Genomic DNA, 72,089 nt, shown 5'->3' with positions numbered 1-72,089 from the left:
TAGCATTAAATGATGAGGTGGAAAAATACTAAAATTGTCTCTACTAATCATCGTCTTTGGAGCTCTAGTTCCCCAAAATCGACTCCTTTTAGTCAAGTTAAGCTGTAGATTTTCTTAACTAAATTGCATTGATTTGGAGATTCAAAGCTCCGTAAATGACTTGAAAGTAAAAACCCACTTTAATAATTGTCCACATCACAACTTAATGCTATTCTTGGATAAAATTAGTACTTGAATTTTTTTTCAAATTAACACCATAACATAATTTATGGTTAACTGCATCTTACACCACAAAGTTTGAGGATCATTTGCAAAATAAGCCACGAGGTTTCAATTTTCACATATTTCACCACATGATTTCTAGATTGAACCAATTTAACCTCTCTATCAACTTCACCATCTAATTAGACGTTGAGCGTTGACGTGACATAGATTGGGCCTACATTTGAGGCACATGTTGACCTTCATTTTCATCCAAGATTAAAAGAGTAAAGTACCAAAAGAGGTTAAATTGATGTAATTCAGTAACCACATGGTGTAATATGCGATAATTGAAATCTCATGACTCATTTTGCAAATGATTACAAATCTTGTGGTGTAAAATGCAATTAACCCTTTAATTTAATGGAAGCAAAGTTGTCTTTGCACATTGCCCAAAAAGAGAGTTTTTTAGTGTGTCCGGAAGATGAGTTGGTATACTAAATGTCATGATACATGAAGGAATATATACTTTTTACTGTCCCTCCACTATATTTGTATACATTGTGTATCAACTCGTGTTCTAGGTACATAGAAAAATTCTTGCCCCAGAGGGTGAATGATGAAGAGGAAATGCCTGGGCCAAAATAAGGCTCTAGTTCGTTTTCATGTCAGAAAATAGACTGAGGGGTCCCTCGTTTTGCATGGAAAACTTTAAAAAATTGGTGATTTTTATCACACATTTTTCGATTGTTTAATAATCTTTTAGCATATGAGTGAGTTAAAATAAGCGTGTAAAGGCCACACCCTAAAAAATATTAAAATAGATTCCTGGCCGCATTATCTATGTGAATGGCTTCATTAGTTTTCCTAAGATTTAAGAGAGTTTTAACGAAAAGCCCGTGATACTATTCACTTTAAAGGGTACAGACAAATTCGAAAAGGATCTCAACCCAAGTATTTAGAACCTTTTTTTTCAGCTACAGACCTGTATCTCTTTTCAGGTAATTGGATCTCTGCTATTGGTCTTTGCCTGGATTTTGGAGTTTTACTGAACCAAATTTGTGGTTCCAAAATTTTCTTCAGCTTTAATGTAGCAATAAAGTGAAAGGTTATAAAGTACTCTAAACTCTAGTCGGATGGATGATGAGGGTCTAGCGCTAAGGTGGCAAGGCAGAGCCTAAACAGATGTAAGTAAATTTATTATATATCGTATAAATGAAATGTTTGCTTATACTTAAAAATTCACAATTTCATGAAAATATGAGGAACAACCATATAATGTGTGTTCATTAAAAAAATTTACTTAAAAATATAAAAGCAAAATGAAAGTTATCTATTTTCTGTCTAAGTGAGAGTTGCAACCTAGGCAATTCTGGGAGGGCTAGGCAAGCGCCTATGTGGTTTAGGCAGGTGCCTAAGTAGGTCTAGTTGCCATTTTTTAATTTTCAAACGTCTAAGGATTAATCGGGATGGTGACTAACTACTTAACGCCTATGCGACGTTAGGTGGAGATTTTTAGAACAATGATGAGTTATGGAAGCTTTCTCAGGATATGCTACATGGGTAAGTCTAAATTTCTTAGATTTATCGAGTACTAGAGTTGTTAATGTGATTCTTAAATTTCTGAGATTTGTCGAGTTCTAGTGTTGTTAATGTGATTTAAGGTTGTTTTTAAGTTCATATTTTTCACAAGATCTGTTACATGGGTTAAGTCTTACAACATTAGAGATTATCATTTTTAATTTTTAGATAGTACACCCCTATAAGAGTCATGTTATTTATATATGTGAATTTTATATCGTCCCCTTTACATTGGATAAAATATATATGTCATTTCCTTAAAAAATCGTAATAATAAAATGTTATAATATAATGAACAGCAAAATTAATATTTTATGGATCCAAGTTATATTATTAATGTTAAATTTAAGTAAATTCATAACATTGATGTAGATCACTGACACCGCGTGGCAATAAACCCCCGAAAATTCTTGAAACTATAAAGTCCAAAGAAATGATGGAGAAGAATCCAAAAGGAGCCGCTCAAATTAGATGTAAATATCAATTCGATACGTTTTGATTTGATTTTGGATGAGCTTGCATGTGGATATGGAGCTATTTAACACAAACATGCACAAATCACAACAACATTACATGCGCGAAAGAAAGACATATGGACATACCTCGCACAATTGATTGACATCTAGATCTAGCTATTGTCATCATTCGAACACATCGGCATGCTTGAAATTTTTAGAACCAAACTTGAAGCCCTCCAATCTATCTATAAATACCAACCCATAAAAGTTTGATAACACAAAATATCAGTGTGTGAGAAAGAAGCTAGAATGGCGGAGTGTCCAGGTAAAACTACTATAATTGTGGGATCACTGGTACTTCATCATGAGTTTTTTTATTTGTTTTGTTATATATGTGTGTGTCTGTGTGGGTGCAGGTAAGAAGTCATGGCCAGAGCTGGTGGGAAAAAATGAGGAAAATGCGGCGGCAAAGATAGAGCAAGAGAATCACGGTGTTCGGGCAATCGTGTTACTGGCAGGGTCGGTTCAGAGATTTTTGAGGCCTAGGGCGACGTAAAAAAAAGTGCCTTAACTTTATGTAAGAAAATTATTTATTTTCACACATAAGACATCGAAAAAATTATACTTAGAAAAACACTTCAAACTCAATAATTTAGAAACACAGAAAGATTAATTTATTTTGTATTGAGAGAGGGAAACAAAAATTTGTAAAAATTGAAAAGAATAAACATGCACATAACATTTCGAACTTAGGACCTCTTGTTAATTTTAAACAACAAAAATCATTGTTTCTAATTAAACTTCTTGATCCTTTAACCAAATTTTATAAGTTTATACTCTTATAAAAAGAAATTTGTAAAAAATGGAAAGTAAATAAGCACACATGGTATTTTGAACCCAAGATCTCCTCATTATTTTCAAATGACAAACCACCACTTCTAGTTAAATTTCTGTGTCTTTGAACCAAATTTTATAAATGTATACTCTTATAAAAACATATATAAATATACCACTCTAATAATTTTGATGCCCCTAATTTTTTTGGATCTTGAACGGTCGTCCTGCCTGTATTAGGCCTGGGACAGCCCTGGTTACTGGAAGGGTCTGCAACCACCAGGGACAGAAGGTGCGATAGGGTCTGGGTCTGGATTAATGAACGCGGCGTCGTCACTAGGGTTCCTCGTGTTGGTTAGGAGAGCTATTAGGGTTAGCATTATAATATTCATAATTATCTGCCACGATACTACGCGATGGTGTTCCACGTACTTTAATGTTCATGAATAAATTGCTATAACTTTACCACCGTTAAATTTGATCTTGGTTTACAAGAAGTTCATAACTCAAATTGTTAAGAACATTCTGCAGCCATAAACTAATTAATTTAGAGGTACACCTTGCAATATTCAAGTTTCGTTTGTGCAGTCACTTGATCTAATTCAAGTACGACGTGAGCTTTTAGTTAACCGTATCTATTTGGGAGAGATGTATACTTTGGACCTCATCACTAATAGGTGAGTAGCAAAACCATATGTTTATAGCAAAAAAAAAAAAAAAAAGGCATTTGATTACTCTCACTATCAACGAAAGTAGAATATATACAATTTGTTGAGAGTTTGTATGGGATGAAGTTGTAATATAGGCTTTTTGAAAAGTGCCTTAATAATTGAAAATGTTTTTAAAGAAAATGTTTAGTGGTTTCAAAAGCACTGTAAGTGTTTATTGTAAGAAACACCAGTTATATTCTTTTTGCAGAAAACATTTCAAGTGCTTTTTTAAATTCACTTGCATTTTTATTCCCAATTGGTTCCACAAACATGTTCACTAAAAATGGTTTCAGTCATTTTAAAAACATTCTCAAACGAGTCATAGAGGTAGGTTTAATTGGAAATGGATCATCTCTGGATCCTTTCCTCCTAATCCATCAAGTTCAGAGATTCGAGCCTTTGCAATTTGATCCAACGGCTACAAACAGGAGCTCACTTTAAAAGTTCTATTAACTTTAACCGTTTGATCAAATTTCAAAGGTCCAAATCTCCGAAATTGGTGGATTAGGAGAAAGGGATCCTCTCCGAATCCCTTTGCGGTTTAATTGACACAATTAGTAGTAGACTCACGAAATATTAGTTGACAATTTTCCTTTCGGTTTTGAAATTTCTTCAACATATATAATCTGTCTACAGCGGGCGATTTATACTCTATGCTGACTATATGGCATTCATTCAGCGATGATCCCACTTCGACCATAACTTTGCTGGGAAATTACTTCCCAAATTTATTAGGTTTACTTTTAGCACAAGTAAAAGCAAATCGAGTAGGCATATATTCAGGTTGACATTTACTTCCCAAATTTATTAGGTTTACTTTAAGCACAAGTAAGAGCAACCGACTAGGCATTTATTCAGGATGACATTCATACAAAAAAATGTCAACCACACAAAATAGCAAAGGAGGTGGATTGTCTGCCCTCCCATTTCTATACTCTTCCCATCTCATTCTGTTTGTGTGATCACGGTTAAGACACGTCAACATTTTATATTAATATTACTTTTTGTTTTATTATTTCTATAAAAAAATTAATATAAAATGTTGACGTAGCTTAACTGTGACCACACATCACAGGAGGGCATGGGAAGTGCATGGAAATGGGAGGGCAGACAATCCACCTCCAAAAAAACCCCGGCCACCATCAAATGCAATACAGACTGTACGGTAATGCATATCTTTTTTTTTTAATTAAAAAATGATTAGCTAATGCCTTCGCCAAGACAGTTCATCATTTTAGAGATTGAAGACTCATAGAGGCATTTCAGTCTCCTGTGGTCACCACCGTGCAATTCATCGGCCCCAAAATTCGAACACCGAACGTGCTGTGTGGATTCTTGGGTTTACATTTTTTTTCCGATGACTGGGACATTAATTAGATTATAGTTACTTGTAATCATGCAATTAACTAAACAAAATTTTAATTTAGTGCAAACATGAATTCAACTAAGAGAAAATTACTTAAACAACGTACCATCGAGCGCAGTAGATCTAGCTTCTCTGCATTAAAATTACAGACATGCTAATTAAGTTTGTTTTAGGATTTTTAATTCTTTCAAATACAATTAAATTAAGCAAGGTTCGGCATCGTAAAGCTAATTTGCTTAACAAGAAAGCTAATCAATCTGCCATATAATTGGGGTTTCAACTTATTTCATACGTTTTGACTTTGGTAATGTCTTAGGGGCAGGGTTCAACTTTTTGCCTTATATATATAATTGGGGTTTCAACTTATTTCATACGTTTTGACTTTGGTAATGTCTCCAGGGCAAATGTTACGTCAACGAGAGTCCCAAAACAAAGCTTGGCTAGCAAAAGGAGGAACGAAATCTAGCCCAATACAACCATAATTTTGCGAATAACCAAAATTAGGTTCCCTCTTCCTCGTTTGTTTTATAATTGATCGTTGTTGTTTTAGTGATTTGTCATCACTATTTGTTATAATAGAAAAGTAGATTTCAACCCAATTTCTTTAAATTATACTGTTGATAGAAAAAAATTTACGTAACTACTACTCACTAGTTAATTAACTCATTTATCTAAGTATAACTTTTGCACATTTTTTTACCTATCTTTTTATACACTTTGTTTATTTATGTTTCTTAATTTACCTAATTATATATAACTAGAACCAAACATAAATCGATGTACGTTGAAGAAAAAATGGAAGTGCAGAAGTTATTTCCATTCTTTTATAATATATATATGTGTGTGTGAACAAATATAGATGTACCGAAAACGTTTAGACGCGGGGGCCTGCAAACTAGTGTTAAAAACTTCCAGCAAATTGCAAGGGAGTTGCATGAATTGAGTTTTTATTTCATCTAATTATCTAAAATTATGACTTGACAACTGGGTTCGTGTGATGAGTCAGCGACCTTTTTCCCAGGAGTCTCAACCTCCGTCCGTTTCTGTATAAAACATTACACAGTCTGCAGCGTAAGCACTTTGCTCATCACTATGTCACCATAGAAAACAAAAACTCGCTTCTAAGTACTTTTAAAATAATTGAAAACATTTTTAATAAAAATAGAGAGTCAATTAAGTAAAAATGTAAATAAATTTTAAAAAAACACTTAAAATGTTTATTGATGCTTCTTGCAAGAAATATTTCAAATGCTTTTGAAATTCCAAAACATACTCTGAAAAACTTCTTAACGAACCCGCACACTATTATCGTAAAGTGTATAGCAAGCGTGTCATTTGTGTGAGGGAATCAAAAGCCCAAATGCCAAAATCAAACTAAAACAAACAAAAAACATTGTGCTAGTGAGGTCAACATGAACAGGATAATATTTCCAGACAAAAATAACCGAGTTTACTTTTTAGCACTAATTATAATTAAACAAAAGCCACACGTCTATTAAACTGATTCGGCACTCATAACGCGTATAAACGTAGGTTGACATTTTTGTATGCTATGAAAAATGTCAAACACCGACACCTCATTGCAGGGGAATTTCAATTTCATGTGTATTGACTCTGGTATGAAGTTGTAACTAGAGAGAATGAAATACATTTTGTTTTTTTGTTTTTAATTTTCAGTTTTGTGTTAAAAATAAAGAGAAATATAGTGAAACAACGATGGGTACAAAAAATTTGGAAGAAAAACATTTTGAGTTTTTAAAAGCGTACACAAGAAGAAAACTGATTTAAACTCAAAACTATTTTAAGCTTTTTCACTTTTATGATTTCGTATTTATCCATTTTTATTTATTCTTTTCTCTCACCACTTCTTCTCTATTATTCTTTTTCCTTATATATTTTTTCATATCTGCAAAAATCTCAAATTTAAAAATGAAATAGATATCAATGTGTACTGAGTTTTGGTATATGCTTATGACTTGGGTTTTCCTTTTGTTTTATTGCTTCTCATTTCCGGGAAGGAGTTCATAAAGTGTACGCGCTTGAGTTGCCCTGGTTTACATAACGCATTACTTTGTAAAACTCTTCTAGGTCGAAGGTGCGCATGAAAACTCTATCTAGCAACCGCTCTAGATTAAGGTTAAACACATATCCATCACCATACTTAGATACATAATCCTAGTGTGTAGTAACACTTATGTATATTGAAGAAAGTTGGAGGCTAGGTAATATGGAGAGTAGTTCAACTTCTTATAAGTCCTTATAAGGTTTCTCTTTTCACTGATATGAGACTCTTTTACTTCACATTTTCACATGACCCCTCACGTATAGCGAATTTTCAAGTCAAATACTTGGACAATAAGAATTGGGTGACATGGAGCACGTGCTTTGATACCATGAAAAAAAGTGGGTTCCACTATAAAACCAATTGGCAATATAGAAGTAGCTCAATCTGTTTCATTTTACGATGCGAGACTCTTTTACTTTAAAATCCTCATAAATTGTGTAATTTGGCTTCCTTTTATTTTTCCTTTTTCTTTGACATTTTCGTTAAGAATGTCTCAAATTGTGTAACTTTCACGCAGTCAGCCCCTCTTTTCTTAGGAGTTTCGAAGTTGAATTCATGGTCCACTTGTAGTTCTTAACTCAATCTCTATATATATTAAGCACAAGAAAGCTTATTCCACGCACCTTATCTTCCATCTTTCCATAGAGAGAAAGCACTTCCGACATCATTTTTCGGTCACCATATAAAACCATGCACGCTATGAAGTTATTGATGCTTATTCTCTTGATCATTTTCACAGCCAAATTACCCTCTGATCATGTAGCAGCTGCTGCTCGACCTCTGGGCTGCACGATGAAGCCGAAGACTTATGTTCCAAAGACGGCGTTTCTGCCACAAGCTAGAGGTTCAGTGCCACCTACTGGCCCCAATCCGTGCATCCCCTGAACGCGGCAACGGCCATTGCAACTGATTATAATCAACGAGTGGAAGCTCACCAAAGATCATCTCAAGCACCTACTCTAAAAAAGTCACAAGCAAGCGATGAAATGTGCATAATATATATATATATATATATATATATATATGTGTGTGTGTGTGTGTGTGTGTGTAGTTCTAAGCAGACAGACTGGGAAAAGGTTCATGCAGATAGGTTATGTGTGTGTGTAGTTCTAAGCAGACAGACTGGGAAAAGGTTCATGCAGATAGGTTATCGTTTATATTTTTGGGGTGATGCTATTCACAGCATTCTGCCTCTCATACCCTCCTCTTAATTTTAAGTCGTCAGATCCAATGAACTGGAGAAGATCTAAAAAATAGAAATTAACAAGGGATGTGTGGCAGGTAAAAATAGGTGTATGCATGGCCGTGTGTATGTGTATTTTGGCTGTACACATGTATTTTATTGTATATATATATTTTTAGTAAATACTAATTCGCCAGTAATATTTGTAAATTAAACAAGGAATATAAAGTTTTTTTTTAATTTTTTTAAGGTAATGTCCTTAATCAAATAAAACGAAAAACATCATCTATTAGGAATACAATTTCAAATGCAACAAAAAGACAACACTAAAGCTCATACCCCATTCACTGAGATATTGCATACAACAGAAGAAGAGTTGTAGAAGATCCTTTGAACCCTTCGACATGTCTCCAACAGAGCTTTCACATACCAATTAATGTATCGACAGGGCCGGCCCAGGCCCAGTGCAAGCAGGGCGACCGTCCGGGGCCCAAAAAAATTAGGGGCACCAAAATTATTAGGGCGGTATATTTATATATGTTTTTATAAGAGTATAAATTTATAAAATTTGGTTCAAAGACATAGAAATTTAACTAGAAGTGGTGGTTTGTCATTTGAAAATAATGAGAAGGTCTTGGGTTCAAAACACCATGTGTGCTTATTTACTCTCCATTTTTTACAAATTTCTTTTTATAAGAGTATAAATTTATAAAATTTGGTTAAATGATCAAGAAATTTAATTAGAAACAATGATTTTTATTGTTTAAAATTAACAAGAGGTTCTAAGTTTGAAATGCTATGTGCATGTTTATTCTTTTCAATTTTTTAAAATTTTTGTTTGGTTGTTAATTTATTTTTAGTTACTATCTATTAGCTATGTGGGTTGTTATTTTTAAATATTCGTTTTAATTCAAGTCTAATCTTCAACAAAGAGTAATACGTAGACCAAATTTGCAAATTATAAGACGTGTCATCAAAATGTTTAATTTAGTGCCCATTCATTAATAATACATATCAATTAAAGACTCGAGAACATCATTATTTTTTAGTACCATATTGACAAGGTTAGTAAATAAGAAAAAAAAAACACCTCACGATTTATTCAAAAACACATTCAAAGTTCAGATGGAAAACAAAACTCATCATCTATCTACTTGTAAGCCCGAAGTTTTTTTATTTCCCTCTCTCAATACAAAATAAATTAGTCTTTCTGTGTTTCTAAATTATTGAATTTGAAGTGTTTTTCTAAGTATAATTTTATCGATGTCTTATGTGTGAAAATAAATAATTTTCTTATATGAAGTTAGGGCACTTTTTTTTACGTCGCCCCGAGCCTCAAAAATCTATGGATCGGCCCTAAGCATATATCAGCTAAAGCTGTTTGTGTTCATATGCATGTCTTCAAAAACTTGGACATCAGTAGTTGCACTAGAGTTTATGTAAACACTGAACATCTAAAGATGAACCGTTGTTTATATATCAAATTTTAAGTGGCATAATGATTTATTAAAACTATGAATGACCACCGCCATGGTCTCAAAACCACAAAGGTTTGTAGTCATGATCAAAGTCAGGTTCGTTCATGGTGATATGCTGGCATTGTGATAAAGAAAATTTGCTCATAAATTTTAACATTCAAGGATGTTGAAACTGTGACATATGGATATGGGACTAAAGTTTAATCTCTTTGCATATTGTGGTTTTAAAGGTGTCAATCCAAGTTCCATGAATCTCAATACCATTGAGCCACTAACTGGAACGAATTATAAGAAGTGGAAGCAAGACCTTGAGATTGTTCTTGGGGTGATGGACAAGCACTAAGGAGTGATGAACCACTGCTGCCAGATGAAGGATGCACAGCAAGTCAAAGGTCTAAGCATAAGAAATGGCAGAAAGCAAACAAAATCTCTCTCATGATTATCAGAAGGACCATGACTGACGTTGTGCGCGGTGGTTTCCAAGAAACATCCAAAGCCAAGGATCTTATGAAATCCATTGAAGAAAAATACAAGGAGTCCGAGAAGACCGAGACAGGTAACTTGATGAATTCTCTCACCATTATAAGATATGGTGGAGTGGAAAGTGTTCGAGAATATATTCTCAAAGTGGTGGACATTGCTGGAAAATTGAAGATGTTAGAGGTACCAATTTCTGAGACCTTTTTGGTTCATATTGTTATGAATTCTCAACGTGAAAGTTACACTCAGTTAAAAGTCTAATATAATGCATTGCAAGCTAAATGGGATATCAATGAATTGATTTCCGTATGTGTGGGTGAGGAAGTCAGAATTAAGAAAGAAAAGGTTAAATCCGTGAATTATGTTCAAAGTTACACCAAGGGCAATAAGAACTACATACCCGATGCCAACAAAAGGGAGGGTACCAGAAACATTGCCACCTCTAGAAAGACTTTCAAACTTAATTCCAACTCCATTGTTTTCAAATGTTATTTTTGCAAAAAGACAGGCCACATGAAGAGAATTGTCCTAAGTATAAAGCATGGCTTGCAAAACAAGAAGCAAAGAAAGATAAAAATAAATTTTCGATGTTTTTGCTTGTTTTGAATCAAATTTTATTGATGTATCTAGCAATGCTTGGTGGCTTGACTCCGGTTCTTCTATTCATGTAATGAATTCATTGCAGGACTTCATAACAAATAGAGCGCCAAATAAGGATGAAGTTAAGTCTCTGTTGGCAATGGAAGAAGAGTTGAAGTCAAGGCTCTAGGGACTGTTAGGTTACAACTAGATTTTGGTTTTTGTTTCGAACTTGAGAATGTGGTTTGTGTACCTTCCATGAGAAGGAAATTGGTTTTGTTAGGTTTTTATTTCACTTTGAATAATATTGGCTTCAATGTTTTTTATAAAACTTCTCATATATGCACTGGTTCTTTATGTGATGCAATGTTCAAATTCAAACTAAATAAAAGTGAAAATATTTTCAATGTTGAAAAGGAAGTCTCCAGTCCAAAAAGCTCATCAAACATTTGGCATAAAAGGCTCGGCCACATCTCCAAACCTAGAATGGAACTATTAGTCAAAAACCAGATTTTGCATCCATTATACTTTAATGATTTTGAATTTTGTGTTGATTGTGTCAAGGGAAAGTTAGTGAATAAAAGAAAGGAAGGATCAACTAGGAGCAAACAACTCCTAGAAATCATCCATACAGATATTTGCGGCCCATTCCCTACACAAACAATTGAAGGAAACAAGTATTTTATTACATTCATAGACGATTTCTCTAGGTACTGTTACATATATTTGATCACCGAGAAATCTAAAGCATTGGAAGTTTTCAAAATTTTTAAAACTGAGGTTGAAAACCAGTTGGAAAAGAAAATTAAAATTGTAAGGTCTGAAAGAGGTGGTGAATACTATGGAAGGTATACTCAGACTAGGAGGCATCCTGGTCCTTTTGCTTTGTTCTTACAAGAAAATGGAATTGTTGCGCAATACACAAATCCAGGCACACCTGAACAGAACGGGGTTGCAAAGAGGAGAAATCCAACTTTATTGGACATGGTACGAAGCATGATGTGCATAGTGAATCTTTCTAAGTTTTTGTGGGGAGAGGCAGTCAAGACTGCCAACTATATTATCAACAGAGTCCCTTCAAAGTCCGTTGACAAAACTTCCTTCGAATTATAGACTGCAAGAAAACCCAATTTGAATCACATGAATGTTTGAGGGTGTAAAGCTGAAGCTAAACTATACAATCCTAATGGTAAGAAACTTGATCCAAAGACTGTAAGTTGCTTCTTTATAGGATACTCAAAAAGATCAAAGGGCTTTAGATTCTATTGTCCTAATAATCATGAGACTAAAATAGTTGAAACTGGGAGGGCAATGTTCATGGAAATGACATGGAGTTTGATTCTGGGACAAGGAAAGATGATTTTATATTTCATGAAGAATTTGAGATGATGATTGAATCGCAACTCACTTCCACTTCAGTTGAAGGCCACACACCAATACCAATCACTTTACTAAATGGAAGCCTTATTGAAGAGATCGAAGAAACTGATGTTAACCTGCAACAAGGGTAAAATAATGTTGAAGAGATTACATATGTCCCTGGCACAACAAACGAAAACATTATGCAAGAAGATATTATGATGGAGCCTGCACAGACAATAGAAGATAATGTTGCCATTATTAATTCCCCTATCATCCTGAGAAAGTCAACTAGGGTAAAAAGATCCACTACCTTAGCTGATTTTATGTATATAAGTCATATGACTGAAGCTTCAGAGAACGATATAGACTTGTCAAAGTTTGATGATCCCAAAACTTTCAAGGAAGTTGTCACTAGTTCAAATTCTGAAAAGTGGTTGGAGGCTATGCACAATGAGTTAACCTCTATGAAAGACAATGGAGTGTGGGAGTTGGTTGAACAAACGGATGCAATCAAACCAATTGGTTACAAGTGGGTATTCAAGACTAAGAGAGACTCGAATGGAAATATAGAAAGACACAAAGGTAGACTCGTAGCAAAAGGGTTTACTCAAAGAGAAAAGGTTGATTACAAGGAAACTTTTAGCCCTGTGTCAACCAAAGATGCATTTAGGGTTGTAATGGCAATAGTAGCTCATTTTGATTTAGCTTTGCACCAAATGGAACATTAAAATTGGGTTCTTGAATGGTGATTTGGAGGAAGACATATGTATGAAGCAACCATAAGGTTTTGAAGTGGAAGGAAATGAGAAATTACTCTGCAGGTTGAAGAAATCAATATATGTTTTCAAGCAAGCATTAAGGCAATTGTACCTAAAATTTCAGAAAGTAATGAAAGAACATGGATTCACTAAAAATCCTTCAGAGACTTGTATCTACCTGAAAATCAGTGGGAGCAGCTTTATCTTGTTGGTTCTCTATGTAGATGATATTCTCCTCGCTACAAATAACACAAGTTTGTTGGACGAAACCAAAACTCTCTTGCAACAAAACTTTGAAATGAAAGATCTTAGGGAGGCCTCATATGTTCTTGGCATTGAAATCAAAAGAGACAGACAAAGAGATTTGTTGGGGCTGTCATAAAAGGGGTACATAGAAAAGGTACTTAAAAGATTCAATATATTTTCATGTGGCATTACTGAGATGCCTATCTCAAAGGGTGACAAGTTAAGCAAAGCAGTGTCCCAAGAATGATTTAGAGAGGACAATCATGGAAGAGAAACCGTATGCTTCTCTAGTTAGCAGCCTTATGTATGATCAAGTTTGTACAAGGCATGACCTTGCTTTCACAATCAGTGTACTTGGGAGATTTCAGGCCAATGCAGGTGAAGCTTACTGGAGTGCAGCCAAACGAGTATTGAGATACCTTCAGAGAACCAAATAGCATATGTTAATCTATAGGAGGACAAATAATCTTGTTTTGGAAGGGTATAATGATTCAGATTTTGCTGGATGCCCAGATGATCTCAAGTCAACTTCAGGTTTTGTTTTTACCATGGCTGGTGGAGCTATGTCTTGGAAGAGTGTGAAACAGCCACAATTGCAGCTTCAACAATAGTGGTTGAATATCTTTCTTGCTGTGAAGCAGTAGACCAAGCCATTTGGTTAAAGAACTTCATCACAGGACTGAGAGTGGTAGATTCAATTGCAAGACCAATTCAGCTTTTCTGTGATAATAATGCTGCTATATTTTTTACCAAAAATAACAAGAGGTCATCGACATCAAGAAACTTAGATATCAAGTACCTCATTGCTAGAGAAAAGGTTATGGCAGGACTGGTTAAGATCGATTATTTGGAGACTGGGTCTATGATTGCTGATCCACTGAATAAAGCAGTTCCAGTTATAGTTTTCAAGAAACATATAGCAAATATGGGCATGCTTTCAGGTTTTGATGTTGTTGAATAGTGGGAGCCGAGTATCGATTTAAAGTTTTCTTTCGTTTTTAGTCATTAGTCATTATTATTAAGCTCAGTTATATATTTAAAGTATTGTTGAGGAACTCTTAACTAATAAAGTTCAAAGCTGTGAGGTTGTTTGAGATTCATTCTTTTAAGTGCACATTTTAGTTATGAAAGAAAGTGAGTATTTGAAATACTTGATGGATTGACAACTTTGTATAATTGTTCTTAAGATAAACAACCAAATCAGGATGAATTGTTATTTAACTTAGAGGAGGACCATGTATCAGGTGTGAAGGAAATGGTACATTTACAGATACACCTGGTGCAACAACTCATTTCTTGTTAGAGTTTAATGTGTTGCTCAGCCCTACATGAGTGACTATGGGGATATTGTTTAGAGTGATAAGTATGCTACCCTTTAGTTCTTTGTAGATGCTGGTTAATGACCTAGACTTGAAACCGTGACTATGTTATGCTAATCTCATGGACAATTAAGAATAGTTTCATTCTAGATATTCAGAACCATTCCAAGCGTAAGCTCTAGTGGGAGAATGTAAGTTCTAAAGAGAGCTAAACACTTGGATGGATCTTGTTAGACACATGAGACTATTAGAGATTAACAATAACTATGTTTGTAAGCTGATAAGGAATATGTATTAAGGTTTATACCTTAAACAATCATGACATATGTATTAAGGTTTATACCTTAAACAATCATGATATGATTACAACTATTATATAGAATATGAATGATAAGTGATAACAGTGATAAGGTTAGATTAATAAGAAGTCACACAGTGGGTAGTGTCCTTATTAATTACTGCTGTTGATATTATAATAAATACTTGGGGTCCATGCACTCTTTTCTAACAAGTCTCCAACGGAAGAAGAGTCGTAGAAGATCCTTTGTACCCTTCGACATGTCTCCAACAAGTTAGTGGTTATCTTGGTTATGTGTTTGCATTATTCCGTTGTCAATATGTTATACTTGATAATAATCTTACAAACAACACAAAACTTACCCTACATAACCACATCTAACTAAATAGAAAGAAATGTTCATGTGGACAAAACCTTGCATCATTTTCTTATGAACTTACAAAAGACGACCCTTCTTCAGCAAAGATGCCTTGCTATGAGACATCATGAAGATGTCGTCATAGTCCTTTGTTAGGTGTACAAACAACAAAACCACAACCAAAACAAACAAACAATAATGTCAAAACATAAAATAAACTCGTCAAAAGTACGATTCCTCAATCATGGGAGACCCGCGCCTAGTGAACAAGAAAGATAACGCCCTAGGAGCCGAACGTAATAACACCGTCAAGACACATAAGTTAAACATCATACCATCACCTAAAGACTTTGCAACGACAAGAAAACATGATTGTGAATCCCTTGAACCACTAAAATGACCACACACAGGCAAGACTACATCACCCTTTGATGATCTTGTAATCGTCGGTAAAAACCTTACTACAAGTGAACTACAACAATCGTCGAGTTTCCTCCGCATAATTCATGCCAAGCACACAAACAACAAAGTCACCACCTCAAAATTTTGAACAACAATTGTTCCTTTAAGATTCGGGGTTGAGTAATAAATCATAACCGCTACAGTGCCGTAAGCTCTCCTCCTCAGAAAGAGAAGGTGACCACAATTACCACAAGGCTCTCCTAGATAAAGTGAGAGAGCGACCACTACCTAAAATATAACACTGTAAACGTTTCAAATTTAATTGCATGCCATGTTGAAGAAATTTTTTGATGTGACAATAACACTAACACATTGTCTTATATGGAAAGGGATCCTCTCCTGATCCATTCTACCTAATCATCCTCATCAAACAATCCGGATTCTTGAAATTTGATCCAACGGTTAAAGTTATTATAACTTTTAAAATGGACCCTTATTTTTAACCCTTGGAACAAATTTCAAGGACCCATATTGTTTGATAAGAAGAATTAAGTGGAAGGGATCTGGAGATGATCCCTTTCCGTGTTATATGTCCACCAATGTTATAGTACATAAATCTATTTCTGCATATCATACTATAGGCTCGTGTAGCATCAACCTTGCCTATCACCCAATATGCATGTTTTAAAGTTCTAATACATAAATATGAAATATTACGTGATCGTGTGACCGTCAAATTTAAGTTTTTCGCCTTGGAGGGACATGTTTACGTGTCTTTTTTTTTTAATTAGCATTTTATTTCTAATGGATAGTGAATTTCATATCTCATTTTCATTTTGCATTTTTTTTCCTATCCCTTGATTATCTTTGTTTTACTTGTTGGGCTGGTGGCTATTTGGGCCTTCTGTGCCATTCCCATGAAAGATTCCATAAACGTTTCACCAAAAAACAAAGGAACAGAGAGGGACACGCATGCTACCACAATTTTGGTCGGTGAGGGTCCAAAGAAAGAATCAGATCCGGAGGAAATGCGATATTTTAGTAAAGGGATGTGCTATTCACACACCATTTTTTACTTCTCAGACACCCCGTATTAATTTATGTTCGTTGATCTTCTTCAATTAATCCGATCCGACGGCCGAAAACTAAAAAGGTGTGGGAGAAGTAAAAAATGGTGTGTGGATATCACACCCCTTAGTAAATTGTAGCAATGATCGATTAACTCTAATTAAATTGAAGAAATGATCAATCAACTTAAAATTCATAATCATTGATCCCTTAACTTATCAGAATGTGTAGCTACAATCATTTTTATCAATTTCGTCAAAATTTTGGCAAAATAAATTATGTTGGAATAAACATTTATATAATTAGGGTACCTCACCTCAAAGTGTGTAATTATGGTCATTTTCGTCAACTACGTCAAAGTTTTTGTCAAAACAAGTTATGTTGGAAGGACCATTGCTACAATTGGATTAAAGTTAAGGGCTCATTTATCTAGTTGAATAAAAGTTGAAAGAGCAATGGTAATGAATTTTTAGTTGAAGGATCATTATTCCAATTGAGTTAAAATTAAATGACCATAGCTACAATTTAGTCTGATACTTTTAATTTAAATAAAATAATTAAAAAAAATCCCTAAAATTCAGATCTTGGAAGTTTGGCAACCCCCACTTTTCTCATGTTTGTTTAACTTGCCTGCACACTTGGACTGAGTTGGAATCCAAGTATCTGCTACAAACCCATATCAGTTTTCAGGTAATCGGATCTCTGCTATTATTCTCTGCCTGGATTTTGGAGGTTTTCTGAGCCAATTTTGTGCTTCCAAAAATTCATCAGCTTTAATTTAGCAGTAAAGTGAGGGTCATTGTATATAATATTTGAAGTTTTCTTAGGATCTGCTAATTGTGTGAGTCTAAATTTCTCGACTTTTTCGAGTTTTAGTTCTGTTTGTGTAATTTAAGGTTGTTTTTTTAGTTCATTTGAAGTTGGTAATTTTTGTTCGAGATATCTTATCAAAGATGTTATATTTGTGTAGAATTGATTCCCTGAGATGTGTTAAAAGTTCAGAACTTTAGTTGTGATTCGAGCAGTAGCTTGATCCGGTCGTGAATTTTTGCGAAAAGATTGCGAATTTCTGTAGTGGGAACAAGAAATTTGAGAGCTGTGTTGTGAATTTCTGTAGTTTTAGCATTTTTGTGTTGTTTGAGCTAGTTGTGGAAGGAGAAGAGAGGTTAAGATGGGTGAGAAATTTTGGGTGAATGACGAAGACAAGGTCGTGATGGAGTCAGTACTGGGTACCGAAGCGTGCCAGTTCTTGATCTCACTGGCTTCCGAAAATGCTTTGTCAGAATTGATTAGGCCACCGGGTCAATTGGGCGTGCAGCAGGGGCTGTGCCAGCTTGTCAATGGGTCGAATTGGAATTATGCCATTTTCTGGCAGGCTGTTAGCTCGAAATCTGGTGGACCTGCCTTGATTTGGGGTGATGGGCATTGCAGAGACACCAAGGGCGGTGGAGCTGGGGACGTGAATTCTAATCGGGATAGTAGTTCGGAGGCAATGCAGAAAAAAAAAGAGGTGAAGAAGTGGGTGCTTGAGAAGCTCCACGCGTGTTTTGGCGGTTTGAATGGGGATAATTATGCAAGGAGGTTGGATGGGGTGTCAGATATGGAGATGTTTCATCTCAGTTCAATGTTTTATGCATTTCAACTTGATTCGATCTCACACTGTGGTCCAGGAGAGTCGTACAAGTCTGGAAAATTGATATGGGTTTCGGATGCCGGTAGTTGTTTACATCATTACCAGTCGAGGTCATTTTTAGCAAGATTGGCTGGGTTTCAGACAGTGGTGTTTGTACCAATGAAATCAGGAGTTGTGGAACTCGGTTCGGTCAAATCAACTCCGGAAGAACAAAGTTATGTGGATACGGTCAGAAGTGCATTTGGGGAATCTATTCCTATTCAGGCAAAGGCATTTCCAATGATATTTGGACGTGAACTAAGTCTCGGGGGTCCAAAATCACAATCAGTGAACATTTCCTTTACTCCAAAAATAGAAGAAGATTTTGCATTTCCTCCAGAATCGTTTGAATTACAATCAGTAGGCACTTCAAATGGATGTCGAAGTGAGGATGGTGAAGTAAAACTGTTTCCGCAAATGAACCAAATGATGGTTGACGGTTTCAATGTTCAGACAAGAGTCTCAAGTTCAGAGCTGCTCAAGGATGAGTCCTCTGCACAAATTGATGAGCGGAAACCCAGAAAGAGAGGGAGAAAGCCTGCCAATGGGAGAGAAGAACCATTGAATCATGTGGAAGCAGAACGGCAGAGGCGCGAGAAGCTTAACCAGAGGTTCTATGCACTAAGAGCTGTTGTTCCTAACATATCGAAGATGGATAAAGCCTCTCTTCTTGGTGATGCCATTACCTATATCACCGATCTCCAGATGAAGATCAGACTCATGGAAACTGAAAAGCAGATGGTAAACAACAAGGGAAAGCAGTTGCCGGTTCCAGAGATTGATTTTCAGGAACGCCTCGAGGATGCAGTTGTGAGGATGAACTGCCCATTGGATTCTCACCCGGTTTCTGAAGTCTTCAGAACACTTGGGGAACATAAAATTGTAGCTCAAGAGTCTAACGTTTCCATAACAGACAATGATAAGGTTATTCATACATTCTCCATTCAAACTCAAAGCGGTGATGCCGAACAATTAAAGGAGAAGCTGGTGGCCTCTCTTTCAAAATGATCTGACTGTAAAGTTGTTTCGTAAGTTATTACCTGTATCTTTATGTATTTGCCTGATAAACGTGAGTTTTTATTGTTGTCTAGTAACTGATGAGTGTCTTCACCTCGTGATGATTTGTTATATAACTTCAGATTGATATTATTGTACGAGTTGTTTAGTTTATGTATGAAAAAGAGCTCTTTGTAATTTTGAACATGTTCGGAAGAACCAAAATGGATGCTATGAATTTATCTCTCTATGTCGCTTTCCTTGGAAGGCTTCTGAGTTACTGTTTTACAGTTTATGCATGCATGTTTAGATGAAGTGGCCAGAGCCAGCCCTCAAGTAAGGGGAGATTCCTACACGTGACTTGGCCACGTGATGAGTGCTACACGGTGATGTGGATATATCCTGGTTACACCCAATTTTTTCTCGTCATACGATTTGCTATTCCAACTCCATAATTTAAAGGGTATTGAGTTTGACTGATAAATATGTACCCCTTTTTTTGGGGATGCTGGGAACCTTTGGTCATGGCTTCTCTGCCAGTCAAGACTCGTAAACGACTCAATCAAAATCAAGAAAAAGGAAATTTGTTCAGTCGTGTTAAAACCAGCTGAGGAGTGACTTCTATTCCCCTACTGTGTTAAAAATATTGTTTGAATTTGACTCTCTGCGTTATGCTTTCCTCAGGGCTTGCATCAACCACCAAAAAGTCTACTTTTTAATTCTTCTTCTATATGCCTTGTAATTCAAGGCGGATTCTTGCATATGTCACGGCGGCTATATGATACATCCCTGTCTAAGTATAACAATCATCGTGTTCTTGTAAGGTGTATTCCCCCACCTAAGCTCATCATGTCTTTCTCATAGGCGACTATTAAAATTTGAACTATTGCTTTGCACCCAAACTACAATGTGTCATTGTTTGGCGTTCAAGTTAGTGTGTATTGATTCATTCCATATGGACCGCCATGCCATGGTTGAACCTTGTTCCATTGGCCCAAGTCAATTTCAAGCTCCGAATTAACATTATAGCTTATGTACTAGTCAAGGGCATGAGCAATTTGAAATTTATAGAGTCGTAGATAACAGGTCTCACCTCCACCACACTTCATCTCAGATTCCATTTCCTTATTACAAACTACTGTGAAAACTCATTTTCACTTTCCAAAGCAATTTTCCCGAAACTGGGTCTGTAAAACGTTACCACATGTGGAAGGAGCCAATGAAGGCTCACCGGAGGCATATGCTCCTACTCAAGTGATTCGTTTATTAAGTTGCAGACTACAATTATATAATATACACGCGTTATCTTTGAAGAAAATATATGTAACTAATATCTAACATACCTTCATACTGCATATACTCCATATCAAATATTATATGAGTAAAAGTGCTCTTGTTCTGTCATTCAGATTGAAAAACCTCTCTCTTACGTAATCATGTATTAATATTTTTCTTATCACTTATCATATTGGGTATAAGCCATACTATAATAAGGTTTCCTTAGTTGATTTTCGGGTTGCCCCCACTAGAAGAAATTTCTAGCTCCGTCCCTCGAACCCTAAAGTTCCATTTGAGTATCAAAGATGAGGTTCTGTTACAGGAGGACTTTATTCTCAACTCTTTTTGTTGTTGTTGTTCTGTTTTCTTGTCTGCAAGTTGGAGAAAAGAGGCAATTGAAGGCAGAGCAATGGGCTAAGAACCATGGCGTTGACTTGTGTTTCAGTGCCTCCAGAGGGGTCGCGCCCCAACCCCCCCCCCCCCCCCCCCCCACCCATCCACCCACCCACCACCAAAACCGGCCCTATTCCCTACACCCACATCCCCGGCCGCAGCTCGGGTATTTGCACCTGAATGAGATGAATGTAGCTTACCACTCTGCATGAAGCCTTCCTAGCCATGCATTCTTCACTCTATTAATACCGAGAATTAACGTTCCGGCCGGTGCTATTGAGATTCAGAAACGGGAGCAACAGATGTTAAAAAGTTCAAAATGTGTATATTGTTTAGCTAGTTTAGTATCCCTGCGGTTAGTATCCCTGCAGTACAAGTCATGTATAATAACCCTTTTTTTTTTCATTATTTTTGTTGGTCAATTGGCTAAAAAGTTTTGGTTGTATTTGTAACCCATGAGACTATTATAACTTCAAAGAAGGAAAACTAATGAAAATTGTAACCCATGTAATTGTAACAGATTGGTGATGTTGTATCTGCTACACAAAATGCAATATAAAACATCTTAATATCTCTCTCTCTCTTTCTCTGGACGGTGATTCAAACTATTGAAGATTTTGAAACTAATGCATGATAAAAAGTTGTCAGCAATGATTCCTCAATTCCTATTTCAACGTTTCTTTTGAGGCCGAATTAACTAATTTCTACCAAAATTTTCTTGCATGTGGTACTGATTACAACACCTTCTCTTAATTTTCCTCCAATAATATTTTAATACACTTTGTTTGCTCATTATCGTTTTGGATTAACGGAACCTGATTTTTCATTTTTTTGGTGAAGATACAAGTTCAAATTTTATAGGCGATCATTTTTTTTTTTATAAAAAAGACAGTCATTTCTAGACATTAAGACTTATTCTTATTCAATTTTGTCCTATAAAACTTAGAGAAAAAACAATACTTAGGTCTGGCTAGTGAATTAGAGAGGACTCAATTAGTTTTGAGATGTTTTAGTTAATCAAACAAACACGGTTGGACACATTTGAGGTCAAATAAGACTTGAGTCATCACAATATGGTTCAATTGTGTGTGTGTGTGTGTGATAAACTATTCATGTCGTGTGAAAGGTTAGCACACACCGATACTAATACTATAGCTACGACTAAAACTTCAATTAAAATAGTCAACGTTCAAACATCAAAGGCCTTGCACACGCTTTTACTTGCATGCCAAACTCCAAATCTCAGTTCAAAATTGCGATGAAAAAAAAAATAGTAACAAAAACTCGACAAGAATTGGTCAAAATACCTTTAAAGTATTAGTAATGTTAATAGAAGAGAAAAACAAAAAAAAATTGAATCAGGACAACTTAATTAAAAATATATATAGTAAAACCTTTTTATAATAATCAAACTATTTATGTAAAGGGATTTTCATTTAAAAAAAAAATAGGGATTAGGTGTGGGGCCCACTTCACATCGAACTTTAACGATCCGAACGTCTATTTTGTAAGTCTTGATTTATAGATCATTCTTGCAAAAATTCAATTGAATTCGAAACTATTTGCCTATTTAATTAGCAAGATAAAATTTCATTGTTCTTTATATAACAAAGTATTTGTTAATTTCTTTGAACCCAATTAGATGTCTTAAACATTTTCGATTTGGCTAATATTTTGTAAAAATGATCTATGAGGTGCAATTTGAAAAATAGACAGTACGGATCGTTAAAGTTCGATGTGATGTGGAACCCACAACTAATCCCAATTTTTATAAAAAAAATGAAGATCCCATCCCTTAAAGGTTTCCTTATAATAATCCTCTATATAGAAATAACCTTCTTATACTAAAAAAAAAATTTAGTCTCAACTTGGGGCCAATTATGTATATTAATAAACTCTGGATTGTAATATGTTATAATTTTTATAAGTCTTGTATTAAGGAAACTCGCCTCCATATCATAATAATTTTCAATAAGTATAAAAATATGCAATGCCACAAATAAAAGTTTAAGATGAACTAAAATATTTTTCTATAATTGTTTGAGACAATGTTTGATTTTTTACAGTTGATACCACATCTTTGAGGTTACGAGTACGTAATAACTCGTCAACATGAACAATTTCTTGAAGCCCTAATGTTTCTACCTTCTCAAGCATGTTTACATATTTTCAAGCTGTAGAATAGCAAAATAGCATTGCTTTAGTAGCTATGCACAACCAAGCAGGCAAAGCTAGTAAGTACCAGTTTGGCACAGCTGAAATTATAAAAAAAGCAGCTATGAAAAAAGTTGTGGTGTAAAATGTGTTCGATAAATGTAAAAATAAGTGTTTCTTTTTAAAGTTTCAGTCAAAATAAGCAAAAAAATGAAAGCAGCATTTTGCTGCGTCTCAAAACCAGCTTTTTTTTCAAAGAAGGCGGATGAACAGTAAAATTTAATGAAACTTTCTTAAACCCAATTATACCTTCTTTCTCTTTCTCGCTTCCCTCATCGTATCAAATCATCGAATCCGATTGTTTGAGAGGACGAGGTCCCTCAGCGAGTCGATTTTGGCACTTGATGTAAGCTGAAGATATACGGGATGAAGGAATGACTGTTGATTACCAAGGTCGAATTCAGAGAGCTCCATTCATTGTCATAGAGAGACAGCTTGTGAAAACCCAGGTCAAATTCATCATCTCGAGCCTGGAGCATGCAGATCCGAACAACAATTTCTTTTCCGACGCCCCACGTCGAAGAAGCCCCGCCATTAAAGTTATTTAGACCCTAATTCCGGGATGATGGACCGTTAGTGTTAGCAGTGAAGGAGTGATGGCGCTTAGTCGAGGCTGTCCCATTGAGACCTTGCTGCGACGATGGCGCCGGAAGCTCTCTGTGGAGAAAAAGGCAAGGGTGCTGATTGCACTTGCTCGCCCTCCAATGATAGCATACCTTTTGGTTCTTTGACGGGTTGAATTGCTGCCCATCTAGTATGTGTGTTCGTGGCGGGAATTTCCATGGGGAATGTTTCCTGGCCGACGAGCACACAGCTCCCCGAGAGGTTGGCGCCGGTTGATGCTTTTTTGTCGGGCTTCTGCTTTACTGGCGGGCTTTGTCGGGCAAGGCCTGTCGGGCAAGGCTAAAAAAGAAGGACATAATTAACTTTGAAAGGTGCCTTTGTGAGGCCTTAGGTGTAGGCCTTGAGGCTCATGATCAAGATTAACTTTGAATTGCTCAGGCGTGCCACTACCATCTTCAGCATGGTAGATGTAGAACGGATGTTTGAGTTTTAATTATATGTGTTCGAGAGACTATGTTAGTTATTGACAGGTGCCTTTGTAGGGCCTTAGGTGTAGGCCTTGAGGCTTCCCGTAAGTAACTAACTTAGTACTCAAGCACATAAGGTTCCTTTTGTGAGTTATATGGTTCTTATAACCATTATACTTCTGACTACCTGAGCTCAAAGAGCAGAATGGATCAAAATAGGTGCCTTTGTGGGGCCTTGAATAGGCCTTGAGGTTTCCCATCATAACCCCTTCTATACTCAATGTTCTTGCCCGATGAACAGAATGAATCCAAATAGGTGCCTTTGTGAAGCCTTAGGTGTAGGCCTTGAGGCTTCCTATTAGAATTCATCCCGTACTCGAACGTTATACGGTCATCATAATATAACAGAAATAAAACCAAGTGGTAGGTCGATTACTTGCGCCCCAAGTAACTTCGGACTTCTTGTTACCAAAGCTTGTAGTGGATGGGTTAAGTCCACATCAGGTTCTTTTTTATGCCTTGAGGCCAATGACTTTTAGGGTGATCAAATCTTATATGCCCGAAGGCTTAGAACTTAGATCTGGCTTGAATTGTGAAGACATATTCAAATCGGATTCAAGCGCTGAGAGAGTTTTTTAAAAGCCATATTACTAGTAATAACTTGGATATAATTTGAAGTATACAACATATTGCTAAGCTAATGAATGAAAAGACAAAAACAAAGGAGGTCAGGCAAGGCTGATCGTCTTGCAACTTCCTATGTTTGTGGGTTAACAGAAGGTTTGAAGGCTTGGAAAAGGGGTTAAGAAATGAGTTTGCAGAAAGAAAATCGATACTACAGCAGGCGTTGAGCAAGGTAGCAGAGCTATTACAAAGGGTTTATCCCGAAATGGATGAAGGTTTGGGCTGACTACAGCTTCGTTTTGAAGGCAAATCTGACTTTTGAGTAGAGTTTGTGCTTTTGTTTGTTTGTTTGAGTGTCTTTGGCTCTGACCTCTCTTTCTCCTTTTATAGACATCTTGGCTTGGCCTCCTGTAGTAGCAACCTTGCCCGAATGCAGCTTGAAGGGTAGTGACTCATCAGCTATTTACTTGTACTGCCATTTAGAAGTACTTTTTGGGCTGATTAGCTGGCTGGTCTATACCACTTGGCCTTTGGGTAGGTGAGCAAGTGGTCTGCATGGCCTGCACCTAGTCAGAAACGGGCTTCTCCTGTCTTCTGGACTTTGGCTGAGTTTTGACTAGGCCTTCGGGTTCCTCTCCCTTTTAGGCTGTTCTTTGGGCCAACTTCCCCCGAGCGCAAAGTTTAAGTTTTGATCCAAACAGTGCCCTCTTCAATTGATATTTAGCCTGGAATTCCAGGCGCCAATATTAATTGAATAGCTGCATGCGTCTGCGCCTTTGCTCTCGGAACTTGTATCTTTTGATTGAGATTAACGTCACCCGGAGTCTCTCGATCTTCCCACGACCCCTGAACTACCTTCTGCTATTCCTATAAATTATGGTTCTCCCCACAAACCATCATCGATCTTATCTTTTATCTACTTCAAGTGTTTCTGCTTCCTTAGTTTTCTTCCAAAAAACTATGAAATGAGTTCTTCAGAATTTATGTGGGGTTTCTTAAAACTCCCTGTTCGTGAGAAAAAAGAGTTTTCGTCAGATAACTACTATCTCCAACACCTTTGGTCAAACACCCCGCTATCTCCAACACCCTTGGTCAGACGGTTTCCTCACGAAGGCTTGCCTTCCTGCTTGCCGTCGTGATAAATCAGGCTTCACCATCACACATAGTGGTAACTCTGCCTAAGGATCCCCTACCAGGCGCGTTTTGGCCGCACAACCCGATCACCTGATCGGGTCATATCCAGGGAGACATCGGAAAACCAGCTGAAAATAACATTGTAGAAGGAATCGAATGTAGTACTTTGGACTTGGATTAGTTTGTAAATATCACCAATTTGTCGAAATGAAATAAACATTATCTTAGCAACTTTTTGTTTTTTCTGTCTTCTTTTGAATGGTTTGGTGATCATACACTGCACCTTGATACCCCGAAGTCGGCTTTACCTTGCATCCTCCTTAATGTAACAGTCTCTAACATCCCATAATGTCGGACAATATTTTTTTAAGAATTTAACATTAATGGGATGTTTCAGCCCCTTCCCTTCAAGGTCTGCCAAGTAGTATCCCCCTTTGTTCAATACTTGACTAACAGTGAAAGGACATTCCCATGTCGGGCTCCACTTTCCAAAGCCCCTAAGCTGAGCTTCTAGAGGGAGGACTGTCTTCCATACTAAATCTCCCTCTTTGAAAGACTTCATCTTCACCTTTTTGTTATAAGCTCGAGCAACAGCTTTCTTCCCTTCTTGAATCTAATTCAAGGCTTCAATTCGGGCTACATCTAAGTCTTCAATTCCTTGACACATGGCTTCAACGTACTCTTCACTGTGTAACCCGAACTGATTCTGAATTCTGACAGAACTTACATTGATCTTCATGGGAAGTACTGCATCTTGCCCGAAGGTTAAAGCATATGGAGTTGTGCATGTTCCTGCCCGCCTGGAAGTCCTGTATGCCCACAAAGTGTTTCCCAACTTTTCATGCCATTTCTCCGGATTGTCCATCACCACTTTTTTGATAATGTTTACCAAAATCTTGTTGCTGGATTCTGCTTGGCCATTTGATTGTGGGTAGTAAGGACTGGACTGGATCATCTTTATTTTGTATTTGCTTGCAAATTCTTCAACTTCTTTTGAAATAAAAGATGGCCCTCGATCAGTCACAATAGTTTCGGGCACCCCAAATCTATGCAGAATCTTGGTCTCAATGAAATTCTTGACGGTGGCTGAGGTTATGGATTTCACCGCCGAGGCCTCTACCCACTTGGTAAAGTAATCCGTTGCTACAATGATAAAAGTGTGCCCCTTGCTAGAAGCTGGGTAAATCTGCCCGATGAAGTCCATCGCTCATCCTCGGAAGGGCCAAGGTTTAACCACTGGATTTAAAGGTATTGAGGGCACATGCTGGAGAGGTTCGTGTCTTTGACACTCTTCACAGCCTCGGGCATAGGATTTGCAATCCTTTTCCATGTCGGGCCAGAAATATCCATACCTTCTGAGCAACCACCTCATCTTTGTTCCGGCCTGATGGGCTCCACATACTCATTCATGTACTTTGGCCATCACTCTCATTGACTCTTCTTGGCCTAAGCATTTCAGTAGTAACCCGTTTGGAGTCTTTCTTAGTAGGTCTTTCGCCCATAAGACATACTTAGTTGCTTGCTGTCTATTTTTCTTGCTGGTGGGTGAAGAGGGATCTTTCAAATGATGGATGATGGGCGATCTCCAATCTTCAATCTCAGCTTCTTGAACCATTACATCCAGGCTGAATCCCCTTTCCAGAATGGAAGGAAGATTTCTCCTCTGAATCTCGACATTCATCCCATACATTCTCTCCTGTATTGGTATGCCTGAGGCCAATTGCGCCATCTCATTGGCTGCTAGGTTGGCTCCCCTGGGAACATGACTCACCGATATCTCAGAATCCCAATAACTCAACAATTATGTGGCCGCCAAATAGTATCTAGCTATGGTGATATGTCTGCACTTGAACTCCCCATTGAGCTGGTTTATTACCAATTCCGAATCACCAAACACCTCAACTTCCATTGCCCCCAGATCCATCAAGATTTCCAAACCAATTATTAAGGCCTCATACTCTGCCCGATTGTTGGTATTCCCTTGATAATCCAAGAAAAATGAGTAATAATGATAAATCCCTTGAGGGTTGATAATTACAATCCCAGCTCCTGAAGCTTTCTGAGTATAAGAACCATCGAAATACAGCTTCCAATGAGTAATCCATAAACTAACCACTCTTCTTATCTCCTGCTGGATCCACTCTTCTTTGCCCGAGATCCCCTTGCCTGGCGGGATCCAAACATTAGTAACTTCCAGGGTTCCCGGTATGTTGATTATCTCATCTCGAGATTCTTGATGCTCCGTCAAGAAGTCAGCAATTGCTTGGCCTTTTACTGCCATTTGGGGAACATACTGGAAGCTGAATTCAGATAATGCTAGAATCCACTTCCCAATCCTTCCTGTTAACATTGGTTTTGACAACATGTACTTTATCACATCTGTCTTGGCGATGATGTGCACGTGACAAGGTAACATGTAATGTCTCAGCTTATTGGCAGTAAAATACAAAGCCAAGCACAATCTCTCTACTGGGGAATACCTTGTTTCTACCTCGGTCAGAATTCTACTGAGGTAGTACACTGCCTGCTCTTTCCCGCCTTCATTATTTTGAGCCAGCAAACTCCCAATTGATTTATCTGAAGCGGAGATATATAGCTTTAAGGGTTTTCCCCTCTGAGGTGGTACTAATACTGGTGGAGAAGTCAAATACGCTTTGATACCATCGAAGGCCTCTTGGTGCGGTGGTCCCCACTCGAAATTCTCCTTATCCTTCAGTCTTAATAAAGGAGTCAACGGCTGGATCTTGCCTGCCAGGTTGGCAATAAATCTTTTTAAGAAATTAATTTTGCCCAGCAGCCTTTGAAGTTGCACTTTGTTGGTGGGTGAAGACAACTCCATTATTGCTTGAGATTTATTCTTGTCCACTTCTACCCCTCGTTGATGAACTAGGATTCCCAAGAAATTGCCCGCTCTTACTCCAAACGCACACTTCTTTGGATTCATCTTTAATTTGTGGACCCTCATTCTTGTCAGGGCCTGCCTGAGGTCTATCAGATGTTATTCTTCCGTCTTGGATTTCACCACGATATCATCAATATACACCTCTATATTATGGCCAATCAGATCATGAAAGATGGCATTCATCACTCTTTGGTAGGTTGCACCAGCATTCTTGAGCCCGAAGGGCATGACCAGATATTCATATGCCCCCACATGCCCAGGGCACCTAAAAGTTGTTTTATGTATATCTTCCGGAGCCATCTTTATCTGATTATACCCGGCATTTCCATCCATAAAAGATAAGACTTTGTTTTTTGCTACTGCATCTATGGAAAGATCTGCCATAGGCATAGGATATTCGTCTTTAGGTGTAGCGCCATTAATATTTTTGTAATCAACACAACATCATACTGCTTTTGTTACAGCTTTTAAAACGAGTACAATGTTGGCTAACCACTCCACATATTTGGCTAGCCTGATAAATCCGGCTTTTACGAGCCTTTCAATCTCTTCTTTGACCTTTTCTTCTATCTAATTCGACATCTTTCGTGGTGCTTGCTTAACCGGCTTATATCCTTCATTGATGGGCATTCTATGTTCCACCAAAGTTGCATCTAAACCCGGTATCTCAGTGTAATGCCAAGCAAAACAATCTCTGAATTCTTGCAAGAGACAGATAATTTGTGCCCGATCCTCTCTCTCCAATAAACCACTGATTTGTATTGGTCTTGGGTCCTCCTTTGTTCCTAGCTCAATAACTTCCAGAGGATCTTGGACCTCCGGTGGTGGCTTATCAAGTTCTGTACACAAAAATTTGACTAGCTTTGGGCTCTCGGGCAAGTTGTCTGGTTCATCCAGGTCATATATACACTCAGCCATTTGAATGGCCCTTTCCAATTCCTCTTGACAAGATTCCTCACTGCTTTTATCATGGCTGGTTGAAGCTCCCACAAGCCATTCTCTGCTCTTCTCTGTCTAAGAGCTCATTTTCTTGTCTTCTTTCTTTCCTATACACCAACAGTCGTTTAATCAGGAATCTGACTGCCATTAACTGATCTTTCCTTTTTTGTTCTATCATTGATGGTGTAGGGGTGTTGGGATAATAAAAGGTCTATCCCACTCCTCTCTAGTAAAGAGCATCTCTTGTTCTAGAAGCTTTTGGGCCGTCACCTTGGTAGGGCGGCCGTTCTCATCTGCTCCTAAACACTTCAAGATTCCTACGTTGGGATTGTAGAAACTTGCTTCTGCTATATTGGCTGTGGGAAGAAATGGCCGTGATTCGGCCTCTACCATCTCCCAAAAACCTGGCTCTTCTGCGCTTGCCTCATGATACACAGCAACTTGTTGATGTAGGGTGGAGGGTACAACAAGACTTTGGTGGATCCAATCTCTTCCAAGTAAGGCTCTATAGGTAGAGGTGCAGTTCACCACAAAGAACGCCAGCATGATCCGTTTAGACCCCAGATATACTTCCAAAGGCAATATCCCAAGAGTCTTGGTGATAGCGCCCGAGAAACTAGAAACTGTGAGGTCTGTAGGAATAAGATCCTCTGTGCCTCTCCCCAACTTTTTCATCTGCTTAGCTGGTAATACATTAACAGCTGCCCCTCCATCAATCAAAATCCTTCTAAAGGGTACCCCCTCCAAATGAGCTGTCACATATATGGGTTTCAGATGATTGGCAAGTGAAATGGTCGGGTGGCTGAACACCATTTTATCTGTGTAGATCCTTAAAGAACCCTCTTTGGATGCTTCAGATGATGCAGCTTTTCCCGACTCTCATTCTTCCGCTATCTTCATATTAATATGAGTCATCATTGGCTCAGTTGTTACATAATCCCTTTCCATGGCGGCGGGCTGATCAGGTTGGGCAACAAACATAGCAGATAGCACATATACCGTGTTTATATGAAAGTTGCTAGGCTCTGGCAATTCCTCTTTTTTGCTCCCAATCTGGTCCATGAACTCATCCAACCATGCCATAACATCTGGTGGAAGCAGTGGTTCTGGTGCCCCCTTGAGTTGATTCACATATGGACATGGTGTTTATTTTGGAACTTCCCCGAAGGGATCCCCTAATGATGAAGAAGGTTGTTTTTTCTCAAGGGAGATAGTTCCAAAGCAAATAGGCTGCTCTGCCTTCCATCCAGGAGTTGGCACCATAACCATATCTTCTTGAGCTCTCGTCAAGATTCTATATTTCCCAGGGTGCAGGCTTTGTGGCACATGATTTCCTTCGCATTCAATCTTGCTGTTAGCCCTTTCCACCTCCTTCTTACTTCTCTAGCGGAGCTAACTGCTCCCCCCAGACGATGTTTTCTCTAACTTTTGATTTTTGGAAGCTTCCAACGCTGCTGGGGTTTTCAAGGAATTCATGTAGGCTTTATGTTTCCTCTGAACCCTTCTGACCATGGAGGCTCCTATTTGCTTAACGGGCTGTCCATTCTTCCCGACCACATGCCATTTTCGCCCGAGGCGAGCAGGATTATCTTTTGTAACAGGGTTTGTTATCCTGTTATTCCGCCTGACCTCTCTTCCCATATGGCCGTACTGAGAGTGCCCTACACTTCTCTCTTTTGGCTTCTTGGCCTCTTTATCTTCTGCCTCCTCAGAAACTTCATGGTTACGAAATATTTCTGATAAAGCCCTTGGTTGGGAATCACTCCTAGCCACTGAAAGACACTTCGTGAGGTATCCATTCCTACAGTCCGCCGAGCCTTATCTTGTGCCTCTTTTCTCTTTTGCTCTTCATTCCTTCTGATTAGTTCATGATCGATGAAGGCTCATGTGGGTGGTATTTCGAGCTCACACTCGCATTGGCACTTACTGCACAGCACCCTTCCTTTGAATATGGCGGCTTTTCGATATTCGGGCAAGTTAACCACCCCTTTTATGGGTTTGTCAACCAGTCTTCTTTCTTCTTCTCTTTTTCCCTTCTCCGCCCAGGTCATACTGATCATATTTATAGGGGCCTGTGAGAAGGGATCTGTATGTTCATCCATCACCGCAGCTTCTTCTAGGTGATTGGTTTTAAGGCCCCCATCTTCCCAATCATTTTCTTCCCCAAGATGAGGTAAAGACGTAGGAATAGGTGGTCTTAAAACCGGGTCATCTTCTTTTCTCGAGCCTACAGAAGTGTTCTCCAGTCTTTGCAGCATGTGCAACAAAGCAGTTTGGAGATCTTCAGATCTTTTTGACATATATTGCTTTGATCAATGTATCCCACTGGGCGTGCCAAAACTATGTTCGTGGCGGGAATTTCCTTGGGGAATGTTTCCTGGTCGACGAGCACACAGCTCCCCGAGAGGTTGGCGCCGGGTGATGCTTTTCTGTCGGGCTTCTGCTTTACTGGCGGGCTTTGTCGGGCAAAGCCTGTCGGGCAAGGCCTGTCGGGCAAGGCTTGTCGGGGAAGGCTGAAAGAGAAGGACAAAATTAACTTTGAAATGTGCCTTTGTGAGGCCTTAGGTGTAGGCCTTGAGGCTCACGATCAAGATTAACTTTGAATTGCTCAGGCGTGCCACTACCATCTTCAGTATGGTAGATGTATAACGGATGTTTGAGTTTTAATTATATGTGTTCGAGAGACTGTTAGTTATTGACATGTGCCTTTGTAGGGCCTTAGGTGTAGGCCTTGAGGCTTCCCGTAAGTAACTAACTTAGTACTCAAGCACATAAGGTTCCTTTTGTGAGTTATATGGTTCTTATAACCATTATACTTCTGACTACCTGAGCTCAAAGAGCAGAATGGATCCAAATAGGTGCCTTTGTGGGGCCTTGAATAGGCCTTGAGGCTTCCCATCAGAACCCCTTCTATACTCAATGTTCTTGCCCGATGAACAGAATGAATCCAAATAGGTGCCTTTGTGAAGCCTTAGGTGTAGGCCTTAAGGCTTCCTATCAGAATTCATCCCGTACTCGAACGTTATACGGTCATCATAATATAACAGAAATAAAACCAAGTGGTAGGTCGATTACTTGTGCCCCAAGTAACTTCGGACTTCTTGTTACCAAAGCTTGTAGTGGATGGGTTAAGTCCACATCAGGTTCTTTTTTATGCCTTGAGGCCAATGACTTTTAGGGTGATCAAATCTTATATGCCCGAAGGCTTAGAACTTAGATCTGGCTTGAATTGTGAAGACATATTCAAATCGGATCCAAGCGCTGAGAGAGTCTTTTAAAAGCCATATTACTAGCAATAACTTGGATATAATTTGAAGTATACAACATATTTCTAGGCTAATGAATGAAAAGACAAAAACAAATGAGGTCGGGCAAGGTTTAACCTTGTTGGGCAAGGCTGATCGTCTTGCAACTTCCTATGTTTGTGGGTTAACAGAAGGTTTGAAGGCTTGGAAAAGGGGTTGAGAAATGAGTTTGCACAAAGAAAATCGATACTACAGCAGGCGTTGAGCAGGGTAACAGAGCTATTACAAAGGGTTTATCCCGAAAGAGATGAAGGTTTGGGCTGACTACAGCTTCGTTTTGAAGGCAAATCTGGCTTTTGAGTAGAGTTTGTGCTTTTGTTTGTTTGTTTGAGTGTCCTTGGCTCTGACCTCTCTTTCTCCTTTTATAGACACCTTGGCTTGGCCTCCTGTAGCAGCAACCTTGCCTGAATGCAGCTTGAAGGGTAGTGACTCATCAGCTATTTACTTGTACTGCCATTTAAAAGTACTTTTTGGGCTGATTAGCTGGCTGGTCTATACCACTTGGCCTTTGGGTAGGTGAGCAAATGGTCTGCATGGCTTGCACCTAGTCAGAAACGGGCTTCTCCTGTCTTCTAGACTTTGGCTGGGTTTTGACTGGGCCTTCGGGTTCCTCTCCCTTTTAGGCTGTTCTTTGGGCCAACTTCCCCCGAGCCCAAAGTTTAAGTTTTGATCCAAACAATGTGGATGACCCATTAGCTTCTTCTTTCGTCTACGTCCATTAGCTACGGATTCGAATCTCTTTGTGGCTATATACTTTGAACTGAAATTCAAAAACTTCGATTTTCCCCCTTTTTTCTTTTTCTTTTATTTTTCCTGAGTTTTTTCAAAATTGGTTGGATGGATTGGCAGATTGGAATCCGATTATAGAGTTGGAGAGATTCGAAATCTCTAAATTTCTTGCTCTCTCTCTCTCTTTAGGGTCGACGATTTTGGTGATTGGGAAGGGGGAGAGAACAGAGGGTTGGAGGGGAGGGATTTGGATCTTGAGCTGTGAAATCCGCCGGAGATTTTGGTGATTGGTAAAGGGAGTGAACAGAGGGTTGGAGGGGAGGGATTTGGATCTTTGAGCTGTGACCCGAAAATGATGAAGATTGAAGATGAAATTATAAATAAAAAATAAAACAAATTATTATATCACATTTAATATTATACCCTTTTAGTCATTTAACATAGCTACATCAGTTTTACATAAAGTTTACCAAACATTTGAACATTTTTTTTTTGTTAAAAGCACTTTTACAATAAAAGTTTATCAAACACTTAACTGCTTTATTTTACAGCTGATTATTTTTACAGCACAACATAAGCAGTTTTTTTAAAAAGCACATTTATACCAAACTAGCCCTAAGTAGCCTTTTTGTTTCTATAGCTTCACGCCCCATGCTTTAAACTTAAAGAGAATACATACATACATGCACTATATTTTAAAGATAGGTCAAAGACTATTTACTACCCTCATGTTTTGTGGTTTTCAATATTTAGTACATCAAGTTTTTTTCGTCTTAGATTCATACCTAAAGTGTAAATTTTGGGACAGTCTCATACATCCGTTAGTCAAACTGTTAAATCTGCCGTTAATTGTGACGTGGCGCCATGATTGGGCGCCACGTGTCATCCACGTTTTTTTTTTCTTCTTTCTTCTTCTTCCTTCTTCTGCAACTTTTTTTTTCTTCCTCCTTCCTCCTTCTTCCTTTCCCTTCTTCTCCTTCTTCCTTCTTCTTCCATCTCCTTCTCCTTCTTCTTCTTCTTCTTCCTCTGACATCAATTTTTTTTATTTTTTTCTTCCTCCTTCTCCTTCTTCCTTCCTCCTTCTTCCTTCCTCCTTCTTCCTTCCTCTTCTTCTTCTTCTTCTTCTTCTTCTTCTTCTTCTTCTTCTTCTTCTTCTTCTTCTTCTTCTTCTTCTTCTTCTTCTTCTTCTTCTTCTTCTTCTTCTTCCTCCTTGAATCTGGGGAAGATGAAGGATTTTTATTTTTTTTTGTTTTCTTCTTCTTCTTCTTCTTCTTCTTCTTCTTCTTCTTCCTCCTCCTCGAATCTGGGGAAGATGAAGGATTTTTTTTTTTTTTGAGGAAGATGAAGAAGAAGGAAGAAGGAGAAGAAGGAGGAAGGAAGAAGGCGAAGAAGAAGGAGAAAGGAGGAAGAAGAAGAATGAAGAAAAAAAAAAGTTGTAGTTGGAGGAAGAAGAAGAAGAAGGAAGAAGAAGGAGGAAGGAGAAGGAAGAAGAAGAAAGAAGAAAGAAGGAAAAAAAAAAGAAAAAAAAACCTTCATCTTCCCCAGATTTGGAGGAAGAAGAAGAAGGAAGAAGAAGAAGAAGGGAAAGGAAGAAGGAGAAGAAGGAGAAGAAGGAGGAAGAAAAAAAAAACCTTCATTTTCCTCAGATTCGGAGGAAGAAGAAGAAGAAGAAGAAGAAGGAAGAAGAAGGAAGATGGAGAAGAAGGGGAAGGAAAAAGGAGGAAGAAAGAAAAAAAGCTGCAGTCGGTGGAAGAATAAGAAGAAGAAAGAGGAAGAAAGAGAAAGAAGAAGAAAGAAAAAAAAAAAAACTTCCCCAGATTCGGAAGAAGAAGAAGAAGAAGGAGAAGGACAAAGAAGAAGAAGGAAGAAGGAGGAAGGAAGAAGGAGAAGGAGGAAGGAAAAAAAAGTTGCAAAAGAAGGAAGAAGAAGAAGGAAGAAGAAGAAGAAGAAAGAAGAAAAGAAAAGAAAAAAATGAAAAAAAAAACGTGGATGACCCGTGGTGCCCAATCATGGCGCCACGTCACAATTAAGGGCAGATTTAACAGTTTGACTAACGGATGTATGAGACTGTCCCAAAATTTACACTTTAGGTATGAATCTGAGACGAAAAAAACTTGATGTACTAAATGTTGAAAACCACAAAATATGAGGATAGTAAACAGTCTTTTACCCTTTAAAGATTGGGTGTTTTTTTTACTGCTACACCTTGGATATTGACGTACTCCATTAATAGTTCTTTGTATTCTACAATTTTTAATAAGGATAACGAAGTAAAAAAAATATTTATAGCTACACATCTAGTAAGTAATAATCTCCCTAAAGTTTTAAAATCAATTTGGTTCCTACATCATGACTATATAAAGGTTTTACTGTACTAGAATAACCTCTAACAAGTGGTTAGTTTTCTTGTATTTTGTTTTTCTTGCTTTATGATATGTAAGGTTTTTGTCTCCCTGACTAGGTTTAACTTTTTTTTCATATCAATAAATTTCGCTTGTATTGTACGTCGAGGTTTTCTTAAAAATAATTTTAAAAAAAAACTATAGATGGCAAGTGGATTTTTACACGGTGATAAAAATGAGTTGAACCATTGTATGCCATTTGGTCCACAATATAGTTAAACCCTAAAACCAAAACCCTTGCGGATATGACGACCCATTCAATTCCAAGTCTTTAGCATATAATCATCAATTAACAGTCAAAACAACGAAACAAATAGATTTATATTGAAAAATCAAAGTCATACGAAAGTTGGTCAAAATTGATGCATATAAATAGCCCCATATTCCCCATCTATTCATTCATTCATTCCTTCAATCCTTTCTGTTTTTGACAGACAGAAAAAAGAAGCAAAATCTTTGATTTCCCTACAAAACCTTTTCTGTATCTTCTTTCATTCATTCCTTCCTTCTTCTACCGAAATTAAAAAGAAGCAAAATAATCTTTGTTTGCCCAACAAAATGAAGTTTCTAAAAATATTTTTGGTGGCAGTGTTTTTAGTGGTTTTTCTTATGAACATGCAATCGTCCGAAGCCTGCAGAGTGTTGCATGGGGAAGAAAAGTTTATGCATCAGATGAAGAATGATGTTTTGCATCAGATGGATCGTCCCTTCTTCCCTTTGATCAGGCAAATACTTAGGGGTAGTACCCCGTCCGGAGGTCCTAATCCGACCACACCTTGAAATAGTACCAATTCCAAAGATTCTACATCGAAGTGCAACCATCAACGAAAAGCACTAGCAGAATTAACTTTAAATCAAATTACATTTGATATATTTTCTTAGCAGTGAATGAGTACAGGAGAATGCCTGTCTAGCTATAGGTTTTTTATTTTTCCTTGCATGTAAAAATAAAGTGTATGCTTCACAATGCATATGAAGTTGACTGAATAAAACGAAGTATAGAATAAATTATTTATGTACTATTTTTTTTGGGCATGTATGCATCTGTAGCTCTAGCATGAGTTTATACCTTTTAATTTAGGATTGTGTTATTCACACACATTTTTTTACCTCTAACATATCATTGTTATTTTTGTCCATTAATCTTTTTCAATTTATTTTAATTCGACGGCCAGAATTAGGAAAGATTTGTGAGAGATAATAAAAAATGTGTGGCTCACTTTCCTTAATTTAACAGTGAGTTTAAAAGTAATTGTTATTTTATTGACAAGAAATTAAACTGCAGAATTGCGAAAATATATTACCTGCTCTGCAAAAACCTCTAACAATGTTTGCAGAGAGATACGTATTATACCTTATATGTGTGTATGCGCATAGTGAAGACTCTGCATCTGGTTTAAAATGCACCCTTGAGGCCAATCTTGGAGTGAGATGGCTCCACTGTCGCTTGGTGTTAGTATTTTGCACGTTATAACTTGATGGATAAGTAACACACGTGACAATATAACTATCACATCGAAAAAATTACTCATTCGGTATGGTAAAACCCTTTTAATTATACATGAGATCTAAAATTAATATGCATTGACGTGAGTCATGCGAGTGTTTTCTTTTTACAATGGCATGCAATATCATGAACGATAAACCTGTGGACCATCAAAATATATATCAAACACTTGGTGTGCGCTAATTGAATACAATTCATATGCTCCACCCCAATTGCGCATCACCAGGGAAGGAAAACCCAGAACCAGAAGAACTGCAGGAACCCAGAACTTCCGAAAGGACCAGAGGGGCAGAACCACCGTTCCTGTGCATGAGTTCGGACAAGGGGAGGGGCTTCTTTGTAGCTTCGCCCTTGCTCCTCATTGAGCTAGTTTGGGTTTAAACTAGTTAATGTTGTTTTGCATCATTTTAAAATTTGGAAATTATCAAGAAAATTTACATGGAAAAGAGATGATATGTAATGAAATAAGGAAAAGTTGCATGTCAGAAAAGTTGTGTCACAATTCAAGTGATGAATTTGCTTTGGTGAACAGTCTTTCTCTTTGATTCATTGTGTTTTAGATCAAACTCTTTTTATTTCTAAGTGTACATAGCTTAGAGTGGTATATTATCATTTTCATTTAAAAAAAAATTGTCACAATACATTACTCGAAATTATTGAGAAGATCTTTAATGTAACTGTTATATCACCACTTGACATGAATTACTAATCAACTCTTTGTTATAATGGCAATCTCACACATGCTATGTATGTAGGAGAAACATATCAAAAGAGAAGTGGGAGAAAAATATGGAAGAATTTTAAATAAAATCCTATTTTAATCTTATTATATTAAGGTTATTTATTGCAACTAAGGATAAAAAATGGGACTGTGGGGACATAAATGGTATTTTCAAAAAACAAAAAAAGAGTCTTACAGAATGTGTGCTCTAAATAATAGTAAAGAATCGCTCCGAGCTGAATGAAGGTATTTCCCTTGGCCTGGGAATTCGACTTGCCTTTTTCGCTTTTAGGACGCAGGGGGAACTTGAAGTTTGGCAGAAAATCCGAATCATAGTTAACAGTTTGAATAGAACTAGTGTCGTAGCCAAGAGAATCAATGGTCTAGTAGAAACGTCGTAAAATTCCAAACCATGTATGCTTCGTGGTCTTGAGTTTGAGGTACGAAGCTGGTAAAAACACATGATTTTTTGGTTGAAAGCTTTAGGAAGATGTCTGCTATTTGACTGAAGCCAGAAGTTAGGTGAAATGCCTTAGTTTCTACGGGCCTCATTAAGAATTAATCTTATCTTTTGGGATGTGAGATACCTCCAAATTTGGCAAAAAAAATATATGTAGACACACACACACACATATTTATAGACAACATTTAAATTAGTAACACCTTATGATTTTCCAAATTTTACGGGGATTTATTAAATAATAATTTATATTCGTTAAGACACTTTATTCTCTCTCCTAATAAAGCATGATAAATTATTTCAAGGTCAAATGGGACTTTAGCAACCAACGATAAATTTCAATTTTTTTGTCTGAGTATATGTCATGTCGTGAAAAAAAGGTTTGCATACTACAAACATTCAAACGTTTTATGGGAGAAACATATTGAAAAAAGATGGAGAAAAACGTGGAAGAATTCTAATTTAATTTAATAATTTAAATCCACAAAATTCCTATTTTAGTCTTGTTATATAAAGGTTATTTATCGCCACTAAGGAAAAATAGAATAAAATGTGGAGACATATGTGGTATTTAAAAAAAAAATTACAACCAAGTTTGTTTTCTTGATAATAGTATAAACAACAACCACGGCAAGTGGTCAAGTAGAAACATGGTAAAATTTCAACATGTATGCTCTGTGGTCTCTAGTTCGAGGCACAAAGCTGGTAAAAACACGAGTGATTTTATGGTTAATATTAAAAGCTTTTGGAGGAAGTGTGGTATTTAACTGTGACCAGGGATAGGCTGGACTACTTTTAGCCTTTTTGGGCTCCACTAAAAATTAGTCCTACCTTTTGAAATGTGAGATATCTCAAGCTTTGGCAAAAAAAAAAAAAAAAAAGGGGACATCACTAAATTTAGTAACTGCTTATATATGATCATATTAACAAATTTTCAAAATTTACAACGAGGACTTTTTACACCATAATTTATACTTTACGGCACTAAGTTATTCTCCTTATAATGCATGATACATTATTTCAAGGTTAAATGGGACTTTAGTGATCAAAGATAAAATTCAACTTTTTGTCCGAGTATAGGTCATGTCGTGTAAAAGGTTTGCATACCCAAATACAACAAATTTAAACATTCAAACTTTCAAGATCCTTATAAACGCTTCCCACCATGCTTTACTTCTCAGTTCTAATCGATCAGTTAGCGGAGCAAGCAAATGAATTGATCATTTCTCATTTTTACTATGATCATATATAATTTCGTGAGATCCAAAAAATGTTCATTTTAAGGGTATTTTATACTTTAACACCTCAGGTTTGAGGTCTATTGTAACCTCATACAACATCTTCAACAAAATTTATTTTCATATCCCACCTACTATTTTATTTCAATATAATACATCTGTTACATTTTTCATTCATTGGTCCGTTATAAGCTGATTGTGTCATGTGACTGCTATATTTGTGCTACGTGGCTAAATACTTAATGAAAAATTTACAATATTAAGTTAATTAATTAAAAATATATATAAAAAAATTAGAACCCTTCGTCTTCCACCGAACCGAACCCTCCCATCTCCTCTAATCTCCATAACCACAAGCGCACCACCCCTCCCAATCCCTAAAACCCAAAAAATAAAAAAATAAAAAAACAGCACCCTTCGTCTTCCACCCGACCCCCCATCTCCTCCAATCTCCATAACCACCAGTGCACCACCCCTCCCAATCCCTAAAACCCATCTTCTCCAAGCTCCAATTTCTCTTCACCTCCCCAACTCTCTGCAAGTGGTGGCTCATCGTGGCATAAACAACAACACATAATCTCAGCAGAAACAAAAAAATAAATTCAGATTTCGATCTAAAAAACTTGAGAGAGACTAATTGGATCTGAAAATATACGGGTTTCGGGTATAGAATCCAAAGGCCCAAGATAAAACAGCAAAAACCTAGAAATCAAAACTCAAAATTAAGCAAAAAATACGCAGCAATCCTTGGTGAAAAACCCCAACAGAGCCTCATTCCTCAAGAGAGAGAGAACTCAGAAATAGAATTTAAGCTCTCAGACTGCCTATGGTGGAAGTAGGCAAGCTGTTCGAGAAAATGGCTGAGAAAAACTCGGTGCCTTCGTCCCCATTTCGTAGGTGAAGTCAAGCGAGATCGACTTCGTCCCCATTTCAGTCCCCGATTCCACCGCGGTATCACCGAAAGTGGCGACGTCGGCGGCACCTGGGAGTTCGACTTCCGGGGTTTTGACGAGGAAGTTGACCCCAATTTCCCAGAATCCATCGCCCTCCTTAAAGCCAACGGCTTGGATCTCGATAAACTTTGGAAATTCGGCATCGATTCAGAGATTTTTGTAGAAGGTTTTGTTGGCTCCAGCTCCTCCACCGAGTTCGCAAATTGATTAAAGTCAGCACAGAAAAAGGAGCGGCTCAGAAGAATTGGGTATGAGAAATTTGTAAGCACAAATTGATTAAAATCAAATCATCAGAGTGGTGCATGATTTCTTCAGGGGTGGGAGAGGATGAACCTCCTGCGTTAGATGGGTTGAGAAAGATAAGTTTTTTATTTTTAATTTTAATATTTTAAAATTTTTATTAAGTGTTTAGTCACGTGGCATAAATATGACAATCACATCAGTTTTTAACAGATTAATGAATAAAAAATGTAATAGAGGTTTTATATTGAAATAAAATAGTATGTGATGTATGAAAGTGAAATTTTTTGAAGATGTTGTATAAGATCGTAATAGACGTTAAACCTAATGGTTAGCTCTAATTTAATTATGTTTTCCATCAAAAGGAGGTGGCAGATCAAATCTAGTCGCTGGAAAAGTTCTCTCTCCGACCAATTAGAAGAAGAAAAAAAGCTGACGGATGCTAACCACAAAAAATGTTGCCGGCATTGGATAAGACGGCTGCGCTAAAGTGCACCAAAATGGTGCTGCTGTTTTCCTGAGAAGAGGACCGCCGTCAACTTTGGAAAAGAAGACTGCCGTTTTGCAAAGTATATCAATCCAAGAAGAACTCCAAGTTGTTCATCTTCAACGACTCGGATTTACTCGTCAAGAATCTTCTCGGCGCAGCAAATCTCTACATAGGTACGAAGGTGCTGAAAAGTGATCTTTACGGGAAAAGTCGAAATCTACCAGTCAAGGAATTTTCTCATCACAACATGTCTTCACGTAGATATGGAGGTGCCGGAAAATGGTCTTTACGGGGAAGGTCAAAATCTTCTGGTCAAGGAATTTTCTCAGCAAAACATGTCTTCACGTAGAGACGAAGGTGCCGGAAAATGATCTTTACGGTGAAGGTTGAAATCTTCTGGTCAAGGAATTTTCTCAGCACAAAATGTCTCCACATAGACACGGAGGTGGCTGATCAAATCCAGTCGCTGGAATCGTTTGAATTCTAAACAGAAGGCACTTCAAATGGATGTCGAAGTGAGGATAGTGAAGTAAAACTGTTTCCGTAAATGAACCAAATAATGGTTGACAGTTTCAATGTCCAGACAAGAGTTTCAAGTTCGGAGCTGCTCAAGGATGAGTCCTCGACACAAACTGATGAGCGGAAACCTAGAACACTTAGGGTACATAAAATTGTAGCTCAAGAGTCTAACGTTTCCATAACAGACAACGATAAGGTTATTCATACATTCTCGATTCAAACTCAAGGCGGTGATGCCGAGCAATTAAAGGAGAAGCTGGTGGCCTCTGTATCGAAATGTTCTGACTGTAAAGTTGTTTCGTAAGTTATTACATGTATCTTTATGCATCTGCCCTATATAAACGTGAGTTTTCTTGTTGTCGAGTAACTATAGAGTGTCTTTATCCCGTGACGATTTGTTATATAACTTCAAATTCATATTATTGTACGAAGTTATTTGTTAATATATGAAAAACAGCTCTTTGTAATTTTGAACATGTTTGGAAGATCCACTGAATGGTTGCTATGGATTTATCTCTCTACGTCGCTTTCTTTGGAAGGCTTCTGAGTTTACTGTTTTACAGTTTATGCATGCATGTTTATATGAATTGGCCAGAGCCAGCCCTCAAGTAAGGGGAGATTCCTACACGTGACTTGGTCAAGTGATGCGTGCTACACGGTGATGTGGATATATCATGGTTACACCCAAGTTTTTATTGTCATACGATTTGCTATTCAAACTCCATAATTTAAATGGAATTGGGTTGGATTGATAAATATGTACCCCTTTTTATTGGGGATGCGGGGAACCTTTGGTCATGGCTTCTCTGCAAGTCAAGACTCATAAACAGCTCAATCAAAATCAAGACAAAGGGAATTTGTTTTCAGTCATGTTAAAACCAGCTGAGGAGTGTTAGACAAATAGGAAAGTAGTTAGACTTAAATTGTAATTGTACTCCTAACTTGTAGGAGGAATCCTTGCTGCTCAAGAAATGTATTTGTATATATATATGTACTTTCACGTATCAATGAGAATATACAATTCAGCCATATATTATTTTTCTACATGGTATACAGAGTAGGTTCAAAACCCTAGCTCTATTTTTTTTTTCCTTTTTTTTTTCGGCCGACATCTCTGCCGTTCCTTATGGCCAACTCTTCTTCCTCCGACGGCCCCTTTTACATTCATCATTCAGACCACCCAAACCTTGTTCTTGTCTCCAAAAAATTAAATGGTGATAATTATACCTCTTGGGCTTGTGGCATGCAGATTTCCTTGAGTGCCAAGAACAAGCTTGGTTTCATCAATGGCAATGTTCAGGAACCTTCTTCCTCCGATGATTCTGATGCTCACGCGGCTTAGCGTCGTTGCAATGACATGATTCTTTCTTGGCTTCTTCATTCCTTGGAACCTGATCTACAAGAATCCTTTCTTTTTAACACCACTGCTAAGGATGTATGGGACGAGCTTCATGAACGATTTTCTCAGAGCAACGCGCCTCGCATCTTCCAACTCAACCGTGAGCTTGCTATAATTTCTCAAGGATCCTCTTATGTCTCTGCTTATTTCACTCGCTTCAAAGTTATTTGGGATGTGCTTGCCTCTTATAGTGACGGCTGCACGTGCTCTTGTGGCACCAAGTCTGAACGACAACACCTTATGCAGTTCCTCATGGGTCTTCACGACTCTTTTTCTGCTGTTCGTGACCAAATCCTCTTGATGAATCCTTTACCTATTGTTCCTCAAGCCTGTTCTTCTGTTTCTTAGGCCGAGAAACAAAGATCTTTGGGCTCTGTCCGTCCCACCGACTCTCTCGCTGCCATGGTTGTCCGCAATTCTTCCCGCACCTCCTCAGACAGACCTTCGCTCCATTGTACCTATTGCAACTACGATTTCCATACTCGTGAGACCTGTCATAAGTTGAATGGTTATCCCGTTGGCCACCTTCTTCATGGACAACCCTAGCACCCACCACGCCGCGCATCCACATCTGGCAGCTTCTCTCGCAGCAACACTGCTGCTTCTTTTGCCCGCAGCGCCCCAATGCCTTCACGGCCTTCTAGGAGCCTCCAGCTCTCTTCAGGCAGTAACTCCAGCACCTTCACACCGCGCTCTTCACCATTTGCCCATCAGGTGCACATCTCTCCCAGCCTTCACGACCTGTAGTTAGCCATGCCCAATATATCCACTGATCAATACACTCGTCTCCTTGTTGCCCTTGATGATTCCGCAGCCTCGTCGTCTTCTCCTCAAGCATATTACTTCCTCATCTTCCAATTTGGTTCATACTTCTGCTTCACCTTTGTCGCCCGTCTCCTTGCCTAGTGGTGCCACGGCTCCAATCACTTTAATTGGCACTCTTCGCTTAAATTCCTCAATTGACTTGAAGGATGTTTTATATGTTCCTAATTTTAAAGTGGACCTTTTATCCGTTGGTAAGCTTATAGATGGTTTATCTTGTTCTGTGACCTTTTTCCCGTCTTGGTACATTTTGCAAGACTTGGTTTCGAAAGCGACGATTGGTGTGCGTAAGCGACGTGGCAACCTTTACTACCTCGTGGCCTTTGCCTCTCTCCCCTTCCGCCAACCTCTATGCAACGTCATCACCATACTCTCCTCCCTCTGGCATAGGCGCCTCGGTTATCCCTCTTTTGCTCGTTTACAAGTTTCAACATCTAGTATTCTCACATGTTCTTTGGGTTCTAGTCATGTTCGTGATGTTTGTCCTTTGGCGAAACAAACTCGTCAATCTTTTGGTTTATGTTCAATTTCATCGACTTTTCCTTTTTCCTTAATTCATTGTGATATTTGGGGTCCAAATCGTCAACCTTCTCTTACTGGCACTCATTATTTTTTTTACTATTGTGGATGACTTTTCTTGTTTTACCTGGGTCTTCATGATGAAGCATAAATCTGATACTCAACAAATTCTCAAACATTTTTTTGCCTATGTTCTCACCTAATTTAACACCACCATTAAAACCATACGTATCGACAATGGCGGGGGAATTTTATTCTCTTCGCCATTTTTTCTCTGAACATGGGGTTGTTTTTCAAACTTCTTGTGTTTACACACCTAGGCCTGGCAATTCCTGACACGACCCGATAACCCGACACGACACGACACGAAATTAACAGGTGTTCGAGTCGACACGATAACGAAACGGGTCGTTATCGGGTAACCCGATAATCACCTGTTAAGATAACGGGTTGGTTCGGGTATACACGTGGGTAACACGATACACGATAAGTAGAATATTAATTTAATAATTTTATAACCCTAAAAAATTACTATAATAATTATATATATATATATATATATTAAATTAACTATAATAATTATAATAATTATATATACTATAATAATTATACCCCTAAAATATTAACTATAATAATTATATTTATATATATATTAAATTTTAAATTAAATTTTATACCCCTAAAAACTATAATAATTATACATACAAAATAAATAGATTCAAATCTACTTAATAAATAAATAAATATATATATATATACACACACACACCATTGAACTTCATGGGATACAAATTATACGAAACTAATTTCAATGATCCAACCGTCAAACTTGTTTGTATATGCTTCGAGATCGCATCAACAAAAAATTACAAAAAACAAACATTCACAGATCAAGTAGCGAGACAAAACTTTTCTACGGTTGTAAACAAAAAATCACGATTTAACGATTATTTTAACTCCGATTTTGATGATTTTTTTACAGCTACACTCCTTGACCCTATATGAATACAATGAAAGAATTCGATTTTCAATTTAAAATATTTACACTAGTGGATACCACAAAATCTTATGTTATACTTGATGAAAGTATGAATAAACTCTTAAGTGTTAGTGAATCTATTGTTTTGATGGGATACGCATTCTACGAAACTAGTTTCAACGATCCAACCGTCAAACATGTTTGTATATACTTCGAGATCGCATACACCAAAAATTGCAAAAAAAAACTTTCAGAGATCAAGTAAAGAGACAAAACTTTTCGACGGTTATAAACGAAAAATCACGATTTAACGGTTATTTTAACTCCGATTTTGATACTTTTTTACAGCTACACTCCTTGACCCTATATGAATACAATGAATGAATTCGATCTTCAATTTAAAATATTTACACTAGTGGATACCACAAAATCTTGTGTTATACTTAATGAAAATATGAATAAACTCTTAAGTGTTAGTGAATATATTGTTTTGATGAGATACGCATTTTGCGAAACTAGTTTCAACGATCCAACCGTCAAATTTGTTTGTATATGCTTCAAGATCGCATACACCAAAAATTGCAAAAAACAAACATTCAGAGATCAAGTAACGGGACAAAACTTTTCGACGGTTATAAACGAAAAATCACGATTTAACAGTTATTTTAACTCCGATTTTGATGATTTTTTACAGCTACACTCCTTGACCCTATACGAATACAATGAATGAATTCGATCTTCAATTTAAAATATTTACACTAGTGGATACCACAAAATCTTATGTTATACTTAATGAAAATATGAATAAACTCTTAAGTGTTAGTGAATCTATTGTTTTGATGAGATACGCATTTTGCAAAACTAGTTTCAACGATCTAACCGTCAAACTTGTTTGTATATGCTTCGAGATCGCAGACACCAAAAATTGCAAAAAAACAAACATTCAAAGATCAAGTAACGGGACAAAACTTTTCGATGGTTATAAACGAAAAAATCACGATTTAACGGTTATTTTAACTCCGATTTTGATGATTTTTTACAGCTACACTCCTTCACCCTATATGAATACAATGAATGAATTCGATCTTCAATTTAAAATATTTACACTAGTGGATACCACAAAATCTTATGTTATACTTGATGAAAGTATGAATAAACTCTTAAGTGTTAGTGAATCTATTGTTTTGATGGGATACGCATTCTACGAAACTAGTTTCAACGATCCAACCGTTAAACATGTTTGTATATACTTTGAGATTGTGTACGCCAAAAATTGTAAAAAAAAAAAACATTCAGAGATCAAGTAACAAGACAAAACTTTTCGACGGTTATAAACGAAAAATCATGATTTAACGGTTATTTTAACTCCGATTTTGATGATTTTTTACAGCTACACTCCTTCACCCTATATGAATACAATGAATGAATTCGATCTTCAATTTAAAATATTTACACTAGTGGATACCACAAAATCTTATGTTATACTTGATGAAAGTATGAATAAACTCTTAAGTGTTAGTGAATCTATTGTTTTGATGGGATACGCATTCTACGAAACTAGTTTCAACGATCCAACCATCAAACATGTTTATATATACTTTAAGATCGCATACACCAAAAATTGCAAAAAACAAACATTCAAAGATCAAGTAACGAGACAAAACTTTTCGACGGTTATAAACGAAAAATCACGATTTAACGGTTATTTTAACTTCGATTTTGATGATTTTTTTACAGTTACACTCCTTAACCCTATATGTACACAATGAATGAATTTGATCTTCAATTTAAAATATTTACACTAGTGGATACCACAAAATCTTATATTATACTTGATGAACGTATGAATAAACTCTTAAATGTTAGTGAATCTATTGTTTTGATGGGATACGCATTTTACGAAACTAGTTTCAACGACCTAACCATCAAACATGTTTGTATATACTTCGAGATCGCATACACCAAAAATTGCAAAAAACAAACATTCAGAGATCATGTAACGAGACAAAACTTTTCGACGGTTATAAACGAAAAATCACGATTTAACGATTATTTTAACTTCGATTTTGATGATGTTTTACAGCTAATCTCATTGACCCTATATGAATACAATGAATGAATTCGATCTTCAATTTAAAATATTTACACTATTGGATACCACAAAATCTTATGTTATACTTAATGAAAGTAAGAATAAACTTTTAAGTGTTAGTGAATCTATTGTTTTGATGGGATATGCATTTTACGAAACTAGTTTCAACGATCTAACCGTCAAACGTGTTTGTATATGCTTCGAGATCGCATACGCCAAAAATTGAAAAAAACAAACATTTAAAGATTAAGTAACGGGGACAAAACTTTTCGACGGTTATAAACGAAAAATCACAATTTAACGGTTATTTTAACTCCGATTTTGATGATTTCTTACAACTACACTCTTTGACCCTATATGAATACAATGAATGAATTTGATCTTCAATTAAAAATATTTACACTAGTGGATACCACAAAATCTTATGTTATACTTAATGAAATTACGAATAAACACACTAGTGGGTCACTTTCATTAAGCTTTGAGTTCCATTGGCAAGGTTTAAACTTTTGAGAAAGACTTCACAACCTTGAAAACAAAAACGCTTTCATTTTGCATATCCTTGCACATTTAATATTTGTAATAGATTAATAGTGTATGGATGTATTTTTTATGAGGCTCTTATATTCGAGTGTAGATGTAATACTTAAACGACAAATGTATTTTAATGTTTTGAAGTAATATTTATGTGACAATGTGTGGTATGTGCAAATTTAAGAAAAAAAAAATATTTTTCTTAACGGGTCATAACGGGTCGGGTCACTTTACCCGTTAGGTAAAGTGACCCGACCTATTAAGGACCCGTTAAGATAACAGGTGTGACACGACATGACCCGTTAAGATAACAGGTGTTACACGAAAACGACACGAACCCGACTGACACGACCCGTTTGCCAGGCCTATACACACCCCAGCAAAATGGCGTTGTTGAACGCAAACACAGGCACCTCCTTGAAATTGCTCGGGCCTTTCGGTTTCAATCACACCTTCCCTTCAAGTTTTGGGGCGAATGTATACTCACTGCCGCCTATACCATCAATCGTCTTCCTACCCGCCTTCTCAATAACAAAACACCTTTTGAAGTCCTCCACAATAAACCTCCACTATATGATCACTTTCGTGTTTTCGGTTGTTTAGCCTATGCCACATCCGTTCTTCCGACCACTAAGTTCTCTCCTAGGGTTCATCGTTGTATCTTTATTGGTTACCCTGCTGGTTAAAAGGCTTATAAACTCTATGACCTTGACACATATCGCACCTTCACTAGTTAGGATGTCATCTTCCATGAGGACTCTTTTCCTTTTGCTTCCCCTCCCACTACACCTGTCATAAACCCCTCATCCCACAACATCTCCCTACCCATTCCTCCCTTAATGGATGTCCCTTTTCCCATCTCCCCGGGCCCTACACCACCACCCCCTCCCTCATTACCTATTATTTTCCCCCCTTCTGACCCAATTCCCAGCACCGCCCCGCATGATTCCCTTCCCCCACCCACGGTCCCACCCGCTCCCCCATCCATGCCCTCATATACACCCTCTCCATCTCTCCGTGTGTCTTCCTGCTCCCATGCACCCCCACCTTACTTAAAGGACTACGTTTGCTCGCAGGTGATTTTGCCCCCACACCCGTCCTCGTTTTCGCCACCAGGTTTTGTCAAAGGTACGCGGTATCCCCTCTGTAATTATGTTTCTTATCATTGTTTATCTCCACATCATCTTTCATATATCTACTCTATGAGTTGGGGTGTCGAACCATCTTCTTTTGCAGAGGCTGCCATTGATCCTAACTGGCGTCGATCACTGTACGCTATCTTTTTGCCCTTGCTGCTAGTCAATCTTGGTCTCTTTATCAACTTGACGTCAATAATGCTTTCTTGCATGGTGATTTAGATGAGTAAATCTATATGTCTCATCCTCTTGGTCTTCGGCGACAGAGGGAGAATCTTGTGTGTCGCCTTCACAAGTCTCTTTATAGTCTCAAGCAGGCTTCTCGTCAATGGTTTGCCAAGTTCACTAATGCCATTCTTTTTGCTGGGTTTCAACAATCCAAAGCTGACTATTCATTGTTTAAGAAAAAGTCAGGTATTTCTTTTACAGCCTTGCTCATTTATGTGGATGATATTGTGATAACAGGCAATGATGTGGGTGCAATTGCTTCTTTGAAACTTTTTCTCCACAATCACTTCCGGATTAAGGATCTTGGTGATTTAAAGTACTTTCTGGGGATCGAGGTTTCTCAGTCCAAACATGGCATTTATATTTCTCAGCGTAAATATGCATTAGAGATTCTCAAAGATTATGGCTTCCTGGGAGCACGACCCATTGCCTTTCCTATGGACGATACAAAACTATCTGACAAAGGGGAACTCTCAAGGATCTTGAAAAGTATCGGCGTCTAGTAGGATGGTTAATTTATCTCACAATAACTCGCCCATATATCACCTACCCTGTGCATGTTCTAAGTCGGTTTATGCATGAGCCGTGTACTCCTCATATGGATGCTGCACTTCGAGTTGTTCGTTATTTGAAGTCTACTCCGGGTCAAGGCTTACTATTCCGTTCTAACAATCAAATCAAGTTGACTGCTTTTTGTGATTCTGACTGGACGGGTTGTCCTATTACTCTTCGGTCGACTACTGGCTACTGTGTTTTCTTGGGAAATTCTTTGATTTCATGGCGGACAAAGCGACAGAAAACTGTGTCACTTTCTTCTGCTGAAGTGGAATATAGAGCTATGTCGGGTGCTTGTTGTGAGATAATTTGGCTGCGCTTTCTATTGAAAGATTTGAACGTTCCCTTCACTACTACAAATTTTGACTTTACCTACAAAACTACTTTGTCGGCAAAGGCCAAAATTTGTCGGCAAAGAGTCTTTTCCGACGAAAAAATTTGTCGGCCATTTTGTCTCGCAAAGCATGTCGCCTAAGAGTTTTCCCTACAAATTGTGGTATTTTGTCGGCTAAGGTTCAAATTTTACCGACAAACAGTTTTTTGTCGGCATTTCCATGTGTCTCGACAAATATTTTCGTCGGTAAAAGGCATTTTAGCCGACCAATAGTACTTTTAAGCCAACAAAATATGTTTGTCACCATGGATATTTCGTCGGCATAGTCTTCTCTGTCTTGACAAAACTGGTTTCGTCGGGAAGGACATTTAATTTATAAAAAAAAAATTTAATAATTACTTTAATGCTCAACAACTACATAAACATGTCAAAATACAATACACAGTTGTTAAGAAATAATACTTTATTGATTGATAAATTTTTAATGTACATCTAGAGTGCTTATACGAAAGCATATGTTACACAATAATATTATCCTACTGTCATTCCTCAAAATTGGCTGCCATGTAGCATCACAAAACATCATGCACCTGCAAAATAAATGTTACAAAACACAAACATAACCAAATAGGTGCAAAGTAAATGTTACAAAACACAAACAATAACCAAATAGTTAGAAGGCTCATTGAAAATGTGCACCAACCTGGCCACCACGATTCATTTGTAGCGCAATGGGAAAAAAGAGTTTCAGTTCTTGCACCAGTGTGATTCAACGACAATCAATAATCAACACCCGCCTTGTATAATATCACCAAAATGGACACGCGTGCAACAAAAACGACAATCAATAACCAACACAGCATGATACCACCAAAATGAACACAAGAGTGCAGCAAAACTGATTTGAATAATGTGATAAGTAAGGAAAAAGGCTAGGCCAACCTTTGCAAATTGTATTAGTGGAGCACTCGGGTCCCAGGTAGTAGTCATCAAAATTTTCGGGTCTCTTTGAGATGCGTTTGCATACGTATTGTTGATGTGACCTTGGGACTGAGATTCAGAAATGAAAGCCATGAAGAATCAACAGCATAACTTGATGAAAAACTAAACAATTACATGTTCAAATTATCACCAGATTACACAAGACTTTACGACAGTGATACATTATAAACAAAAGAAAAAAGTAACTTTCATATATAACTGATCATATATACGTTATAGACTAGAGAGATAACGAACCTTCTAGAGCTTCTTTGATCTTGCGCTTCTTCGCATAGAGCAGGCATTGTTTGCCTCCCAAGCTCTTTCTGTACAAGTACTATTTTTATGGAAGATTAAATAATGCCAAAGAAACACCAGTGAAAAATGAATCCAAATCACCAAACTGAATGTGTGCCGTTACTAAACATTTCTACACAGGCTGGGATTAAAATCTAACCAGTTAATGATGAAAGAAAGTTAAATAGTTACTAAACATTATTGACTTGAAAATGAATCATGTACCAAATGACTGGTGGTTGTCAAAACAACGAGAAAAATATACCCCGAGAACAATAAAGGATTGCAACAGAAGAATTGGACCACATATCAAATTTTTCATGAAATATACAGCCCAGTTGTAGAGATATCTACTACTAGAATATTAATTTGATTAAATATTGGAACTTTAAAAGCAATAAAAACCAGGGAGAGTAATGGGAAAATGACCGATTTCTCATAGCGGTCACCCTCAGAGGCGGTGCGGATCTCAGAGGTGTAGGCCAATCTGTGCTCATTGTTCTAGTATGATTCTTGCTCATGTCTAGCATTAGACATAATCAAACTACTCCGACATGCAAGAAAATGCAAGGGATGTCATCAATGTATTTAGGATAAACATAAGGCAGAGGAAAACAAAATATAAAAATATATTCTCATCACAATCAAACTTACCTGCAGAAAGCTCATTGCTCATAGTGTTCTGCACAATAGAGGGACAATTCAGATTTTTTTTACTTACTTATTTGAGATCCTAGCCTCCAACACAGTTGATTTGATCAATAATCTAAATAACACGCATAAATCAGAAGCAAATTATATAAAATGAAGATAGAAGATAAATTAATACCACATAAGCATTGCCAAATTGATGTTCTCGTTTAGGAATTAATAATAGACAAAAAATGAAAAAGATTAAAAAACAAAAACACAAATCCTAGAAGCAAAATATCATATAACCTTAACCCGACAACTTCATTAGTAACATGACCCTAATTTCAATTGATTAAACATAGGAATTGATTGATGTGGTGCAAAGACTCACAATTGATTATGACTATAAAACCATAACTGCATTTTGATTGCAGTTTCTCAGAAATAAAAGTTAAAAGTAATTAAAATTCAAAAAGTAGACTAATCATCCTCAAACCCAGGCAGCCCAGAAAGAAATTACAAACCTAACTTAGATTCTCAACCAAATTCATTACCTAAAATCCCTCAAAATTACAGTGGTAGAACAAATCTAAGAAAAGCACCATAAAATTGAAACTAACCAAAAAGCTACGGGGAAAGAATAGGGTAGATAGAGATTGAGAACTTACCCAAAGTTTTAGAGAACGAAATGCAGAGAAGCACCCGGCATTAGAAATTTCAAAACTAGAATGGTCGGGCACTTCGACGGTAACGCGAGCAGACGAATCGACAGCGATGTCGAGCACACGAAGTGACGGCGATGTCGGGCATACGGAGCGATGGCGATGTCGATGGAGCTCGATTGGAAGACAGAAAGTTACGATTTCAAAGAGAAAGGGAGGGGTGGGCTATCGACAATTAAGATTAGGGTTCAATGAAAATACAATGATTTTTATAGGGGGAATTTTTCGATAAAAAGAAGAAGCGGGTGAATCAAAAAGACCAAAAAACAAAAGGCGCGAGAATAAATTAGTCTGTTCCCATCTTCTGATTGTCGACAAACCTGCATGCTTTCCCGAGGGTTATTTTATTTGTAGGCATAAATATTTTTCGCCGACAAAAATATTGTCGGCACAAGTTCAACAATTATGAGCCTACAAATTAAAATTTTCGTCGGCGAATGAGTCTTGTGGCGACAAAATTTTACTTTGTCGGCTTAGAATTTGTCGGCAAAATAATATTTTCTAGTAGTGCTTAACCGGTCCATCTGATCTATTTTGTGACAATCAAGCAGCATTGCATATAGCTGCCAACCCTGTTTTTCATGAACGTACTCACCACATTGAGATGGATTATCATTTTATACATGATAAGATTGTTGATGGCACTATAACTACCAAGTATGTTGGTACGGCACATCAGTTGGCAGACCTATTTACGAAGCCTCTTGGGAAGGAGAAATTTTCAACCATGTTACGCAAGTTGGGCGATCTTGACATTCACTCTCCAACTAGAGGGGGAGTGTTAGACAAATAGGAAAGTAGTTAGACTTAAATTGTAACTGTACTCCTAACTTGTACGAGGAATCCTTGCTGCTCAAGAAATGTATTTGTATATATATATACTTTCACGTATCAATGAGAATATACAATTCAGCCATATATTATTTTTCTACAACGAGTGACACCTATTCGCCTACTGTGTTAAAAATATTGTTTGAATTTGACTCTCCGTATTATGCTTTCCTCAGGGCTTGCATCAACCACCAAAAAGTTCACTTTTTAATTCTTTGGTTCTATTTGCCTTGTAATTCAAGGCGGATTCTTGCATATGTCCTTGTCGGGTGTATTCTCCGTCTAAGTATAACGCTCATCATATCTTTCTCGTAGACAACTATTAAAACTTGACCAATTGCTTTACACCCAAACTACACTGTGCGACACTGTTTGGCGTTCAAGTTAGCGTGTATTGTTTCATTACATATGGACCACCATGCCATGGTTTAACCTTCAAGTTCCACTGGCCCAAGTCAATCTCAAGCTCCGAATTAATATTATAGCTTAGGTACTAGGCGAAGGCATGAACAATTTGAAATTTATAGAGAGCTGTATATAACAGGTCTTACCTCCACCACACTTCATCTTAGATTCCATTTCCTTATTACATACTACTGTGAAAACTCATTTTCACTTTCCAAAGCAATTTTCTCGAAAATGGGTCTGTAAAACGTTACCACACGAACCGTAAAGTTCCATATGGGTATCAAAGATGAGGTTCTGTTACAGGAGGACTTTGTTCTCAACTCTTTTTGTTGTTCTTGTTCTGTTTTCTTGCCTGAAAGTTGGAGAAATGAGGCAATTGAAGGCAGAACAATGGGCTAGGAACCATGGTGTTGTACTTGTGTTTCGGTCCCTCCAGATGGGTCGACCGCCACCAACTGGCCCTAATCCCAGCACCCACATCCCCGGCCGCAGCTCAGGTGTTTGCACCTGAATGAGATGAAAATAGCTTTACCACTTAGTGCATGAAGCCTTCTTGGCCATGCCATTCCTCACCCTACTAATACCGAGAATTAACGTTCCGGCCGGCACTATTGAGACTAAGAAACGGGAGCAACAGATGTTATAAAGTTCAAAATGTGAATAATGTTTAGCTAGATTAGCATCCCTGCGGTAGAATTCATGTATAATAACCCATTTTTTTCATTATTTTTGTTGGTCAATTGGCTAAAAAGTTTTGGTTGTAATTGTAACCCATGGGACTATTATAACTGAACTCATTCTATTTCTTTTTTATTTATTTATAGTTTATACTAAATTAAATTAAATTACGTAAGTAATTCGAACTTGGTGCAGAAGAGAGCACGCAACTCTCGCTAACCTGGCTATACCCATATTTGCATTCATTCTATTTGTTTTATCTGAATTCTAATTAGCAGATGAATGAACAAATCTCAAATTTTTTTTAACAAATCATGTTATTAATCAACTGCTAAAACAGTAAAACCCCACAGATTAGTGAGGTTGCATCTGCTACACAAAACGCAAGATAAAACATCTTAATACATTGAGAATTATTATTAGCACTCCAAAAATCTCATTCTACACTTCTCACAAATTTATTTTTCTTTCTAATTATAGAAAATTTAGAATGTCAAATGAGATTTTTGGAGTGCTAATAACAATTCTCATATATATATATATATATATATATATATTACCAGAAAAGGTCTTGATGGTGATTCAAACTTTTGAAGATTTTGAAACTAATGCATGATAAAAAGTTGTCAGCAGTGATATCATTTGATCCAAACTATTCCTCAATGATTCAACATTTCTTTGTGGTCAAATTAACTAATTTGTACCAAAATTTTCTTGCACGTGTAATTAAAAACAACACATTCTCTTCATTTTCCTCCAATAATATTTTAGGGTTAATATCTGTTTATTACTCTGAAGTTTCGTGGTTTTCAACATTTGGTACATGAAGTTTTTTTCATCCCAGAGTCGTACCTCAAGTCTTAAATTTGGGATAGTTTCACACATCCGTTAAGTTTTCCGTTAGAACTTCTGTTAACTGATGACGTGGCACCCACGTGAACAATAACTGGGCGACACGTGTCAATATGGGTCTACTTTAATATTAAAAAAATTAAAAAAATACAAAAAAAATAAAAATAAAAATCACCTACCCGTCTTCTACCTCCCCCAACCCCCTCATTCCCTTCTTCCTTCTGCAACCCGTCTTCTACCTAAATGCAAAAACCCCGACTCGACGCCCAAATTATCATTTTGAAGGACTGGAAGGCGGAACTGTTGCTGGGCTTGACCACCGTAGAATGCGCACTCTCCCACTTCGGACTGGGTTTCCCTCATCTTCTCCGCCACGAAACCCTCGTTCTCAGCCTTCTTCGTCTTTTGCTTCCGCCGCCATTGCTTCACTTTTTTGCTCAGCCTTCTTCATCTTCCCTGCAATTTCCTTCGAATCCCTACCCTCGCCCGTCTTGAACTCCGAATCTGCATCTGTATCCAAATCCAAAACCCTAGCTTCATCTCCACCGTCGTCCTTATCCCCATATCTCAATTCAACATGGAACTTTCTCGACACTCCTTTGCGGTCGTTGTCGATGTTAAAGAGCTCAGAGTGTTCCGGGCCTTGACATTGCATAACTTGCGCCGGGTCGAGTCTAGGGCGTTGGTCGATGACGATTCGGGTCTCGTTCTGGAACACAACTTGCTTCTCTGGAGCTCATACCCAGAATGAGGGTTATGGGTGAAGGGTTCTTGATGAGCTGCGATGGCGGAGTCGAGGCCTGCGAGGCATTAGCTGAGGCAGGGGGCGCAAAAACTGGTTATGGGCTTGGTAGGGTGGCGGTGAGGTGGAGGGAGGGATCAGAGGAGTAAGGGAGTGAGGGTGTAGAAGATATGGGTTTGGTAGGGCGGTAATGAGGTGGATGGAGGGATTAGAGGAGTGAGGGTGAAGAGGAGAAAATGGAGGGAGAAGGGAGGGTGGGTCGGGGGAGGTAGGAGATAACCCAAGTTATATATATATATATTTATAATTTTTATAATTTTGTATTTTTCTAATTTTTTAATATTAAAGTCGACCCATATTGACACTTGGCGTTCAGTTAGGCCTGGCAATTCCTGACACGACCCGATAACCCGACACGACACGACACGAAATTAACAGGTGTTCGGGTCAACACGATAACGAATCGGGTGTTATCGGGTAACCCGATAAGCACCTATTAAGATAGCGGGTTGGTTCGGGTATACACGTGGGTAACATGATACGCGATAAGCAGAATATTAATTTAATAATTTTATAACCCTAAAAAATACTATAATAATTATTTATATTAATTTTACAATTTTATACCCCTAACAAGTTTAAAACTATAATAATTATATATATATATATATATATATATATTAAATTAACAATAATAATTATATATATATATATATATTAAGTTTTAAATTAAATTTATACCCCTAAAAACTATAATAATTATACGTACAAAATAAATAGATTTAAATCTACATAATATATATATATATATATATACACACACCATTGAACTTGATGGGATACACGAAACTAATTTCAACGATCCAACCGTTAAACTTGTTTGTATATGCTTCGAGATCGCATCAGCAAAAAATCGAAAAAAACAAACATTCAGAGATCAAGTAATGAGACAAAACTTTTCGACGGTTATAAAACAAAAAATCACTATTTAACGGTTATTTTAACTCCGATTTTGATGATTTTTTACAGCTACACTCGTTGACCCTATACGAATACGATGAATGAATTTGATCGTCAATTTAAAATATTTACACAAGTGGATACCACAAAATCTTATGTTATATTTAATGAAAGTATAAATAAACTCTAAGTGTTAGTGAATTTATCGTTTTGATGAGATACAAATTCTATGAAACTAATTTCAACGATCCAACCATCAAACTTGTTTGTATATGCTTCGAGATCGTATATGCCAAAAATCACAAAAAACAAACATTCAGAGATCAAGTAATGAGACAAAACGTTTCGACGGTTATAAAACAAAAAATCACGATTTAACGGTTATTTTAACTCCGATTTTGATGATTTTTTACAACTACACTCCTTGACCCTATACTAATACAATGAATGAATTTGATCGTCAATTTAGAATATTTACAGAAGTGGATACCACAAAATCTTATGTTATACTTAATGAAAGTATAAATAAACTCTAAGTGTTAGTGAATCTATCGTTTTGATGAGATACAAATTCTATGAAAGTAATTTCAACGATCCAACCGTCAAACTTGTTTGTATATGCTTCGAGATTGCATACACCAAAAATCACAAAAAACAAACATTCAAAGATCAAGTAATGAGACAAAACTTTTCGACAGTTATAAAATAAAAAATCACGATTTAACGGTTATTTTAACTCCGATTTTGATGATTTTTTACAACTACACTCCTTGACCCTATACGAATACAATAAATGAATTTGATCGTCAATTTAAAATATTTACAGAAGTGGATACCACAAAATCTTATGTTATACTTAATGAAAGTATAAACAAACTCTAAGTGTTAGTGAATCTATCGTTTTGATGAGATACAAATTCTATGAAAGTAATTTCAACGATCCAACCGTCAAACTTGTTTTTATATGCTTCGAAATCGTATACGCCAAAAATCACAAAAAACAAACATTCAAAGATCAAGTAATGAGACAAAACTTTTCGACGGTTATAAAACAAAAAATCACGATTTAACGGTTATTTTAACTTCGATTTTGATGATTTTTTACAACTACACTCCTTGACTCTATACTAATACAATGAATGAATTTGATTGTTAATTTAAAATATTTACACAAGTGGATATCACAAAATCTTATGTTATACTTAATGAAAGTATAAATAAACTTTAAGTGTTAGTGAATCAATCGTTTTGATGGGATACGAATTCTATGAAACTAATTTTAACGATCCAACCGTCAAACTTGTTTGTATATACTTCGAGATCGCATACGCCAAAATCACAAAAAAACAAACATTCAGAGATCAAGTAATGAGACAAAACTTTTCGACGGTTATAAAACAAAAAATCACGATTTAACGGTTATTTTAGCTCCGATTTTGATGATTTTTTACAACTACACTGCTTGACTCTATACGAATACAATGAATGAATTGGATCGTCAATTTAAAATATTTACAGAAGTGGATACCACAAAATCTTATGTTATACTTAATGAAAGTATAAATAAACTCAAAGTGTTAGTGAATCTATCGTTTTGATGAGATACAAATTCTATGAAACTAATTTCAACGATCCAACCGTCAAACTTGTTTGTATATGCTTCGAGATCGCATACGCCAAAAGTCACAAAAAACAAACATTCAAAGATCAAGTAATGAGACAAAACTTTTTGATGGTTATAAAACAAAAAATCACGATTTAACGGTTATTTTAACTCCGATTTTGATGATTTTTTTTACAACTACACTCCTTGACCCTATACGAATACAATGAATGAATTTGATCGTCAATTTAAAATATTTACAGAAGTGGATACCACAAAATCTTATGTTATACTTAATGAAAGTATAAACAAACTCTAAGTGTTAGTGAATCTATCGTTTTGATGGGATACGAATTCTATGAAACTAATTTTAACGATCCAACCGTCAAACTTGTTTTTTATTAGGCTCTTATTTTCGAGTGTAGATATAGTACTTAAATGACAAATATGTTTTAATGTTTTGAAGCAATATTTATGTGGTAATGTGAGGTATGTGCAAATTTAAGAAAAAAATATATTTTTCTTAACGGGTCATAACGGGTCGGGTTACTTTACCCGTTAAGGACCGGTTAAGATAACAGATGTGACACGACACGACCCGTTAAGATAACAGGTGTTACACGAAAACGACACGAACATGATAGACACGACCCGTTTGCCAGGCCTACGTTCAGTTATTGTCCACGTCATCAGTTAACAAAAGTTTTAAAGGAAAACTTAACAGAGGTATGAAATTATCCCAAATTTAAGACTTGAGGTATGACTCTGGGATGAAAAAAACTTCATGTATCAAATATTGAAAACTACGAAACTTTAGGATAGTAAACAGAGATTAACCCAATATTTTAATACACTTTGTTCGCTCATTACCGTTTTGGATTAGTGGCACCTGATTTTCATTTTTCCAGAGAAGATTGTAAGTTCAAATTTCACAGGGGTCATTTTAGACAACCTTTCTAGACATCATGACTTATTCTTATTCAATTTTATCCTATAAAACTAAGAAAAAACAATACTAAGGTCTGGCTAGTGAATTAGAGAGGTAATTAGTTTTGAGATGTCTTAGTTAATTAAATAAACACGCTTGGACGCATTTGAAGTCAAATAAGACTTGAGTCATCACAAATAACACCAATACTACACCAACAGCGTACTAAAACTTCAATTAAAATAGTCAACGTTCAAACTTCAAAGGCCTTATACACACGCTTTTACTTGCGTGCCAAACTCCAATCTCAGTTCAAAATTGTGATGCAAGAAAATAGTAACAAAAACTCTACAGGAGTTGGTCAAAATACCTCTATAGTATTAGTAATTGTTAACAAAACTAAAAGAACAAAATAATTGAATCAGGACAACTTAATAAAAAAAAAAGGCTTAAAATATATATAGTAAAACATCTTTATAATAATGCTCTATTTAAGAATAACCTTCTTTATAGTCATAAAAATTTATTGCCCAAACTGGGAGCCAGTTATGTATTGGTAATAAGTCATAACTTTATCAAGAAAACTCGCCTCCATATAATAATAATTGTCCATAAGTACAAAAATATGCAATGTCAGAAATAAACATTTAAGATTAATTAAAATATTTCTATATAATTATTTGAGACAATATTTATTTTTTAGAGTTGATATCATGCCTTTGAGCTTATGAGTACGTAATACCTCGTCAATATGAACAATTTCTTGTTGAAGCCCATATTGTTTTTAGCTTCACAAGCATGTTTATAGATAGGCATTTAACTTAAGTACTACATACGTACACACATGCAATAGATTTTAAGGAAAACTAATGAAAAATGTTTGAAAACTTTGAGTTTTAATGATAATGACAAAATAAAGGGTAAAATGAATAGTACCAGGATTGACTTTGTAGTGTAAAAATGTGGTTTTTCGTTAAAGTGAACAGTAACGGGTGCTTTTCGTTAAAGTTTCCTAGATTTTAAGGGTTGCGTGTTTTTATTTTTCAAATTTTACATCTTGGAAACTAACGTAACTAATAGTTCTTTGTATCTATACAATTTTTATTGAAGATAACTAAGTAAAAAATAATAATATTTTTTAGTTGCACCTCTATTAAGTAATAACCTGCTTAAAGTTATAAATTTGATTTGGTTTCAATATTATGACTATATAGAGGTTTTACTGTACTAGAATAATTAAGTAAAAAAGCTATATAGCTCAACTTAAATTATGAGTAAAATGTTTCTTACAGGAACTTAAGAGTAAAACAAAATGTGCTATTTTTGGGCATCAAGAAAGGATTGTGTTGTTAGATAATTAATTAGCTTTGATTTAGGTCCACAATATAGTGAAACCCTAAAACCAAAACCCTTGCGGATATGACGACCGATTCAATTCTAAGTCTTTAGCACATAATCATCAATTAATAGTCAAAACAACGAAACAAATAGATTTATATTGAAAAATCAAAGTCATATGAAAGTTCGTCTTAATTGATGCATATAAGAAGCCCCATATTCCCCATCTATTCATTCATTCATTCCTTCCTTATTTCTTTCGATCCTTTCTGTTTTTCACAGACAGAAAATAGAAGCAAAATCTTTGTTTTCGCAACAAAACCTTTAGCTTTATCTTCATTCATTCATTCCTTCTTCCGCAGAAAATAAGGTGCAAAATAGTCTTTGTTTGCCCAACAAAATGACGTTTTTAAAAATATTTTTGGTGGCAGTGTTTTTAATGGTTTTTCTTATGAACATGCAATCGTCCGAAGCCTGCAGAGTGTTGCATGGGGATGAAAAGTTTATGCATCAGATGAAGAATGATGTTTTGCATCAGATGGATCGTCCCTTCTTCCCTTTGATCAGGCAAATACTTAGGGGCACTACCCCGTCCGGAGGTCCTAATCCGACCACACCTTGAAGTAGTACCAATTCCAAAGATTCTACATCGAAGTGCAACCATCATCGAAAAGCACTAGTAGTATTAATTTTAAATCAAATTAAACATTTTATATATATTCTTAGCAGTGAATAAGTACAGGAAAATGCCTGCAGTCTTGTTTTTTTTTCCTTACATGTAAAAATAAAGTGTATTAGCAAAAAAAAAAAAAAAAGGGTGTGTGATAGCACTGAGCACTGTCCTTAATTTAACAGTGAGTTTAAAAGCAATTGCCATTTTATTGACAAGAAATTAAACTGCAGAATTGCAAAAATATATTACCTGCTCTACAAAAACCTCTGACAATGTTTGCAGAGATACCTATTATACCATATATATGTGTGTGCGCATAGTGAAGACTCTGCATCTGGTTTAAAATGCACCTTTGAGGCTAATCTTGGAGTGAGATGGCTCCACCGTCACTTGGTGTTAGTACTTCGCACGTTATAACTTGATGGATAACTAATATCACATGTCAATGTAATTGTCGCATCGAAAAAATGACTCAATTGGTATAGTAAAACCCTTTTAATTATACATGATATCTAAAATTAATATGCATTGACGTGAGTCATGCAATAATGAACGTTTTCATTTTACAATGGCATGCAATATCATGAATGATATGCCTGTGGACTCTGGAGCATCGAAACATATATCAAACACTTGGCGTGCGCTAATTGAATAGAATTCATATGCTCCTCCTCATTGAGCTAGTTTGAGTTTAAAGTAATTAATGTTGTTTTGCATCGTTTTAAAATTTCGAAATCATCAAGAAAATTTACATGCAAAAGATATGATATGTAATGAAATAAAGAAAAGTTGCATGTTAGAAAGATGTCATAATGCAAGTGATGAATTTGCTTTGGTGAATAGAGTATTTCTCTTCAATTTATTGTGTTTCGGATTAAACTCTTTCCCCTTTCTAAGTGTATGTAGCTTGAAGTAGTATATTATCATTTTCATTTGAAAAAAAAGTTGTTGTTTGGATCAAAACTTAAACTTTGGGCCCGGGGGAAGTTGGCCCAAAGAGCAGCCTAAAAAGAAGAAACCCAGTCAAGGCCAGTCAAAACCCAGCCGAAGTCCAGAAGACAGGAGAAGCCCGTTTCTGACTAGGTGCAGGCCATGCAGACCACTTGCTCACCTACCCAAGGGCCAAGTGGTATAGACCAGCCAGCTAATCAGCCCAAAAAGTACTTTTAAATGGCAGTACAAGTAAATAGCTGATGAGTCACTATCCTTCAAACTACATTCGGGCAAGATTATTGCTACAGGAGGCCAAGCCAAGGTGTCTATAAAAGGAGAAAGAGAAGACAGAATCAAGGACACTCAAACAAACAAACAAAAGCATAAACTCTGCTCAAAGCCAGATTTGCCTTCAAAACGAAGCTGTAGTCAGCCCAAGCCTTCATCCATTTCGGGATAAACCCTTTGTAATAGCTCTGCTACCCTGTTCAACACCTGCTGTAGTATCGATTTTCTTTCTGCAAACTCATTTCCCAACCCCTTTTCTAAGCCTTCAAACCTTCTGTTAACCCACAAAGATAGGAAATTGCAAGACGATCAGCCTTGCCCGACAAGGTTAAACCTTGCCCGACCTTCTTTGCTTTTGTCTTTTCATTCATTAGCCTAGCAATATGTTGTATACTTCAAGTTATATCCAAGTTATTTCTAGTAATATGGCTATTAAAAGACTCTCTCAGCGCTTGAATCCGATTTGAATATGTCTTCACAGTTCAAGCTAGATCTAAGTTCTAAGCCTTCGGGCATATAAGATTTGATCACTCTAAAAAGTCCTTGGCCTCAAGACATAAAAAAGTACCTGATGTGGACTTAACCCATCCACGACAAGCTTTGATAAACAAGAAGTCCGAAGTTACTTGGGGCGCAAGTAATCGACCTGCCACTTAGTTTTATTTCTGTTATATTATGATGACCATATAACGTTCGAGTACGGGATGAATTCTGATGGGAAGCCTCAAGGCCTATTCAAGGCCCCACAAAGGCACCTATTTGGATTCATCCTATTTCTCGGGCAAGAACATTGAGTACGGAAGGGGTTCTGATGGGAAGCCTCAAGACCTATTCAAGGCCCCACAAAGGCACCTATTTGGATTCATTCTGCTCTTTGAGCTCAGGTGATCAGAAGTATGATGGTTATAAGACTCATATAATCAACAAAAGGAACCTTATGTGCTTGAGTACTAAGTTAGTTATTTATGGAAGCCTCAAGGCCTACACCTAAGGCTCCACAAAGGCACCTGTCAATAACTAACATAGTCTCTTGAATATATATAATTAAAACTCAAACATTCGTTCTACATCTACCATGCTGAAGATGGTAGTGGCACGCCTGAGCAATTCAAAGTTAATCTTGATCGTGAACCTCAAGGCCTACATTCAAAGCCCACAAAGGCACCTTTCAAAGTTAACTCTGTCCTTCTCTTTCAGCCTTGCCCGACAAGCCTTGCCCGACAGGCTTTGCCTGACAAGCCCGCCAGTAAAGCAGAAGCCCGACAGAAAGCATCAACCGGCGCCAACCTCTCGGGGAGCTGTGTGCTCGTCGGCCAAGAATCATTCCCCACGGAAATTCCCGCCACGAACAGTTGTCACAGTATATTACTCGAAATTATTGAGAAACTCTTAAGTGTAACTTGTAATAGCACCACCTGATATGTATTACTAGTCAACTCTTTGTTATAATAGCAATCTCACACATGATATGCATGTAGGAGAAACATAGCGAAAGAGAAGTTGGAGAAAAATGAGGAAGAATTTTAAATAAAATCCTATTTTAATCTTATTATATTAAGGTTATTTAGTACAACTAAGGATGAAAAATGGGACTGTGGGGACATAAATGGTATTTGAAGAAAAGTCCGAGAGAGTGTGTTCTCTAAATAATAGTATAGACAACAATCATGGTAAATGGTCTTGTAGAAAAGTTCCTAACCATGTATGCTTCGTGGTCTTTGAGTTCGAGGCACGAAGCTGGTAAAAACATAGATGATTTTCTAGTTGAAAACTTTAGGAGGATGTGTGACATTTGACCGTAGCCAAAGGTGGGGTGAAATGCCTTAGTTTTTATAGACCTCACTAAGGATTAGTCTCATTCTTCGGGATGTGAGATGCCTCCGGATTTGACAAAAAAAAAAGTATATACAAACAACACTTAAATTAGTAACACCTTATGATTTTCCAAAATTTTGCAACGAGGATCTATTAATCATAATTTTTATTCGTTAAGACGCTTTATTCTCTCTCCAAATAATGCATGATAAATTATTTCAAGGTCAAATGGGACTGTAGCGGCCAACGATAAAATTCAATTTTTTTGTCCGGGTATTATGTCAAGTCGTGTAAGGGGTTTGCATATTACAAACATTCAGTCGTTCTATGTATGTGGGAGAAAAATATTGAAAAAAGATGGAAAAAAACGTGGAAGAACTCTAATTTAATTTAATAATTTAAATCCAAAAAATTCCTATCTTAATCTTATTATATAAAGGTTATTTATCGCAACTAAGGATAAAACAATGTGGGGACATAAATGGTATTTAAAAAAAAATTATGACAAAGTTTGTCATCTTGATAGTAGTATAAACAACAACCACAACAATTGGTCCAGTATAAACACGACATAATTCCAAGTTAGGTATGCTCTGTGATCTCTAATTCAAGGACAAAGTTGGCAAAAATATGAGTATTTCTCTAATTAAAAGCTTTGGAAGGAAGTGTGGTATTTAACTGTGGCCAGGGATAGGTTGGAGATACCTCAGGGTTTGACCCAAAAAATAAAAAATAAAAAATAAAAAATAGACAACACTTGAATTTGTAACTACATGTGATCATATCCAACAAATTTTCAAAATTTACAACGAGGACTTTTTAAACCATAATTTATATTCTTTAAGACACTAAGTTACTCTCCATTTAATAATACATTATTTCGTCAAATGGGACTTTAGTGATCAAAGATAAAATTCAACTTTTTAGAGTATAGATAAGGTCGTGTAAAAGGTTTGCATACCCAAATACTACAAACATTCAAACTTTCATGTCCTATTTGTAGCACTAGTCCTCAATTCCTATTTAAAAGTTTCTTTTGGGGTCGAATTATTTCTACCAAAATTTTCGTGTATGTGTTACTAAATACAGCTCTCTTAATTTTCCTACAACAATATTTAAAACACTTTGTTTGCTCATTATCGTTTTTGTTAAGAATTATCTTTGTAATATATTTGTAGGATTTACTTTAATTTCCTGTTTTAGTCCAAATCAAAGGTGGATCACGGATTCCTAGCCTTAGAAATAGGCGTGCTTGAATGTTGAATTCGTATATATATCTGGTATATTGTTGACAGAGAGTAATCAGAAAATCATTCCCCCAATTATCTATTATTCAAACTCTAGCCCTTTATCACAGTGGTGGAAATATATTGTGCCCTTACATGACAGTATGAGGTCAAATCTCGTTGGTGGCTAATCTAACATTTAATTATTAACGCTATCGCTCGACCCATAATAAAAATAAAAAAAATAAAAAACAACAACAACAACTCTAGCCAATTCTCAATACAATCTTCCCTAGTTTGGTTTCTTTTAAGAGCTTTGGATTAGCGGCTCTAGATTTCCATTTTTTTTTTGGAAAGATTATAAGTTCAAGTTTCACAGATGATAATTTTTTTTATAATAGAGCCAGAGGTCTTGGAGATTCAATTAAGTCTCGAATTGGAGCTGCTTTTGTCCATTCTCTATACCCAGCCATACCTCCCCCTTCACAGCTTCAAACGCACACTCAGTGTTTAGGTGTCTAATTCTTCCGCATTTGTAACAGAAGTCATGTAGTCTTTCATACCAAAACTCAATCCATGTCTCATCTGTCCCTCGGAAGCTAGCACCCTGTGGTCAGTGGATTCGAGGTATTAACAGCTACCTTTACTCTCAAGAATCCTCTTGCTTTAGCTGGGTCCTTAAGTTCCAAAACTCACCTATCTTTGCAGCCAGACGCCTCACATTTTCTTCAGAGTTGAGATAAGGCAGGACACCCCTGATTTGTATCCAAAACGAAACTACTTCCATGTTGATTTCCTCCAAATCTAACTTATGTGCCCATCTTTCGACTGAGAAGTTCTGCTTCATGACCACACACGGTACCTGGTTTAAGATCTAAGTTGCAGTGCTTTCATCTTGGACAATGATAATGAAAGTATTATCTTTAACCCACTTAACTTCTATCTCCCCCCACTCCTTCCAAAAGGATCTTAGGATATTACGGAAGCCCCATTTGTTTAGGGTTTTGTTAACCAATGCAGTACCCACTAGTTTGATTCCTGTTCCATAGTGGATAGATCCATGTTTCTTTCCAGATGAATCACTAATTCCACTACTTCCGCTGCTACCATTTGACTCCGATTCTGATTTGATTCCCAGGCTGTTTGATTCGAAATGTACAAAAGAATGACAGTTGAGCCTCTACCCAGTTCCTCTCTCTGTTCTTCCTCTTCCCACCTTTGGTTCTCACTGCTTTTTTATTCTAATTGTAGGTACACCAGGACCACAATCGTAATAACTAGGTTTGTATCCTTCTATTGAGACATACCTCGTCATTAATGCCCAATTTAATGTTTGCTGAGTAGTTGGCCTTCGCTGCTGATGTAGATAGCATCCGAGGGAATTTTTGCCTCATTTTAAAACCTAGGTTTGGTTGTTTGACTTTGTGGTTGTACCCCCTTCTCTGCACTTTGGATCTACCATCCTCCTTAACTTTCCTCATGCCTTTATGTTTAGTAAGTGTATTCCCGCTCCCTCTACTTCCTACCATCCCTACAAATGGTAGCTCAGACGGCATATCAGACCTAGATCTGACCCACAAAAGGAATGAACTGACAGGGGAAAGGGACACATGACAAAAAGCATTGAGCTAATTAAAGGAGAGGACTAGCTAAATAGATCTGGATTTATGGTGGAAAAGGATTTGGTTGGAGGGAATTAATTTCTGTGAATGGTTTCTACTTGAAATATCTAATTGGCTGTTCAGACTAATTCGGTAAGCGTTCTTCTGCATGCAGACAACTCAAAAAACTCCTCGAACAAATTGTTTTGATATTCCAGGTTTTTTTTTTTTTTTTTTTTTTTTTTTTTTTTTTTTAAGTTGAAAGCGAGGTAGAACTTAACGATCAAGGGAATAATTTGAATTCTATATATGTAACCTTAAAAAAATAGCAAATTCCTCACAAGCCTTGAGTATTTGCTCAATTATATATGGTAAATAACATGGTCTATTAATGCATGATATTTAAACCAACTAAGGCCATCTCCAATAAAGAGGGCTAAAGGTCTAAAAGTCAAAAACTTGGCCTGATTTGTCAAAAAATTCGTCTCTAACTGATGACTAGGCTATAATTCTATGGAACCCACCTGACCATTATTTAGCAAAGGGGCATCTGGCTAGCCAAATGTAAGCCCCCTCTTAGCCCCTTTTTTGGAGCCCAGTTTCTCAGTTACAAGAATTGATTCGAATTGAACGGATATATTTGAAAACATACAACGGTAGTTTAATTAAATAACCAATAAATTTATAGTATAAACTTAAAACTAGTAAATTATTAGAACGACTATGTTTAGCCCCTTCAGTTGGAGATAATATAATTCTGGACGGGACAACATTTAACCTTTCCTAAAGAACTTTTTTTCTAGAGTGGGATGTAGTGTATTTTGGGTACAAAGATATTAAAACTTGAAAACCACGCCTTGTCCAAATATCAAAAACTTGGTATCGGCTATTAGTTGAGTTCAAGGAACAAAATATCGATATTATCGGCGATATTTCGCCGATAATATCATTTTTATGAGAAGACGATATTTTCATACTTATCCATTTAATTATCGTCAAAATATCGCGATATTATCGATATTACCGATAATATCGCGATATTCGTACTCTTCATCTGTGCTATCACCGTGGCTTTCAGGATTTCTACACAGAAAGCACACATGTATGAGAGTTTCCTCCCTTTTCTTATCAAAAAGAAAACTGGAAACGGTGATGACTAAACAAAAAAAGAGGTTGTTTACCTTTGTGCACTTATATCGGCTTAGATCTGTTTATGGGCTGTTTGCCCAATCGAAGTGAGAGGGCAAGATTTGCAGAATGGAGGTGTGGGTTGCTTTGGTTTAGGGTTGCAGGTAGAGCTGACCAATAGAGAGGGAGTTGCACGATGGAGCTACAAAGAGAAGAGAGAAATGGGTGAAATGGTTTGGGTTAGTCTTGGGAGCAATGGGAAGAGTCTGGAGAAATAAAAACATGTCAGTGGTTTGTCTCTGGGCTCGAGGTGAGAGTGCATGATAATTGTTTGTTTAATACTCCTTTTTGCTAGGGTTCATGGTGCACTTACGTGGGCTTTCCTTCCAAGACTTGGCTTCTCCCGTCATCATGGTGCCCTTCCATGGGCATTTCTTCCAAACTCTACTTGGGTTTTCATGACCCAGTGCATGGTTCATCATGGTGCCCTTCAGTGGGTCTTTTCTTTTCTTTTCTCTCATTATTTATTTATTTTTTTTTTTGTCTTTTACTTGTTGTTATCTTTCTTTAGGTTTTGTTTAGCTTTTTAATTTCCTTTTCGATTGTCTTTTTTTTTTCCACACCTTGGGAACAATGTATGATTTAATTTTTTTTTGGGGGGGGGAGGGATCAATTTGGAGAGAGGCACTACTTTGGAGCTTTTGATGATTCAAGGTGTTTTCCATCCATATTTTTAATAATATTTTATTTTATGATGTTATGCATGTAGGTTGGGATTCGAACCCCTCCCTTTGTCAACAACGCACCTGGATCTTATCCAACTCGCTACAGATGTGTTTATGATTACATATTCAGCTTGTAATATTTATATGGTTGTTAAGATGTCTGCAAGGCTTGCAAGCTAATATTTATTATCTAGGATAAATTTCTATATTTAAAAAAACACCAAAGGGATTTGAACCCCTCCCATTTTACTCCTTCAACACCTTGACCACCATGTCACTTATGTTTTTGTGAAAATATGCTAAAATACACTTACTCTACACATAGAGATGATGAAGATAGTGAAAATTTTGAACCTCATAGGAACTCTATGTGGTACTAAATTACTCATGTATCTTACCATGCAATGTATAAAGTGTAAAATATTGTACTAATTCATTATATATAAATGATTATGGTGTGTTTAAACTTATTTCATTAATTACTACATATTTTCTACACTCACAATGTTTGTCAGCTCGCTATATAATCAACTTGATAATGTTAAATCCATCATGCAATGCATTTCCTTCCAATTTTTTGTGATAAACTAATAGATAATTGACTAAATAAATATCCTGCAAAGTTTCAATAAAAATTTCCAAGTTTTTCTTACAATTTCCGTGGTTTCCATGTAATTTTTATCGATATCGATATTATCCCGATATTTCCATCGATATTTCTGTGTTTTCGGACTACCGATATTTCCGATATTACCGATATTTTCTTCCTTGGTTGAGTTCGGGGAGATTTTAGGATGTGACTGCCCAACCGTCATTGTGTCATTGTGTTATCCATCCACTTGTATTATGCTAGCTCTATGACACATTAATTATGTTGTTCACTTTCTATTATAACACGTATATGACCCTTAATTACACCAAAAAAAAAAATTTCTACTGCGTCCTGATTCCTGGGCTTAACTTGTTTTTATTAAAAATCTCCTAAAAAATAGTGTTCATAGAAAGAGAGATTACTTAACCTAATTAGGACACAGTCATTCTACATATCATGCATGATATATTCCAGTCAAATAGGACTTTCAGTCATACCATGAGATTCAAATTTTTTTTTTTTTTTGTCAGAGTATTCCATGTCGTGTAAAAGGTTAGCACACTTCCCATACTCCAAACATTCAAACTTAATTTCAAGGTCATTATTAATGCTTCCCCACCAAGCTTTACTTCTCGGTTCTCAGTTTGCGAAGCAAGCAAGTGAATTGATCAAGTCTCAACTTTATCACTCGGTTAATTTAATTACTCTAATCCATATACTGTATAATATTGTGAGGCATTCCATCTCTCTATATATAAATACAATCTATAATAACGATCGAAATGAAATGGAATTTTCTGAGGTGATTATATGTATATTTTTGAAACCCATTTTCTTCTCGTAATTGTATGACTCATTCAATATTTGATCTTTTGACACAATAGTCAAAACAAAGAATAGCTACATAAAATATATGGGAAAATTCAACTCAGACTATAAGTTGGTCCATATAAATAGAGAGCTCTATAGTCCTCTGTTATTTATTCATTCATTCGTTCCATCTCTAGTTTGCATTGCATACATAGAAAGAAAAAAGAAAGATAG

General features: G+C 36.8%; 3 protein-coding genes and 1 long non-coding RNA gene across 5 annotated transcripts; 2 read left to right on the top strand and 2 right to left on the bottom strand.

Annotated features, from left to right (window-relative positions):
- The first annotated feature begins 12,635 nt into the window (after positions 1-12,635).
- LOC139196209 (uncharacterized mitochondrial protein AtMg00820-like) lies at positions 12,636-13,025 on the top strand. Its single transcript, XM_070821880.1, has one exon. It carries the CDS (start codon positions 12,636-12,638, stop codon positions 13,023-13,025), a length of 390 nt encoding a protein of 129 aa, XP_070677981.1.
- Positions 13,026-17,298: 4,273 nt separating this feature from the next.
- LOC103409132 (transcription factor MTB3-like) lies at positions 17,299-19,662 on the top strand. Of its 2 annotated transcripts, none has more exons than XM_008374120.4 (2): positions 17,299-17,436; positions 17,717-19,662. In XM_008374120.4, the coding sequence occupies exon 2, from the start codon at positions 17,918-17,920 to the stop codon at positions 19,424-19,426; it is 1,509 nt and encodes a 502-aa protein (XP_008372342.2). In that variant the 5' UTR covers positions 17,299-17,436; positions 17,717-17,917; the 3' UTR covers positions 19,427-19,662. The 2 variants fall into 2 exon arrangements, with proteins under 2 accessions (XP_008372342.2, XP_070678704.1); XM_070822603.1 differs by having other exon boundaries at positions 17,336-17,587.
- A 7,828-nt stretch (positions 19,663-27,490) lies between these two features.
- On the bottom strand, positions 27,491-28,927 carry LOC139196208 (uncharacterized). Its single transcript, XM_070821879.1, has 2 exons — positions 27,936-28,927; positions 27,491-27,842 (listed from the first exon to the last, which is right to left on the bottom strand). Exons 1-2 carry the CDS (start codon positions 28,925-28,927, stop codon positions 27,491-27,493), a joined length of 1,344 nt encoding a protein of 447 aa, XP_070677980.1.
- A 22,609-nt stretch (positions 28,928-51,536) lies between these two features.
- On the bottom strand, positions 51,537-53,140 carry LOC139195953 (uncharacterized). Its single transcript, XR_011581037.1, has 5 exons — positions 53,024-53,140; positions 52,331-52,913; positions 52,034-52,141; positions 51,795-51,888; positions 51,537-51,681 (listed from the first exon to the last, which is right to left on the bottom strand). It is a non-coding gene; the product is annotated as an uncharacterized lncRNA (long non-coding RNA).
- Positions 53,141-72,089: the final 18,949 nt, after the last annotated feature.

Source organism: Malus domestica, chromosome 05 (genome assembly GCF_042453785.1).
Source record: "Malus domestica chromosome 05, GDT2T_hap1".
NCBI classification, from domain to species: Eukaryota; Viridiplantae; Streptophyta; class Magnoliopsida; order Rosales; family Rosaceae; genus Malus; species Malus domestica.
Note: the sequence above shows the minus strand (reverse complement) of the source record. Positions and strands in the feature narration are given on the sequence as shown.

Bases quoted from the DNA above. Each gene is read 5' to 3' on its own strand.
- LOC139196209 (XM_070821880.1), top strand. From the start codon at position 12,636: ATGACTGAAGCTTCAGAGAACGATATAGACTTGTCAAAGTTTGATGAT.
- LOC103409132 (XM_008374120.4), top strand. From the start codon at position 17,918: ATGGGTGAGAAATTTTGGGTGAATGACGAAGACAAGGTCGTGATGGAG.
- LOC139196208 (XM_070821879.1), bottom strand. From the start codon at position 28,927: ATGGAGTTGTCTTCACCCACCAACAAAGTGCAACTTCAAAGGCTGCTG. The intron at 27,843-27,935 runs GTGCAGACATAT...TCATGTTCCCAG, and splicing joins CAGCTCAATGGGGAGTTCAA to GGGAGCCAACCTAGCAGCCA.